Here is a 62,499-nt window from a genome sequence, read left to right on the forward strand (position 1 = left end):
CTCATTCATGTAAATTTTCATCAAATAATACATACAAATTAAAAATGCAACTAGGTACTTAGATATTTTTACTTATGTCAAGGTTTACATTTTCGTATTCAGTTTCCAGACATATTTCCTTCTATCTAGAAATAAACACAAGTAGCATAAGTGGCAATAGAACAAGAATATGTTAAGCTTCAAAGCAGTGAAAAAGTCAGATATTATTTTATTAATATTTAAATGATATATTAAATATTAATATTTATTAACAGATATAATAACAGATATTAATAATCTGTTTAAATATACATTTTTTTTTTACTTTTAATCATACATACAGTATATATACATATATCCATTTTCAGTACTGTTTATCCTACACAGGGTCTCAGGGCTCAAGGCATCATAGGGCAAAAAACAGTAAGCAAATGTGTACTTTTTTAATAAGGGACCATGACCTGATGAAATGAAAAATTTGATTGAATGTGAAAGGTGTTTAATTAAAATTACAATCTGGGGGAAATTCTGTATTGTCTTTGACTACATTTTTTTAATTATTTCATGCAAATAGGTTAAATAAAAAAAGACCTTTTTATGTTACTGAATTAAAATGGATGACAGTAGACAGTTTACTGCACTGCAGGGGCTCTCAGAATGGGATACATGGATCACCAGGATCTGTGATGCATAGCCAAGGGATCCATGATATTATTATTATTATTATTATTATTATTATTATTATTATTATTATTATTATTATTATTATTATTATTATTATTTAATTACAGTGGTAGAAATCACAAAGAAACATTATCAAATTCAGTTCCTAGTGTATTTAGCCTACTTTGACAATAACTCTAATATTTCAAAAACAAGTAGACTTGGATCTTTCTGTGTCTTGCAAATATAAAATGCCTCAAATGTAAAGCTTTATGGCTTCTATAAATAACGGAAATATTGTATTCGTTTCAATAATGCACAATATTTAAATAGTCGGATTAGGTTTATAAAATAAACCTGTACGGAGTCCATTGAATTTATTTTAGAGGTAATGGCTCCCTGGCTGCAAAAAGTTTGAGAATTCATGCCATAAAGAATGTGCTGAATGAGCTTTCTGTGAAATTGCCTTTTTCTCCCTACAATCACAGCAGCAGTTTTTATACAGTGGGGTTAAAATCTTTGTTACAACGAGATTTCCATGGCAACTTCATAACTCAAGCCCAAGTAACAATCAATAATAGAGGACAATGATCCTATATTGAACTGTTGTGTCAGCACATTCATTTGCATTAGAGGCTAAAAGAGCTTTTTATATTCTGCCTATATGTTTTTTTTTTCCACTGCTGATGTGCATTGTAAATAAGAAAAAAAAAGCAAATAGTCTATAGTAATTAGCCATGACAATATTGTTAAAATCAAGTGTATTTATTTAATTAATAAGACTAATACTAATTCAAAAAGAACTTTAATCTACTGATGGATGTATAACTGAATTTGGAGAAACATGGTTCTAAATTAGAAATGTAAAAAAGGTTGATATTCTGTACAGACTGCTGTGAAATTGTAAAGTAAAGCATACACACACTGAAGTCACCTACTGGCCACCCAACCCCACTTCAACTTTAATCAGTGTTGTCAACATTTCCATAAACGTGCAGGTTATATGACTGTAATTAACCTTACTTAGCAGAGGAATGCGGTCTGCATAGTTGGTGGGTAATTTATTAGGCTTTTTGTGTGCCATAGTAACTGAATGTTAATTGCAGTCCATATGAATCAATTAGGCTTTGGCTTAGAGTGAAAATTAACGGAGCTGATGCAGCATTTGTGTCAAAGTGGCTGTCGTATCAAGGTTATTAAAATGCTTGTCTTTGCCACAATATGTTTGATCGATGTTGGTTCCTAGCTTTCCTAGTGCAATAGGAGGGTAAGGTTTTAGTGCACATTTAATCACATTTTTAACAATACTTGCTAATAATCCAGCTCTGTGTGTTTTTCAGTCCTGCTGTATCCTAAAACCAACAAAGCAAAAGGATAATATTGTACTGTAGGCATGTATTCGATCACATTTCAAGGCTATAAAACAAACTGAAATTCACAATGCAAAAATGCTGAAAAAACAAAAGATAACACAAAACAATTAGACATAGGCATGTATGCAAACACACACACACACTCAGACACACACACACACACACACACAAACACTTATCCCCTGGGATTTAGGACACAAGCCAGGAGACACCCAGGATGGGTACATATAAAATTTGATTACTGAATGTAATATCAGTGAATTGCATCCATAGCAAAAGCCTTTCCTTGCCCTAACCTTAATCATTCTCTACTGTGTTGCCCTGATGTTCTTCTCACCTGTGCTACTGATGGCTTTAAAAGGAAATAATGAATGTCAGCTATACAAGAACCTTGTACAACATTCAGCATTTCATATGCCTTCACACACACACACACGCAAGCGCGCGCACGCACGTATGTACACCCACGACCACAGATGCTATGTAAAGCATACTATACAAGTCCCTTCTGGCCTTTCTTCTCTCCACCGGATTTACTGATAACCTTCAGATATCCCACAGGGTAACTACAGCTTTGATATAAGGAACACTTTATAATCATGTACATGCAAACATTTTACTGAAATAATCCTAAAAAGTAACATTCTCTAAGGTAGAACAAGGTAAATATTTAAAGCACATATGCTTTTTAAAGAATATGAGTATACTGTCAGCTCATTAGATACTAGAAGGTCTTTCAGTGGTAGTCTTGAAATATTAATATTGTTAATATACATAGGACATAAAATACCTTTATTTTATTGACACTGAAAATTATTAAAAAAAATGTCAATAATAGACTTTGCTTATTACTTTCACCAACACCAAAGGATCATCTAGATTTTTTACTACAAGAAAAGGAAAAACAGTAACAAGGAATCAAATGGAGGAATCAAATCCAATGTATTTTTTATCATAATTCATAATAGGGAAAATCTTAATAAACCTTAATTACATTACACTGCATTGCAACAATTGTCATTAATACAGTATGCCCTTTGTAGAAATAATTGCCTAAACTTTTCTGAGAAGGTTTAAACTGTGATTTTAAGAACATTGCTTTGTACACAGGGGCATTGTCATGCTGGAGTCGGTTTGGGCTATAGGATGCTTAGTTCCAGTGAAGGAAAACCATAATGTTGCAGAATACAAAGTAATTACAAGCAATTGTGTATTTTCATGGTCGAGACAATAGTTTGGGGAAGACCCTGATATTGGTGTGATGGTCATGTCTCAACATACTTTTTGTGTAATTTCTAAAACAAAAGCCTGCATACAGGCAAACAATAAATGGGTGTTTTTTTATTAATTTCTTTTTTATTTTTATTTATTTATCTTTAAAAGAAAGAAAGAAAGAAAGAAAGAAAGAAAGAAAGAAAGAAAGAAAGAAAGAAAGAAAGAAAGAAAGAAAGACAATTTTACCTGTGTCAATCTTTAATGGTATCAGATGAGCAGAAACTTACTGAAAATTACTTTCAGTATGCAGGGAAGATTGATCTCTTTTATTTATTAAAGTGGGACACTATCTTAGATATGAAGGGTCAGGGTTAGAGTTTTAAAACCCTATTAATTAGAGGTATTTATAATTATTTAAATAAAACACAGCATGTTTCTGCCATTTAGGTGTAGACTATTTTGAACAACATTAATATTTAATACGAAGTGATGATATTGGTCACTTAATTATGACATTAACTATTAATGCAATACTCCAGGATTAGGGCATTAATTACATAGTTACATGATGCAAAGTGGGTTGTTTTAGGGGTAGTTTAGGGTGGGTACAATGGGGCATTTATAAATAAGGGAGAATGCATGTTTCATGGTTTTGTTTAAAATGTAATCAATGTTTAAATAAATAGTTATTTATCTACAATCCATTATCTGGTTTACTGTCATTGGTTTTGCTGCACTTTAAATATTAATATCAGCATATGATTTTAAAAAGTAAAAATTATAGCGTGTCCAAATATACTAGTGAGTATACTAGTCAATATACAATATACTAGTCCAATTAACCACTAGTAGGATTTTGGCTGCAGTATATTCAGTGCCCATACTTTCTGATTGTTATTTAAATGCTTAATGTCCTTTGGTGGTGCAGGTCATGGACAAGTAGGCTTAATATTCTCAATCACTGCCAACACGTGGCCACGGTCACGTAGAACGCTCACTACAGAATGCTGCATCAGCAGTGATTCTCACTTTTAATCTTTCTCTCTGGTCAGCGGCACCCAGAGGGAGTGGAAGTAACCAAGCTCTAAATTCTGCCTATCCACTTTGTCTAAGCATGTCTGTCCTTTGCCTCAGTCCTCCTTCACACACCACATGCTCTGTGCCACATACTGTACACACACATTGCTATGTTTACTCAATCGTTTGTCCAAATAAATTCATTCATAGTGAAGACATGACGCGGTCCTTGAAGAGGCTGTCACCAACCAGGCAAGGATGTTGCAATATCATCAACAGAATTTGGTGAGACTAGACTTCAATGCTGTCTTTGACAGAAGAAAGAGAGTTTGGAGAAAAATTGCTGCGTCTGACACAAGGATTCCCAATACATGTAGCTATTGAATATGTACTACGTATTTTACAATTGCTATGTTGCAAATGTTTGCAGCTGGAATGAACCTGCATTGTGTGCCCATATTTGAATAGTGAGGTTTTACATGAGCTTGCCTGCTATGATTGCAGTTTGAATCTGGTCTAAAATTATAGTTTGGAGAGATTTCCTCATTTACCTTTATGTAAACTCACTTTTATATTCCATCTCCATATATCAGATTTTTGTGCCTATAACTTTTCTTTATTATAACCCGTCTCTCCCTTCCAGCTCTATTAAACTTTGTAGCAGCAAACTTCCATCTGTTTAAGCAAACAGATATAACCATGACATAAATATTTACATGCTCCTCCTGTTCTTTATTATTTCGATTTTATCCTCTATAGTTGTTCTAAATGTGCAGAACTTACATAAATTCATACCTTTTTGGAGAGAAACATTGTGCTATGACATATAACATTTGACAATATGACAATAACATTTCTCTACCATGAAGTAACATTTTCTGGGATCCACTGAATTTATCTTGCTTCAGCTCAGTTGTACTGTAGATCCTCTCGGTTCACTATTTAAGGGAGGTAAAACTAAAAACTAATTTGAAATGGAATTTGGCCATTACACAAGCCTTCAAAGACATTTAAATTCATGCAATTCAGTTGAATTCAGTGCAATTCAAATTTTATTTGTATAGCACATTGTTTCAAAGCAGCTTTACGGAACATAAGAAACATAATACAAAAATTATTATACAGAGATTGATATAATAAAAAAGTTCAAGATTAACATTAGACTTATATTTAAATGCGTTTGTATTTATCCCCAATGAGCAAGCCTTTCTTTCTTTTTTCTTTTTCTTTTTTATTATTTATATAGCACACATTATACAACAGACGTTGCAAAAGGTGCTTCACAAACAGTCGTATAAAACACTTAATTTAAGAGTTACATACTGTACAATACAGTATATATATATATATATATATATATATATATATATATATATATATATATATATATATATATATATATATATATATTTAAAAACCAAGCAGACATTAAAACAAAAGAAAGCTACCCTGTCACTAGCAAGAACACAAAGGCCAAGCCACCTCAGACTGCCCCCCATACTACAGCTAATAAATGGGTTTTTAACAAGGCCTTAAACACAGCCAGCAACTTTGCCGAGCTGGCGGAGTGCGGAAGGTCATTCTATAGTATAGGACCAACACGCGAGAATGATTATACATTATTTGGCACCACCATATCTTTCAGATTTGTTGTTGGTATACATCTGTTGGTACACATATATGGTGGTGCCAAATAATGTAGTGCTTTATATGCCAGAACAATAATCTTGTAGTGTACTCTATACTGGACTGGCAGTCAATTCAAGGATGTCAATAAATGCATAACCTGGTCCATTTTCTTGGCCTACTTGATCATTCTGGCTGCAGCATTTTGTATATTTTGCAAGCGTGCCAGAGCTTTTTTATCAATGCCAACATACAGAGAATTACAATAGTCCATTCTAGAGAAAATGACCACAGAGATCGCTTTCTCAAAGTCTGTAGGTGATAGAAATGGTTTGGTTTTCGATAAGAGCCATAAGTAAAAAAAAACTGGATTTAACCACAGAATGTATTTGCTTATCCATTTTTAACTCAGAATCCAAGATAAACACAAAGCTTTTAACCCTGTCAGAGATGGCAAACTGACAGAGAGGTATCTTTTAGATGCTCGGACACTAAGTAGGCATCGGGACCGAAAACTATAACCTCAGATTTCTCCTCATTTAATTTTAAAAAATTAGCTGCCAACCAGTCTTTCACCTCCTGCATACATGCAGTGGTGTCAACAACAACATTTAAACAACAACAGGGTAATCAACATCACTTAAGCACAGAACATGAGACAAAGAGTTACTAGTAGGCTTTGTTCATCCACAAAAGCAGCTGGATCTCAAAGTTCTTTGAGCCAATGCATGCTCTTCTTGGCCTAAAGATCAGCCCTGCAACACTAAACAGTTTTTCACAGGCTGCTGAGGCAGGGAGTGCCGTATTAAGCTTAAGTGATAGCTGGCACACAGCTAGGAAGGACTTCAGTACCTCTACAGTGTCCAACTGCTGGGTCGTTTCAAGAAGGCTGGTCTTCTTCAAGGAGGAAAAGAAGTTCATCGGAATAAAGAAATACTGTACATACAAATTTAAACCAACATGAGAATGAGAAAATGATGACAGAATTTTTCTTTTTGGGTGAACTATCCCTTTAAAGTTAGGACCAAAAGCAGCTGCTGGCATGATTGAAAATTAGCAGTAAAATCATTTTAAACAGCATTTGGCTAATAGTTGGGCCTATTACCTCTTTACAAGGACCCATAGGGCCCCATACAGGCGTGTGCACTCTCATACACAGACAGGATCATGACTATCTTTAATATACCTTATCAACCAGCTGTAGAATATAGCTTTGCACAATTAACTTAAAGTAACAAGTAGCGAGGCTATTTTTAAAATGTAAGCAGTAGAAAGTACAAATAATTGTGTGAAAATGTAAGGAGTAGAAGTAAAAAGTCTGCTAAAAAATAATTACTCTATTAAAGTATAGATACTCAAAATTTCTACTTAAGTAAGGTAACAAAGTATTTGTACTTTGTTACTTGACACATTTGTTCATAATATTAGCAAGCACTAGATGATAATGTGCATGTACTAAAGCCCATATTATGGGAAGTATTATGTGTATGCCTGACTTGCAGAAAAAGGCTCACATTGAAACATCCTGACCCAGTACCATACTTCCATACTCACTCACTCACTCACTCACTCACTCACTCACTCACTCACTCACTCACTCACTCACTCACTCACTCACTCACTCATTTACTCACTCACTCACTCACTCACTCACTCACTCACTCACTCACTCACTCACTCACTCAGCATTTAGTACTCTATTGAAAATAAGAAATACTCATGGTTCTGATAGTTACCCTTCATCCGGGACAGTAGGTCTGGTTTGATTGGGGGTCAAAGGGCTCATTATTAATCCATATTATCCACACACTGAGCCAACATAAGATATGACTCAATAATTCATATTGTGCTTTAATTTTTAACACCATAGTGTTATACATCAGTGCTGCTGCTCTGCTGAGGTCCTGTATTAAACACTTCAGTCTGCATTACTGTTGCCCTATCAGCAGAAACTACACACAGAAATACAGCAATATTGCAGCCATTTAAGTTTTGTATATATATATCTTCACTGGGACAGGTTAATTAGTTGCTCACATTAGTTTTTTGCAGATGCAACAAAGTAGATTATTGTTTTCTTCTTAGTCATTGTCAGCTTGGAACAATCCCAGGCATGTATATTAACATAAGCATAGCACAACTCTGTAAAAAAAGGTTCTGAGCTTGTCAAGTGGTACTATCTACTGAATCTCCAATTTCAGCAGAGCCATATCTGCTTAAGTTGCCCAACATCAAGGCAGTGTCCACATAGCTGTTACCCATCTTTGGCTTGCAAGGGCCTCAGACACTGGCTGCATGAGTCTTTATGCATGGTTCCTCCAGGGGAAAAACCTGAGGATGTGATAAACAGAAGATCCTGGTCTGCTTTTAGCACTGCTTGTTTCACATTTTGTCTTTTGTCCATTCTACTATATCTTTTATAAGTCACATGAACCGATGCTCAGTGACTAGGGTGATGCTAGCTTGCCTGATTTAAGGGGAAGAAAAGTGACAGTAGCTGGTAGAATGAAATGAGATCTAGAGAATCTTTGCCCCTTATTTTACATGTGTCCCATTTAAGAGACTGTGCACTTGCAAAAGTACTCTACTACTGAAGCATCAGCATGTCCCACACACACACACACACACACACACACACACACACACACACACACACACACACACACACACACACACACACACACACACACACACACAATTATTTTCAGAAAACCCACAGATAATACTGTATATAGTTCAAATTGACTTGCTCCTAATTTATGTCTCTTGTTCCTTCTCTCTCTCTCTCTCTTCATTCTCTTTCTCTCTCGTAACACCAAAATGCTGCCATGTAATAATTTTAATTAATCAAAAACTACAGTTAGTTCTACAGTTACAAAAACTAAGTCAGTTCAATCCATATTCAGGTTACACTCAAGGATTTCCTAGACTGTATAAGCCTTTACTTTTGTTCAGTGTGAATTAAGCGTCCAAACAATTGTTTACTACTGCGAAACAACACAACCAAAACATATCAATTTTAATCTTGAACAATAGGCAGAATGAAGCCTCAGCAGTGACATTGGCCTTGCATTAACCCAATGCTAATGATGCTGGTACTTTATTTTCACACATTTGAAAATGTTAAATAGGCCATTGAACTTCATAAGTGTCAGCTGAAACTGTGTGCACTAGACTTGAGTGTAACAAATCAATAAACACCCTGATTATTCCCTCATTTTCACACTTCTCTGTCTCTCTTTGCTCATTATTATCAGAGGAAGCAGATACTGTTATAACAGCCCCCAGTATAGAGGCCCATGTGTGCTTTGTTTCTGTAAACCAAATTTACTAATCTGTATCCATTATACACTCTGTATCCATTATATTGAGTGCAAACCACATTGACCACTTCAGTACCTAAATATTCATCGGATTGTGTGATTATAAATTGTTATAAACACTGGAGACTGTTATTATAAATAATATTCTTTCTACAATTATATACAGTCCAACAATTTGTACTGCTTAGGATGTTGTTGTCTTTAGAGACCACATGGAGTTGATAACTTCTCTTAGAATGTTCTTGATCTTCAAGAAGCGTAACACAGCTCGAGCTGGCACAATCACTGGATGTCTGGGGATGGGTAGAAAAAGAAGAAGAGGAATTAGCTTAGCTGCTGTTCATAATATTAAGCGATACTAGATAATGTGTCATTTCTGGAGCACACGATTGTAGGGTGTATTGTGTGTATGCCTGGCTAAAGAGATATGTCTTTAATCTACATTTAAACTGGGAAAGTATGTCCCGAACACTGTCAGGAAGGCTATTCAAAGTTTAGGAGCTAAATACTAAAACACTCTACCGCCTTTAGTACAGTAGATTTTGATATTCTGGAAACTACCAGAAGTCCTGAGTTTTGTGATCTCAGAGAGTATAAAGGATTGAACATAGATAAATGGGAGCTAAACCATTAGGAGCCTTGTACGTAAGTAGCAGCAGTTTGAAAATCAATTCTAAACTTAACAGGTAGCCAGTGCAGAGATGATCAAATTGGGGTTATATGATCATATTTTCTTGTCCTAGTAAGAACTCTGCAGGACAACCACCTAATAATTCATAAGAATAGTCCAGTCTGGAGGTCATGAATGCATGAAATAGCTTCTTAGCATCAGATACAGAAAGGATGTTTCTTAGCTTGGCAATATTTCTAAGGTAGAAAAAGGCTGATTTTGTATTATGGGCAATATGATTTTTCAAAGGCTAGTTGCTGTCTAATATAACACAAGGTCTTCCAGTGTCGAGCTATTAATGACAGTGATACAGTTATTTTATAAATTGGCCTTGATTGGCAAGCTGGAAACAAATAGATTTTTGCATACATTATAAGAACAAATTGTGAACATCATGCTGATATGTTATATACTTCTGCCAATCTGCTATGTGAATGAGATTGTTATGCAAGAACCAAATTTACATTTAAAAGAAATTCCTCACTTGTTAGGTGTGGTTGAAATAAAAATGAGGTTTTAATCAGTATACTTTGCATGTTGATTAACTGCAAATCATTTGAATATAAATGCATATAACACAACAGCTTATTTTGGAAATAACAGATACTAGTAAAAACGAAAAATGAATGCAAGGACAACTTTATTTTATTTATTTACTTTATTTTTTATGTGGTATATGATGCTGCTGATGGTGAACCTGATGGTAAGCTTGTATGTAAACTAGTCCAAATTGTCACACTTATCCCTAGCTTGTAGTCTATATATTGTTGCATTAATAAGGTGTTAATCTCTCATTTGTTGTTCTCCTCTTTTAGACTTCCATTTTGGAACATGGCCATGGGAATTGGCTTCACTTCAGCTACAATTTTATATTATTGGAGCAATACGGAATGACTCTTAAGTAGGGCACCGATACCACTTTTTCTCTTCCGATCCCATTCTAATACCAAAGTCTGCCAGTATTGGTCGATACCGATCCGATATCTGTGTTCTTTTCTACCTTTAAAATTAAAAAATGTATACAACTCGCTTAGTTAAGATTTTTTTGTTTCTGAAAAAAATAAAATAAAATACAAAGAAATACAAAAATGCCCATTACTGGATGAAAAATGAAAACACAAGAAACCTTAAAAAAGTAATAATGCAGTAGCAAACAGTATTTTAACAGTCAGTGGTATAACAATCTAAACCATATATACAGTAATTATTAAATTCAATTATTTTCTGTAGAAAAAGCAATATTTTAAAGTGAATCTTAAATTACAACTCTTGAAACACAATGCAAAACGTATTAAACAGTAAACCTTGCACTCATCAAAATAGGGATTTTCTGTGTCATCATCTGATGCTGCTTTGTGCTTTATAACCTTTGGTGTTTCAGGCCGCTTGACATTTTCAACTCTTGCCTGAAGTTGCTTCACCAGAGAATGATATCCTGGTCCAATACCATCGCCATCTATCACATCTTGCAGAGACTTTGGATACCTGGCCACCATCCTTTTGCTATCTCTGTTATGTTGTATTTGGTTGGTTTCTTGCAAATCTTAATCATTTCAGAGACCACGATCCTTACCATTTCTCTTCATTGTCTTGCACTAGGTCTTTTCTGTCTTTCCTGCATTAACACCTCAGGGAGCCTCTGCCATGGTATTTCAAATCGCTCTAAGCAGTTTGGTATTAATGGTGTACAGATTCCTGAAGATGCTGGTGAAGAAGAAATTGAGGGTGCAGAGGGAAAGACAACCACTGGAGATGAATGCACAGATTTAATAAAATAAAATAAAAAATAAATAATAAATAAATAAATAAAATGAATAAATAAAAGTGCACAAAAATAAATTCAATTTCCTCTGACAGGTGTAGTAGCCTCTTTTATTATTTTGATTACTAAATTCATGATGCTCACTTTGATGAGAACATTAAACATAGAAGAGGATGCATGTTTATAACACTGAATTTTGCTAAATAAACCATAAATATTTGACTGAAACCTGTCTATTAATATCTGTTTGCATGAACTTTAACTTTGAAATTTTGTAACTGATGCCCCGCCTCTTACACCTGGAACATTGTGCTTTGCAAATTACCCATCGCGTGTTGGTAAACGGCGTGTGCTACAGTTAGCTACTGTATGCCGTTTGCGAAACGCAATAGAATATTCAGTACCCTGACCTTCCAGAATGGCGGCACTTGTAGTTGGACTCTCTGACCGAGGATCTTTGTTTGAACCCCAAATCACATTTTCTAAACATTTGTGTTTTCTAGTCATATGGGAGGTAAATGGAGATTTTACAGAGAACACACTTTGACAATCTCTCACTGGACAAGTCACATGTCGTCCCTCATCTATGTGTTCCTTTAAGTGAGCAATCAGAGCTTTAGTTCCCTCACACAGGCGTTCAACTAGTGAACGGTACAATTCAATACCATAAGGGAAGTATGGTGAGAGACGGCTGCATCACTAGTGTGGTGGGAAGTGAGACTTTAAAGCGGCATATCGAGAAAACACCTGCTTACAGCTTACTTCTACACATTATAAATACACCGGGGTTCATTACGATGCAGTCTGCAATGAAAAACATAAGCTTTCACTGACTGAACCGATTCTCCACATATGCAGCAATAATACATATTCCACAGAACACAGCTGTGAGGTTAAAAAAAAAAAAGCTGGAAAATCCAGGCTGCCTTTACCTAAAGCCTTAAAATGGAGTTACACTTATAAGACGGCCTACATTAATCCACACGTCTCTGAAACATCCGCTACTGGCGTTAGAAGGCTGTTTTTAGTCTGAGGTGGCTAAGTGCAGGACCTTGAGCTAAAGCTAACATAACTTTGCGCCTTCGCTGTCTGCGACACAACACTGTTCACAAATAAACCAACTTAGATCATTTTCTTACCGAAGTAACTGAAGACGACCTGTGGTTGAGGTTAAATCCAAGAAAATAGAAAAAACTTAGTCCAAAGTAGTCCAAAGTAAGCGGGGCTACTTTTAAAATACTTTTAAGATACTTTTAAAATCATACAGTTCTATTTTCCCTAAAAAATAGAGATATAGTATTATTTAAGTATAAATAAATAAATAGAACAAGCAAGAGATTATTATTTTAATGTTTTTGGGATCATAAAAAAGATTGTGTTTCAAGTATAAAGAAGAAGAATATGCTGTTTTAAAAAACACAAAACAAAAGGGAACGGATAAAGACATGTAAAGATTTAATTTTACTCAAATATGACACTTGAGGAAAAACATATTCTAATACATTGTACACTGCTTATTAACATGATCAATGTGTGAAGGTGGAGTGAATCAAGTATGAATTCAGTATAAAGGGATTTTGCTTTCTTAATAGTGCTATTTAATTCATTATTATGTGAAAATATTTCAAAAATCACAATGTCATATTATAGCATACATTCATTACCAACACATACTTGCATTCAACAATTAAAACCTGTATTTTTTTCAACAAATAAATGTAAAAATCATAGTGTTTGACCGTTATAAACTTCATGAACATTTTCCATTTAAAAAAAACACTGCAATAGTGCATTACAGTATTGTTAAGTATTTCTTTCTGAGAAACAAAATACAAATGACTGGTTTTCACAGATTCATTTATTTACGGGAAATTCACATTAAATCTACAGTTTTAATATATTTTATAGTTTACGGATTTTTACTGTCACAATTTTACTGTTTATCACTGTTAAATATACGGATATTTTTTACAGTGTAGATGGCAAACTACAGTATATCGTGGTTCCAGATGTTCCATGCATTCACATTAGCATAAAAAGCATTGAGACATACAGTTGCAAGAATGTTTTTAAACCATTTGCAATAATGCAAGAATATGGATAATTCCAAAGGGTTTAAAAACATTCTTGCATGCCATGCCATAGCATCTCAAATGGATTAAGGACTGAAAACTGTCTAGGTTAATATAAAATTCACATTTTCTTCTTTTAACACTATTATGTTTTCTATTTAATTCAGTGTTTTATTTCACAATCTTGCTGCATGATCTGATATGTATTATCCTCCAGATCAGCTACTATTGGTCACCCTAGAACGCAAATTTACATTTATGGCATTTTCGACAGACACTATTATCCAAAGCATCTATTTATTCAACTGAGCTATTAAAGGTTGAGGGTCTTTTGAACTCACAGCCTTCAGATCAGTAGTCCAACACCCTAACCAAGTTAAACAACATATGTTGCAAACTGATTAGCATTTCTAATTTGTCTGACACACAGCCATTAATGTCTTAACCACTGGCCACAAAATTGAATACACCCCAAGTGAAAATGTCCAAATTGGGCCCAGTTAGTCATTTTCTCTCCCCAGTGTCATGTAACTCTTTAGTGTTACAAGGTCTCAGGTGTGAATGGGAAGCAGGTGTGTTAAATATGGTGTTATTTCTCTTATACTGGTCACTGGAAGTTCAACATGGCACCTAATGGCAAAGAACTCTCTGAGGATCTGAAAAAAAGAATTGTTACTCTACATTAAGATAGGCTATAAGAAGATTGCCAAGACCCTGAAACTGAGCTGCAGCATGGTGGCTGAGGCCATACAGCGGTTTAACAGGGCAGGTTTCACTCAGAACCGGCCTCACCATGGTCGACCAAAGAAGTTGTGCACGTGGTCAGCGTCATATCTAGAGGTTGTGTTTGGGAAATAGACGTATGAATGCTGCCAGCATTGCTGCAGAGGTTGAAGGGGGTCACCAAGATAAACTTATTTGGTTCAGATGGTGTCAAGTGTGTGTGGCGGCAACCAGGTGAGGAGTACAAAGACAAATGTCTTGCCTACAGTCAAGCATGATGGTGAGAGTGTCACAATCTGGGGCTGCATGAGTGCTGCCGGCACTGGGGAGCTACATTTCATTGAGGGAACCATGATCCCCTCCGTTCGGAGACTGGACTGCAGGTCAGTATTCCAACATGATAACAACCCCAAACACACACCACTGCCTTTCTAAAGAAGCTGAGGGTAAAGGTGATGGACTGGCCAAGCATGTCTCCAGACCTAAACCCAATTGAGCATCTCTGGGGCATTCTCAAACAGAAGATGGATGAGCGCAAGGTCTCTAACATCCTCCAGCTCTGTGATGTTGCCATGGAGAAGTGGAAGAGGACTCCATTGGCAAACTTTGATGCTCTGGTGAACTTCAATATTGACACTTTGGGCCCAATTCGGACATTTTCACTTAGGGGTGTACTCACTTTGTTGGCCAGCGGTTTAGACATTAATTTACACTGTTATAGTAAGTTGTATATAAGTATATACGTTGTACACTCACTACTTTACATTGTAGTCAAAGTGTCATAGTGTCATTTCTTCAGTGTTGTCACATAAAAAGTTTACAAAAATGTATAGTAAGTACGGTGTATTATGAATATCGTTTAAGGGCTTTGTTATGTTTTTTTGTGATATAGATCAGCTATAGATTTGTCTGAACACTGGAAACCCTGGTTAATGATATAAGCTCTCCTGTGTCCACAGCATTGATTATGGGAGATAAAATGGACACAAAATGCATCTTAAAATGCACAAAATGAGTTGCTAAATTATATGCTTCATATATGTTCATTATTGACTCTCAACTGTCTTTTATTGAATTAGTTTGAAAATTCACTAGATACGACCCCCAACTCCAATTAAGTTGGGAGTTGATACCTGCACTTATTTTCTAAGAAGTCACAATGTTGTATCACGTGCAGAATGTGGCTTTGGCATTATTTTCCTGAAAAAAAGAAGGGACGTCCCCGAAAAAGATGCTGATTGGATGGCAGTATATTTTTGCTCCAAAACCTGTACAGTATGTACTGTACTTTTCAGCAATAATGTGTCCAGATGTGCAAGTTACTTATGCAATGGGCACTAACTTTTTGCTGATAACAATCTGGATGGTGCTTTTCCTCTTTAGCCCGGAGGACACAATGTCCATGATTTCCAAAAAAAATTGAAATTTAGACTCATCAGACCAGATTTTGTCAGTTTGCATCAGTCCATCTCAGATGAGCTCTGGACCAGAGAGGCCTGAGGCATTTCTGGGTGTTGTTGATGTATAGCTTTTGCTTTGCATCGTAGAGATTTGACTTGCACATTTAGATGTTGGGATGAACTCTGTTAACTATTTTATGACGTTCCTGAGTCCACCTGGTAATATCCTTTACAGAATGATGTCTGTTTTTAATGCAGTGCTCCTGAGGGACCGAAGGTTGTGGCATTCAGTGTTGGTTTACCGGCCTTGCCACTTACGTGCAGAGATTTCTCCAGATTCTCTAAATATTTGTACGATATTATGGATTGCAGATGAAATACCTCAATTCTTTGCAAGTGTACGTTGAAAATGCAGAAAAAAAGCTGTTCTTAAACTGTTCGACTATTTGCTCACGCATTTGTGGTGAACTACGCCCCATCCTTGCTTGTGAATGACTGAGCTTATTGGAATACTCCTTTTATACCTCACCTGTTACCAATAAATTTATTCACATCTGAATGTCTCATTCCCCAACTTTCCCAGTATATTCTTGCCTCTGTTCCAGCTCTTTTGGAACATGTTACAGGCATCAAATTCTAAATGAATGAATATTTCAAAAACAAATCAAATCAAATTTTATTTGTCGCATACAGATACATACAGGGTACAACATGCAGTGAAATGCTTTTTGCATCTGTCCGGTAATAGGCATAAAAAAGGGGAATGCAATTTAGAATAAAATAAAAAATAAACCAAAACCAAAAGGAGATAGATAAATAAAAAAGTATAAACAATGTAAAAACTATGTAAAAAAATATATAAAATATGAAAATATAGGTGGAGAAATAATGTATATGCATATGCATAAATATGGTTATGTTTTTTAAAAGATTGTCATGAAAGTGTCCAGGTGCAGTATGGTGTGTAAATAGTGTATATAGTGTATAAAGTGGCACTGTGCTGTGCAAGTCCAAAGTTAAAGTGACAGAAAAACAATTTGCAAAAAACAATACAGTTTACCAGTTTGAACAATAAATATCTTGTCTATGTGGTGTATTAAAATAAATAAGGGTCAAAAAGGATCTCCAATTTAATGTATTCCATTTGTATTTACGTTTTAAAAAATGTCCAAAAATCATTGGAAATGCTGTTTGTAAGTAGCATAAGTCAAATGTGAAAGCTTCTTAATTTGTATTTCTTTGTGGCTACACTGTACTGACTCATCAAAATCTGTTTACAAGCTACTGCTGCCTACAGTCTTAAAAGTGCTCAGTGTAATTGTAAAACCAGCTCAGGACATGACCACTTCATGCAAGTTCATTGAGTTGTTCTGTCCTGAGATCTGACGAGTTCTGATAGCCTTGTATGTATTTACACCCTTTGCCTGTACTTTTGACTACAGTATTATTTGGATTACACTCTGGTTCTGTTGTTTGAGGCATATACTGTAAGTGTGTTTTGATCCTTGTATTGTATTATCCTGCATATAGATCTTCTCCTGAGTCCACCGTGTTACAGTAATCTCATGAATTTATGAATTAATGCCGCTTAATGGAGTGAACTAGAAACCTGTGACAGTGACGCCTCAAACATTTGCAATGGCTTAGCAGCACTAATAACTTTAAGAATGTTGTTTTCCCTTGAGCAGAGATAGAGACAAGACACAAATCCACAATCTTACAGTACATATACTGTACACTCAATGGCCACTTTAATACATGTACCTGGTGGCAGATTGCACATTGTTGTCAGTGTTGCCAACCTAGCATCATACCATTACTGCAGACTTTTTAGGTTCTTATTAATACTACAAATCTCCTGTTTTTTCTTGCCCAAAGGTCATGTTATCCCAAAGGTTCTTTATTGGTTTAAGATGTTTGGACTGTGAAGGGCAATGAAGTCACTTCCATGGTTATTGGAAGCATCCTGCTGATGTGTGTTTTATGACATGGTACATTATCCTGCAGGGAATATTCATCTGAAAAACAGTAAACTTGAGCCATAAAGGGAGAGACCATGATGGACAACAATACCAAGGTTCACTGTGGTATACAAATCATGATCACTTAAATGGCCTAATGAATGGCAATAAAACATTTAACTCACCATAGCACTACCAAGACAGGAGTTCATTAATTTACAGTATATGGTTTGGATCAGAATCTTTTAAGTTCACATGTTTGTGTAGTATGAGGATTTTTTTATATACACTAACTGAAATCAGAAATATAATTATGCCAAAATTGTGATTAGTTATTATAGATTACATGGTGATATTATCAATCAAGAATATGGTCTTTTTTAAATTAAAAAGAAAATAATAATATGATGATGAGGATTGGTTCCCCTTTGAGTCTGGTTCCTCTCAAGCTTTCTTCCTTTACCCCATCCAAGGGAGTTTTTGTCTTGCCACAGTCACCTGAGTCACCTCAGACTTGGGGATAGACACAAACACATTTAAACATCTAATAATCTTGAATTTTTATATTAACCTTATGTTTATGTCCTGGAAAGCTGCTTTGAGACAATGTCATCTGTTAAAAGTGCTACACAAATAAATTTGAAATTTGAATTTTTACATTTTTATTGAATCCCATAAAACAAAATAGCTTCCCTCTATGAGTTAGTATATGATATTTGGGACATTCCTGGATTGTGAATCATCTGCAGAAAGCATGAAATGTATGTTTTCTTTTAACAGAGTCATGAGTATTAATATATACTGATAATGTATTATATAAATCACATAATCACCTTATTGCCTGTTTTTGTTGGTTTTCAAGTGATAGTAAACTCTGTAAAGATCTATGTCTCTCTCTGAATCCAAGAACGGTTTGATTTTCATCAACTCATTCACACGATCCTGTTCATTATGCACAATTCTTCTTCCACAGTCTGCATTGGAGGCCTGAAATGTAAAGTACCAAAAATGTCAACAAGCAGGATAAGATCTTTAATTTCTCCCATCTTCTCAGAGTAATTGCTTTTCATGGTTATCATCTCTGGAAATTTGCTTAGTACACCAATATTATTTTCTCTTTCATTAAGAGCTTGGAATCGTAATACTGGAGTGGGAGGCTCTCCTTTCCTTGTGAATTCATCAATGCTTCATTTCTGCAAAATGTGCCTTCCTTTACTTATAATCTGCTGTACAGAATAAAATAGACAGTCTTCAGAAGCATTTCGATATCTTTCACTGTTGGTACTTTAGATCAGTTCCCAAATCTTCCCTCTTGGCCAGATTGTATTGCTCCATAAAACAGGATATCAGTCATTGCTGAACTGTTTCTGAGCATAGACGAAGCTCCTTTAGAGGTCATTATAACCATTTATTGGCCCACCAACATTAAGTGACTGCTTTCACTATATCCTTAGCACTGCATCCTGACACCAGTATGATACGGACAAACACAGTGTTTCACTATTTTGCACACTGAACTTGATGTACAGAATCGACATCATATATATACATTAATCATCATTAATTAGAGTATGTTTTAGAGGTTGGTTTATTTTTTTAACCACATCACCCTAGATAACAGAGTTAGAGAATCCACACATACAAACACATAATTTTTTACTGCAACTCCAATACAAGTCTTATTTTTATCATTATCTGAATTGGATAAATTAGTTCTGACTCTTTGGTGTATTATTTTGCTTTCGATGCGTACTTATGAATTTATTTACGGTTGTATGTGCCTTGTAAGATAGTCCAATTCTCCCTACTTTTTCCAATGGTCATTTCCTCCACTTTATTATTCTTTTAGTACCCCATATGTCTCTTAATGTTGTTACTGTGCTTCTATGATAATGATTTCCACAATTTGATCTAGCTTAAAAAATGATCTTCTTTTAAAGAATGAATAAGCCTTGCTTCAAACAACAAAGTAAGTAATATTTATTGCGTATTTCCATTTGACCTCTCGATTACATTAACCTGTCTAGGTTATTTCATTGGCTCACACTTTAGTACAGTACACCCATTGCAGATTTGAACTCTGACTGATTCTGCAATCATTTCCCTGTAATTCTATTTGACTAAATTGTTATGCATAAAAGTCTACCTCCATTATGTGTGGATTTAATTATTTTTTTCTTTACAGGATCAATATCAAACATGTACAACCCTGCATACTAGCAGCTCTGAGAGAACAATCTTTCACATATTATCTTATCTTATATGTTTTCTTCGCATGATGTGCCCAATGTACAAGTTTCAGTCTAGCTGTTCTGGCTTCCTGAACAGTGTTAAATAAAACTTTTACATTGATTTTCTTTCTGTCTCTTTTCTTCACTGTTTATCTCCGTCATCAATATAATTCAGTGAAAATACTCTGAGGAGTTGCACTAAATAAAATGTATGTTAACTTGAAGCGCTTGTCTAAGGCTGTAATGCCAAGTTTGATTCACACTCCAGATTTATGACTACTTGCCATTTCCTTGTTGATTATTCTAAACAAGCTGATTTCTATTGTTTCTGTTGTTGTAAAGGAACATTTTATTTGATTATTAATTAGATTATTTGAAGATTTTTTTCTTTATTTTCAGATGTAATTTTTGTCTTTAATTAAGTATGTTTGTAATTAAGTCTTTTTTTTTTGTCTTATATACATTGACAATTCTTAAAGTCTTAATGTCTTCCCTTAACTCTTCTAGGCTAAATTATAAAGATTATATTATATAAAGGTTATATATTGCTACATTTTCTGTAAACATCATTATACAGTATATATCCTGTCCTAATGGATAAAGCCTAACATCATGCTTTACCAAACCTGTCATTACATTTTTTTTAGTTGGTCTTGACAAAACATTAAACCCACAAATCTTTAGAATGTTCTAGATAAATTGTTAGTTCAACTATAAATAGTCAAAAATTTGAGGATTTTAGAAGTGCATTATTTGTTGGGGATTTGATTTATTATTATTATTATTATTATTATTATTATTGTTGTTGTTGTTGTTGTTGTTGTTGTTGTTATTAATAATAATAATAATAATAATAATAATAATAATAATAATAATAATAATAATAATAATAATAATAATAATAAAAATAAAAATAATAATTTAGTGATAATAAAGAAAGTGTTGGCATGTTGAAAATTTCAAAACTATTCAAACACGTGGTAGACACCCTTATCCAGAGCGATATCTCATTTTTATACCACATCACAACAACATATAAAAAACAAAATACGCTGAACTGTGTTTTCTAAACCATTTCAAACTAATTCTAAAAACATATAATAGAGCATGCAAAAAAATTATATAAAAAAACTTTATCAAAAAGGCAACCATTCTTCCAACTTTATCACCTACCAGAATACATCGCCTTAATTTCTAGAAACATATTAAATCTGATATTTGAAAATATGATGATATGATGATGATATCAGAAGGTGTATATACTGTATTATTCTAATATGTTAATATGTTTATATGTTAGCAACTCATGCTTGTAAAATAAAATGTAAATTTTAACTGACACATTTATTTAATAGTCATGAAAGAATTCTTCAGTCAGTGTTGACCAGCATTTTGAGGTCTTAGTGGACCATCATGGGGAAGGTCTTCAGGACAAAGGGCTATATGTTTCTTTGTCTTTTCAGTTATGGAACAAGCTGCATTTTTCTGCCTTATTAACTTCAAGAGAGAAATAGTGTGAGAGAAAGAGAGAGAGAGAGAGAGAGAGAGAGAGAGAGAGAGATATAGAGCTGTTGATGGAACAACTGTTTATAGCTGCTCTAACAAAAGTGATAACAGAAAATGACCTGTTTCACTGATGTTACACAACATTAAATCCAACTATGAAGAGATAAAAGGTGTGATGTGTTGTCCATACAAAACATTGCAATTTCTGGCAAACTTGTGTAGTGTACGATGAATCACACACTTTGCATCATGAAATATGAAAATAACAAAACAGTGGTTGGTAACACATCAATTTTTTTTAAAACTACAACTACCATCCCTGTTCTATACATCATAATTAGATTCAAGTTATGATGCTGTCTCATTAGGAACACCTGAAAACCTATTAATTCACACCGTTATCCAAATAGCCAGTCATGAATATTATTGCTGATCCCTTTACTTATTTATTATTTATTTACCCATAGTCTATTTTTACTTTTGTTACTTCCAGCATCAAACTACACCAAACAGCATTGTTTCAGATAAATAAGTGATTTCATGATAGAGAATACCTAGCTTGTTTTTTTTTTTTTTTGTCATTATTGTATTTAAATATATTTATGTAATAATGTAATAATTTAGTGGAACCTATGTAGAATAAATACAGAAAGTATGTGTGTGTTTTATAAAAGGAACCACAAGAAACAGTTTAAAAACATGATGATGATGATGATGATGATGATGATGATGATGATGATGATGATGATGATGATGATGATGATGATGATGATGAAGCCATTAATGAAGGTTGGGATGCATAAAAGAAGAAATGGTTTGGAGGGAAGGGATGTTCACAAATGAGTAAATATTTCCCTCTACAGGCAACATCTTGCCACTTCATGGTGGTGGTTAGGGTGCAACACGGCCTAATTTAGTGTTGTATCAGAGCTCACAGGCAAATGCTTGTTTGCTGTAATTGTATATAATCTAGACTGTGAATGATTGGTTAATGTGACACAAAGGCAGGACAAAGTTTTAAAGCTACAGTACCTAAAGGTCCATCAGTTTCATCAACTATTGATAAGCATGGGTATTGTTTCTTAATTCATTTTTACATCTTATAGGCTACTTATAGATTATTGTCTATTTCTCCATTTAGAACTAATTAAACTAAACCACAACAGCATTTTGCTACCTCAAAGGAAATATTTGTGTATGGGCACAAATTAAGGAGGTAACACTTACTTATAACAGTACATGATTAATTGCGCACTAATACCTGAATTAATATTTACTTAATTATGAGCTAATGAGTTGAGGCATGTACTAATCATGAACTAATGAAGAGCTAACATTAACTACAACATGTCTTATTAAGTCAGTGAATAACAATCACCTTAAGTACATGCTTGTTAATGTTAATGTTAATTAACTACATTAACTTTAACTACAACATGTCTTAAGTCAGTGAATAACAATCACCTTAAGTACATGCTTGTTAATGTTAATGTTAATTAACTACATTAACTTTAACTACAACATGTCTTAAGTCAGTGAATAACAATCACCTTAAGTACATGCTTGTTAATGTTAATGTTAATTAACTAAAACAAATAGACTCTATAAGAAAGAATGCAGCCTTGTTGTACCTTGGTGTTCTCATTGTTATTTAATGTGGAAATATGTACAAATAATAAAATGTGTACATTACTGGAATCCGAATTTCTAGAGGAATTGTCTTTATAAATAGGCATAAAGACATAAATATCCTACAGCACCACTTCTACAGAAGCTTTTAATTTAATATTGGTGGGATTCATCTTGTTTCTTGTTCAGGACCTTATGGTAATTCATCTACCCCCTCTGCTGTTACCCATATACAGTATAAAATTTAATCTTTAGGATTCTTAAAATATCACACTTAAATCCCAAATATATAAAGACACTGGAACCCAAATAGAGCTAAAAAAGAAAAAAGAGAAAAAATAAACCCAATAAAGTGGACATACAGGATATGATTGTCTACAGGATGATTTGAATGTGTCAAATATCTAATAGAAATTATATCATTAGAATACTGTGAATGTTTCTTTATGATTTCTTGACAAAGGTTGCAGGTAGTAGTAGCACTGGTAGGTGGATTGATGATACAAATGTGTGTGGTGGACTGGCATCACACTAAAGGTTTCTTATGAAAGCCTCTGAAAATTTTGTTATCAAACAAACACAATAGCAGTAGCACAGTAGATTCTGTTTTAAAAAGAGGTCATGAATCTATAAAGAAAACATATAATATAGCTTAAAAAAGTTCCTAAAAATCTATTGTAAGGAATTTTCATCTGTCGCCTGGACAGGGTAACTAAATTCAGCCTTCTTGACCTCTGCTCGGTTTCTGGTTCCCGGCGAGTACTCGGGGAAGTCTCAATGAACACACTAGTCAAAGTCTTTTCAGAGAGAAGTTCCAAAGTAAAACAGGAATATATAGTCGTACAAGAAGAAGGATGGCGTAATGTGTCCACAAAAGCAGCCTTGGCCGTTATCTCAATGTAGGAACCTCCCAGCCAAAGTATCATGTTTCTTACAACTGCTTTCGGTGTTGCAAGTGCGATATGTGCAAAGCACCGGGTCCCACTAAGGTGCGGAAGGGGTTAAACTAAGGCCAAGGCATCTGTGTGTATTTGTAAGATAGAGAAGGAATGTTTATGTGTGGGTGCGGGGGAGAGTGAGTGTGTGAGAGATGTTCTCTATACAAAAAGTCTGCAACATTATCAGAAAAAATTGTTTTATACAATTATTCTCACAATTCCCCTCTTTTATTCATAATAAACTTATAATGGATAAACAACTCATATATGATTATTCATCTTTCTCTGGAAGCTGAACGAGTAATCACTGTTACTGCATTCCTGGCCTGGGCCAAACCCTCAGACACTTCTAGGTAGATACTAAATACATACATTACCTATTTACCTTGCATAGGAATAGGATAATACTCTGATACTCTGGGGATATGTCGATGTAACATTGATTGAAGACATTGAAAAATACAAGGGCCAAAAAGGCACAATAAAAGCAAAATAACCAGTACAGGAACAATCTTAGACAAATATGGAGTCCACTGACCAAACAAAATATACCACAATCCCTACCCAGTGCGATCTCCTTTCTCGTCTTCTTTAATGGCCCCAGTCGTCTTACACATTTTCTGAACTGCCTGTCCTATCTCTCCATGGGCATCATCATGATCGAGTATAAATGTGCAACAGCTGTCACCTACAACAGCGCAGACACCTCCTTTTTCTGCAAGGAGCATGTCTAAGGCCCTGCGGTTTTGTATGGCAGTCAAACGAAGAGCAGTGAGCTCTGAACGAACTCCCTCCATAGCTTGGAGTGTTTTATTAGCAAAAGTAGCTAAACGATAGTGAGTGAACTCGATCTGATTCCATAACTGGGTGACACCATATTGGGGAAAGATGGCATCTCAGAACTTAGCAACTTTAGTTTTTAATTGATGTTCACGGGGTGGGAAGAACCATTTGATGTTCACGGGGTGGGAAGAACCATTTCTAGTAAAACAAAAAAGAAATTGAAGCTTGGCAGGATGATAGCTCTGCATAGTAGTTCTAGACTGATATGGGGAAATACTATTCCATTCTTTAAGAAAGAATTTTAAATGCCAGCGAGAATCCTCTTGCCATAAGGTGGAGCGATTACCCTTCCACCTTGAGAGTGATTCATTATAATGTATCATTGCTGGTGAGGAACATGTCGAGAAATTAATACATTGATTATTCATGCAAACAAATGTATATACAGATAATAACTCAGTTATGTTATTAGATTTTGGTGTTAATGCTGTATTCATTAGGAACATCTGAAAAACACCTAAAATCAATTTGCCATTCAGAAAATGGTGCAGTTGGTATTGGAAGATTTTCATGTTTAACTGCACTTTTAGTAGGATTATTCTGAGCGCAACTCAGACATCTAGATAAGATTGAGTCTATTGTACCTTTTAAATTAGTTACACAAAAGAGTTTATTCATATCTTCCCATACCCCTCTTTGGGTGCGATGTGTAACACCGTGAAACTCGCGCATGAGAAAGGGAAGGCAGTGAGACGTGAGACAAAGACGGCCATCAGAGCTGTACCATAGGCCATCAGAGGCGACGTACGAATTCTGTGTTTGCCAGTAGGTGGAGTCATTAGGATAAGATTATACAGACAGGGGATCAAAGTCGGGAATGAGAGTGGAGGAGAGGAAGAAGGTGTTAATACTGTAGGAGTAGAGAGTGATGAAAAAGGGCACTTGAGCTTCTGCCGCTTGTTTAGCTACCCGGTCCGCCAGAGAGTTACCTCTGGCCTCAATAGTATCATCACGTGTGTGTGCTTTAGTTTTGACAATAGCTATGGAACGAGGGAGATGGCAGGCAGTGATGAGGTCCTGCACCAGTGAACTGTAAATATCAATTTAACTATACATGGATATGGATATCAGCACAGTGCCTACACTTTGAACAGTATGAATAGATACCAATCAGCACTTACCCGGATACTGGTATCCCGGACGAGCCCCCAAAACTGTAAGGAATTTTCATCTGTCGTTCTCGGGGACGTCTCAATGAACACACTAGTCAAAGTCTTTTCAGAGAGAAGTTCCAAAGTTTATTAAGTAAAACAGGAATATATAGTCGTACACAGAGTTGATCCTGACCTCCCTGGGGCCCTAAGCAAATTCTGCTAAGGGGCCCTCCTACCTGACCCATTAGCCATGTAAACCATTTGCCACACATTCACACTTGACACCCCACTGCTCCCACTACAAACCTCCCTCCTTTTAAAAAAGTTTGCTCCGATCAAAGAGTACAACAATACAAAATTTAATGAGGTATGAACAAATATTTATTGAATGGAATATTTAAAATAAAATTTTTGAGTTTGATATTAGCAATTGAATTTAAAGATAATATTAACATAATCTTAAATAAGCAGAAAATAATAAAATATAACAAAATATATATATACACAGCTATGGATTTTGCATTAGGCCTCCCTCGGATTCCTCTTTATCCGTTTTCAAATATAAAGTACTATTTATAATATGCTTTGGCTCTTGCAAAAATTCTTGATATCAAAAATCCATATCATGTGAATGTATAAAAGCTAAAATGGCTTGCCATACCGTATCACTGTGTTCTATAGTATGCATGAGAGCAATACTTGATTCCTGACGGTTATTAGTTACTGAGGGATGTGCATTCATATTGACCTGGCATTATGCCCACTCCAATGTAAATCCATTGGTTTACATATTGCATTAACGTTATTGTAACCTTGTCATTTAGGAGTGCTATGACGCTTCTTTTTGTACTGGTCCCCACACAGATGTTGCTGCTGGATGTCGCGCCGCGATTATCGAGCTGGCGTTTATAAACACCGTTGCCCTTGGCCGTTTAATCACGCGAATGTTCACGCAATAAATTGTTGTGTGACAGACAGGCCAAGAGATGCACTGGCAGCACTGCACAGCTAATTTAGCTAGTCAAAAAGAGACTAGAGACAGAATCACATCAACTTAACTTTACTGTTATTTGCTCATGCTGACATCAAACTCGAAGAGAACACAAGTTTACCTGAATGCTGTTCTCGCATTTTACTCTAATTTTGTTTCTTTTTTCTTTTTTCATGGCCAGATGGATAGCTCCACTTCATATTGTCATCTACACAGTAAACATTAGCACGCACTGTAAAACAAGGCAGGGAGGCGAGGCCTTGCGTAATTTGCGGGGCCCTACACAACATGCGTAGTGAGCGTATAGGGCGGATCGAACAATGTACTCTATACAAAAAGTCTGCAACATTATCAGAAAAGATTATTTTATACAATTATTCTCACATCTATATAGAATAAACTTTATTGTTCACATTGTCATAATTTTCATTGCAAAAAGATTGTATTAAGACTAGAAAAAACACACCACCCTACTCACAATTTTAGCACATTTCATAAAGTACATAATGCCTGAATGTACAGTATCTTTATCAGTTTTATTAAGCATGTCGTGAAATATACGTGAAAATGTGAAATATACGTGAAAATGTGAAGCCTTGAGTTTTTTCTAGCTGTTACACAGAGATCTTAAATGACTGTAGTGTAAATCTTTGCATTTTAGTGCATTTTAAGAGCAACAGTCCAAAGATGAAAATTGGGGCTTATTATAGCGTGAGACTGACAACCCCATCATTGACCTACTGTTATATGTTACTACAAAGCAAACTATGAGTGTTTGTTATTTCTGTCCAATAATCATTATAGTTATATGTCAACTGTTGCATTTAAAACTTTGTTGTTAGACCTATTAAAAATATTTCAGGTCATAATGTTTGGAATTTTTGCATTTTTGACTATTTTGTGTGCATTCAAAATTTTCAGCATTTTCAACATTAGCAGAAATCAAGCAAACCATATCACTAATAAGAGGATTGAAAAAAACGTGACTATAGTCCTGGCTGTAATTTATATCAAAAGTTTAATGTGGGCATAATTTTGTTTCTAAAGTAAAGTTTATATTAGACCTGTGCGCATTCATCAACGACATTTTTTTTTATTTATTATGAGATTAAGTGGGCAGCAACAACATGGGAATCCACAATCAGACAGCAGTACACCCCTCACATTTCAGCAACCATTTTAATGTATGTTCTTAAGGGACAAAACTATACAAATAAAAAATATATATACTTTAGATTAGCCAATGTGCTGCTTGTATAGCAGTATAAATTTACTGTCCTCTAAAAATAACTCAATATACAGCCAGTATTGTCTAAATAACTGGCAACAAAAGTCAGTACACTCTAAGTGAACATGTCAAAACTGTGTCCAAAGTGTCAATATTTTGTGTAAGCAGCATTGTTGTCAATTACTGCATTAATCCTCCTGGGCATGGAATCCACCAGTGCATAGGATGCTGCTGGGATCCTCTTCCACTCCTCCATAATTACATCACAGAGCTGCTAGAGATTGGACACATGGCGCCCCTCCACCTTCCGCTTGAGGATGCCCCACAGGTTGACCAAAAGGGTTCAGGTCTGAAGACATACTTGGCCACTACACCACCTTCATCTTCAGCTTCTTCAGCAAGGCAGTTGTCATCTTGGTGGTGTGTTTTGGGTCATTATCATGTTGGAAAACTGCAGTTCTGCCCAGTTTCTGTAGGGAGGGCATCATGTTCTGCTTCAGAATGTTACAGTACATATTGGAATCCATGTTTCCCTCAATAAAGTACAGCTCCCCAGTACCTGCAGCATTCATGCAGCCCCAGACCATGATGCTACCACCACCATGCTTGACTGTATGCAAGACACAATTTTCTTGGTACCCCTCACCAGTTTGTCACCACACATGCTGGACACCATTTGAGCCAAACAAGTTTATATTAGTCTTATCAAATCACAGGACATCGTTCTAGTGATTCATGCTCTTGGTCTTCAGCAAACTGTTTCCAGGCTTTCTTGTGAGCCAGCTTCAAGCTTCTATTTTTAATTTTTTTTTGTCTATTTGTATTTATATTTGTGTATTTTTTTTGTTCTCATTATTTTATAATCTATGTGTTGTTTTCTTTGTGTACTGGAAGCTTATGGCACTAAAACAAATTCCTTGTATGCACAGGCTTACTTGGCAACAAAGCTCCTTCTGACTCTAATTCTGATTCTGATTTTAAAAAAACATACAATAAAAAAGTCCCAAAGCTCCTTCTGACTCTAATTCTGATTCTGATTTAAAAAAACATACAATAAAAAAGTCCCAAAGCTCCTTCTGACTCTAATTCTGATTCTGATTTTAAAAAAACATACAATAAAAAAGTCCCAAAGCTCCTTCTGACTCTAATTCTGATTCTGATTTTAAAAAAACATACAATAAAAAAAGTCCCAAAGCTCCTTCCGACTGTAATTCTGATTCTGATTTATAAATAAAAAAATAAAAAAACATAGAATAAAATAAAAAAGTCCCAAAGCACCTTCTTTAATTTCCAATATATTTTCCAATGACAAGACATAAAAAATACAAAATAAATACAAAGAGGTTTTTGACTGTATAGCTAAAAGCATGACGTCACATTCATTAATAAATTAAAAAATAACTCCCCTTGGCCAATTGCTGTGGTAATAGAGGAGCAACTTGCTGGACATGATGAGACTAGATAATAATCGTCTTTGTAGAGGATTGTCAGGTTGCAGGGGTTTTACAGCGTGTACGGCGGGCGCACAGCTGTATTGACACGCGGTTGGTGGAAAGCAGCGGTGGTACCACAGGGGGGCGGGGCTCTCGCTGGAACGGCGTTTTAAGCGCTTTGGTTCAGCGCGCTACAGGAGGAGAGGCGCACACGACACGCGTGGATGTGGAGAGATAACCCGAAGAACTCGTCTTAGAGACACCTGAAACCAGCGTCGTGTAAAAATGTGAGTGTCTCAAAACGTTCTTTTTATTCACATAGAGAAAATAATAGTAATAATACTAATAATAAACAGCAGCAGTGTTCATGGCAGCGTAGACAAGCCCAAATGAGCATCACTTAAATCCGGCTAGATGGCTGACAGGTCTAGATGCTTAGCTAGCTAGCTTCGATTGTGCTACTAAACGACAAGATCCCTCTAGCAAATTCTCTGATATTTGGTCAGGATAAATTTGGCTTGTGTTATTAGATGTATTGTTATTTCTATTTTTTTGCGATAAAGACAGAATAAAGGAGTGGTGGAGCCGTTGAATCGTGTTGTAGTCAGCATGCGTGTTCTGTACAAGTGAGGAAGATGAGGGTGAGGTGGGCAATACGGGTGCTCCAGTTTCCTTTTTAAACGTCTGTCTGTTATCAAATAATGCGAGAATTCATAACGACAAGTATGCAGAAAATACACTAATGTTTGTTGCCCTGTGTTGCACCAGCTTCATCATTCACCTTCGTCCGTCTTGACCTAAGATTCACTGTCAGCCTTGTTATGTGGTGTGTTAACAGTCAAAGACGTTTAGTGTGTGTGTGTGTGTGTATGTTTGTGTGTGTGTGTGTGTGTGTGTGTGTGTGTGTGTGTGTGTGTGTGTGTGTGTGTGTGTGTGTGTGTATGGGCTGTACTGTAAGTGCATCAGGCTGGAGCCCTGCCTATGCTGGGTGCAGTACATGCTGCCTAGTGACTCTATTGAACAGAGTCCAAATATGGGGACTACAGAGATGTATGAGTTAAGATCTTAATTAGAATTATGCTTATTGAACAACCACAAAAATAACACAACAACAACAAAAACACTAATAATAATAATAATAACAACAACAATAATAATTATTGTTGTTGTTATTATTATTATTATTGTTATTATTATTATTATTATTGTTATTGTTATTATTATTATTATTAGTAGTAGTAGTATCATTGTTCTGAGTTGCTGTTCACTAGGCGCGAGGGATAATGATTGGCCTTGTAGGAGACCAGTCCAAAGGGCACTTTGTGCGCACACAGAGACGTTCACACTCTCTTACATATGTACAGTATGTAAAAGTGTTGCCAGTCTTACTACTTGCATATTCTGAGGATTTGCAAGGACCAACCAACAGAAACTGCGGGAAAACACACAGCATGGGGAAACACTCAAAGCTTCATAAAAAACCTCTAAACTGAGTATCAAACTAGGGATCCTAATGGTGTGTTATCAATGCTATTATTATTATTATTATTATTATTATTATTATTATTATTATTATTATTATTATTATTATTATTGCATTTATATAACACTTTTAAAAACTAAAGAGGATTACAATGAGTAAAACATGCTAAAGTTATAACACATATCATTATAACCAGAAGCTTTTGATGGTATAGTTTTGTTGCCTTTTGTGTTGTGTTGCACCTGTCCACTGACACAAAATACGATTAAGTTGTAAGAAGCCCTGTGGACATCTGTTCCTCTAAGCCTCATGGCTAGAGGCGCTGTAAGCTCTCAGAAGGATCTGAAATGTGTACACAAAAAAATATCTTCTACATAACAGTGTATATTTGTTCCTAGCAGGACCTATTTGGACACTGTATGGGTGTATTCAAAATGCAGTATATGTTCATTATAAAGTTGTGTTTTCTGTGCAGGATTTTCTTTATTTTAATGAATAATCACACCTAATACCACCAAGACTACAACTACTATAATTATTATTACTACTACTTCTACTGCTGTTACTATTGATAATAATGTTGTAATGTGGATGGTTAATAATGCTACAATATTAGGGATAGATGCTGAATATTTGGCAGCACATACTTATAAAAGTTAGAAATTGTTAGATGTTTAATTATGCCATAATGTCCAACATCTTTAACACTGAGCTTCCAATTCCAATTCTCTACCTCTACCTATTATCATACCCATTCACATCCACCTGATCATTACTGCCATTCAACAGTTTGCAGTCAGACTACTCCCATTAAATAACCAAATTAACAAAAACACTATGTGACTTTCCACTCCAGCATTGTGTCTGAAATGAAATTTAGCTTTGTTTAGTTTATACCTTTTTGTCAGTGCTTGAAACTCTTTAATATTTCTGCATAAATATGACCAGAACACAGTCCTAGAAGTATTGTAGGGCACTCTAGGGAGGCTTCCAAGCGTCCTGGACTCGGTATGGCCGCTGTCAAACCACCATCCTGGGAAGGGTTTTGATCTCATGGCGCACCACTGTGTGAGGCCCGGTACGGAGGAAAAGATGTCAGAGAATTGGTCCACAAGCTCCTCGATGTCTTGCTGTTGGGCCAGTGCGAGATCTTCCCCCTCCTCACTTGGGGATCTGTGTCAGAGGTAGTGAAGCAGACACAACAGGTACAGGAGGAATCCATTTCTTCAATAAATTGACATGATATAGCTGTCTGCACGCTTACCTGGCTGCTGCAGCTTGTAGTTGCCGGGGGCAAATCCACTCGAGGACTGTGTCAAGTCAAGTCAAGAAGCTTTTATTGTCATTTCAACCATATATACAGTAGCTGTTGCAGTACAAAGTGAAATGAGACAACGTTTCTCCAGGACCATGGTGCTACATAAGGCCACATAAAGCGCATCTGTGCAACATGGTGCAAACAATGCAGGACAAGACAAACAAGACAGACATGACAGTGCAGGACAAAAGACAGTGCAAACAAAAGACAGTGCAAACTGCAAACCGTGCTTGTGGACGAGTAACATTACCTGATGTCCCGGTTGGAACTCATGATGCTGGGCCAGATGACCCAGACTATAGGCCCTTTTCTGGGCATGCTGAGCCTCCTCCTGCATCTCTTGGACAAAGTCAATAATGGATATGAAGTGGGTTTGCTGTTCTTCCCAGGCTTTCTGGGCCCTGTCCAGCAGTTCCCTAGGTTGCTGTCCTAAGAGGAGCTCAAATGGGGTGAAACTGGTGGATTCTTGGGGAGCCGCTTCTACGGCAAAGAGTGTGTAAGGAAGAAGGAGGTCCCGGTTTTGTCCCTCTTTGTTTACCACCTTTCACATCATCCTCTTCAGCCCCTGATTGAACTGCTCCACAAGTCCATAAGTCTGCAGGTGGTAGACAGACGTCCTGTAACATGTCGACACAGATTCGCCATTAGTTTAGACATGAAGTGCGTACCTTGGTCTGTCAGCACGTCCTTTGGGATCCGGACACAACCAGCAGGTCCCCTCTCCTGTTTGTACAGTGATACAGGAGCCCATTTTTCACCAGTTAATACGATGCTGGGAACAGTCTGAATGGGTCTGTTCTCTCACCCTCCACTTGCAAAACCTGGCTCCAGCAATGCCTCAGCTGCTCATCCTCCTTTTGTTACTTCCCAAAACCCCTCTCCTGGGTAGCTTGTTGGGAGGACACCAGGTTAGATAGGGCTTGGGATTCACCTGGAGAGGAGCCATTGGTGTCGTGTTCTTCCCCAGACATACAAGCCTGCCGCATCTGGGCCTTATGCTTTCAACCCACATTCCTCTTAGTGGCCTGACTCATGGCACTGGTAAAGCCGGGTTATAGAGAGCTCTTGATTGGCTCCTCTGGCAACTCTGTCAACTCTGACTTCTCCAGCAACTCTGACTTTGGTGTTGAAGCATTAGGGAGTGTTGTCAGTGGCACTATTTACAGTATGGTGCTGCACCACCGTCTTTTTTCCTAGTTTTATCTTTGTGAACCCAATCAAGCAAATGCAAAAAATGTGAATGGTCCAGTCTTACATATCTGTGAGTAAGAAAAGTATGTGAAAATTTGCCTTTAGTGTCTGGCGTGATCCTCTTGTGCAGCATTAGCTGCAAGTAAACATTTCCGGTAACTGTTGATTAGGCCTGCACAGCTCGAAGGAATTTTATCCCATTGCTTCAACAATCTGATGTTGGTGGGTGTCCTCACATGAACTACTTGATTCAGGTCCTTCCACAACTTTTCTATTAGATAAAGGTCAGGATTTGGCCTTTCTTAAAACATTAAATTTAATTAACTATTTAATCATTATTTAGACCAACTTGTGTGATTGCGGTCTTTGTCTTGGTGTGTGAAATATTTTCTTTTAAGATTTAGTTCATGGACAGATATCCTGCAATCTTCTTTTAGAATTCACTGGTATGAATTCAGAATTAATTTTTCCATCAATGATTGCAAGACTTCCTGGGCCATATGCAGAAAAACAGGCCAAAATCATGATACTACCAACACCATGTTTCACAGATGGTATAAGGTTCATATGCTAGAATGCAGTTTTCATTTCTCCAAAAATAACGCTTCTTATTTAAATTGGAAACTTCTATTTTTGTCTATGACCAGAAAATATGTTTCCAATGGCCATTCCATTATGAGTATGACTTGTGTTGTGCAATGGGTGACTGTTTCTGCTCCTATCCACTTCCTCCTACAGAACATCAACTTAGCATCCAGGTCTAAATCTAGAGACAGCGGTCCATAAAAGATCCCATTGTGGCTAGACATGGAGCATAAAGAAAGTCAATTGATGTACCGGATAAGCCAGTGCTTCTATTATACTGTGCCACTTGTTCCTTTAAAAGAAAGACTTACTGCAAAGATATTCTCCCTGATCTCCGGTACTTACTTTGTGCTAGGTCATGACAAAACAGGATCTTGGCACCGCTCAGATTTGGAGTGTCTGCATTCCAGATCTTGGATCTGTTTTTTTTTTCTTTTCATTAAAATGCATTAAAGAAAAGTATTGTAAAGTACTAAGAAGAAGAAAAGAAGTAGAAATTTAATTAATTGTTTTTTTCGGCTCATTTTATCATGGAGCGTATTCACCATATCCATCATACATACAGTACTCATTCTTCATGGATATGATGGGAGAAATGGCAGCGGGGTTTGGTGTTTTATTGCTTTTTTTTTTTTCACAAGTGAGCAGAATAAGATGCTAAAAAAGCAAGTGTCATAGTTGCTGGAACTTGTCTATTGCTCACAAAATAGGTACATTTTTAGATTTGCAAAGGACACAACACTGCCACAAAGCAGAATACATTGTGACACCAGGAGAAAAGGAGTCACTTATATCAGTCGGTTATACACAAATTTACTGCAGTTATCATTTTTACAGAGCCATAGAGGGTCTTATTATTGGCTCACCCAAAAAAATGAGTTGTTTTAAGATGCTTTGGCAAGAAGGAAACTATAAATCTATTGAAAAACTACAGTGAATTCAGAAATTACCCTCATACTCAATTTAGAAGATGGTCAAAAGTTCCTGGTTATACAGATTATGGATCAGCAGCAGAACAGTATAATTATTGTGATTTAAGTGCAGATGTGTACATTTGAAACTCCTTGTAAGGCATCTTGTGCATCTTAATGATGTGACAAAGCTACAATCATGATGCTTTTGGCAAAAGTGCAGAAAATAAATTGCTTTTATTATCATATTTTCATATAATTTTTTTATTTAACTTTGTCAGGACACACTGTGCTCTTGGCAATCTAATCCTACAGTAATGTAAATTAAATATAATTTAATTATAATTTAATTAAATATTTGCATATTTTTCACATAATACAATATAGATATTATACACACAATGTCTTTAGGACTGTCTTTTGAATTATTTTGGTGGTATAATTGGTGAATAAGGATTCTAAATACTTGGATCATCTTTCATCTGAGATTTAGACCACATGTGGGAGAACAATAAGCACTGTTAGATTTTGAATCCCTAACAGTAAACCCTAGGTAAGAAGTTGATTGTTGCACTTAGGATTGTCTGTCATTCGAGACAATTGTCCTCTCCTTGATTGTTGCACTTTGGATTGTCTGTCATCCGAGGCAATTGTCCTCTTCTAAAATTCAGACACTTGTACACCAGCGTGTGTGCATGGTGTAAGTGCATAGTGTGTAAAAGGGCATTTGGGACACAGCCTGTTGATGTAAGCAGGATTTCTTCTGCATATCACTTATACAAATTAATAAACTGATTTATTTCTGGAACAAACGAAAACACCGCAGCAAAATATTGATCTTAGATATGTTTGTAGGCTGTGACATTTTTAGGTGAGACTGAATGAAAGATAAATATAGCACAGTAACATATAAGGAATAAAACACAATGTGGGATGCTGTTATAGGAAAATATTCCACAATGGGGTGATGGTGTCACTGAAGTTATTTTAATTTAAAATCAAAACCCAGTGTATTTTATTTCTCTTATGTCACAGTCAGTTGCCCCATTTACAATTGTTTATTTCTTACTGTTTACAGTGAAGCAGCATTTTTCTCTCATTTATTTATGTTGTCTGTAGTAAGCACCTTCTGACCAAACAAATTTGAGGATTCAATAGTAATACACAGTGAATTTTAGTCTACTGTGATCTTTGGTGGCCAAATTGCCTTTAGAATGAAATTATGTAGGCAATAGGTCTTAGTTGAAAAGAAAGTAGAAAACAAAAGACATATTAATGTGTAACTTCCTCAACATGGAATGCTTTTTGATAAATACATGAAGACAAACCAAAACCAAAAGTTATCAATTTATCTTCCTTTTTTTTTTTTTTTAATTCTGGCTTTGTTCATAATAACCGAACAAAACAATGCATAATATTACAGATATCAGTAAAAGTTCAAGGAATATACTGGATTCAGTCATTTAGACTGCCTGACTGAATCTCAGTTCAGTTCATTCAGGCCTCAGGCCATGGAACACGCGCCACCTGTTAAATAATGGGTAATTTATTGTTCTTCTGAGCTTCTGGTGATATGCAACTTCTTGACCTGCGAGTCAAGCCATGGAAAATTTAAAGAGACAAAGAAAAAAAGTAGGGCTTCTGTTCATTAATCCACTTTTGCAGAATTCCAGTGGATTGATAGCTTGTTAGTCATAATTTTGGATCTTTAAACTGCAATCATATTTACAGTAAATTAAGAGCATAGCAAGGAGTTCATGCTAAAATTTTACACATTACATTACATGAGAATTTCCTTGAAAATTGTATGAATATGCAGGTTTAGCAGAAGTGTTCCTTTGACGGTATTGTATAACTCTAAGTGACCTAACACTGGGGGTTTCCTCCCCGTCCCACAGGCTTGTCTGAGCGTGTGCAGTGGGTTGAGACCCCAGCCACAGTGAACCGTTCCTTGATCAGGATTGTAGGATAGGCTCCATGCTAGTGCTTATATTCAAACAGTCCTGAGGCACAAAGGTTCCCATTACATAAAGAAAATGTTTGTTAAAAGCAGTGTAAATATATCTCCATGGCCTGAGGAACTAGTAAACCTTAAAGTCTCACCTCTCCATATTCCTCTAGAGTTTTTTTTTTTAAATGACACTCAAATTTGGATTATTTGTCAGACACTTTTATCCAGAGCAACATACGTTTTACAAGGCCCAGTAGTGGCAGCATGATTTTCTGATCAGTAGTTCAACCATTTATCCATTGAGCAACCACATGTTGATACCTGTACTTAATGGAGGGTGTTCTTGAACTAGCCAGATGTTCTTCACTAGGGGTAGTTTTCTTCCTATATCCACCTCATTTTTTTTGTGGTCTTTCTGGCCTTTTGATGTTCATGAACTAACCAGTGCATTCTTCCTTTTTATAAAATGTGCCACGGCTAAAACCAGAGCCAAATTATAGCTTGTCTAATCAGTAGTGATAGCTCTTTGGTCTTCATTGAGAGGCAATAACAACAGATTCTACAGTAACTGCATAATGCACACCTTGACATAGAACAGCTTAGCAAACATTTTTCCACTTACTCCTGGCTCCGTAAAAACAGAGGACTGAAATTAAAATGTGCTGTAATTTCTACCCATTCAAACAATTTAGATGTACATACCCACAAATTAAACTAACGGTCTTAATTACAACTTAAGATACTGAAGTAGGCAGCTAAAATAACCACAACTCTGTCGGTGTCCAAATACTTATGGACCTTACTCTCAGTCAATGCAGGTACGTTTTGTTAAGATTTAAACAAAAATCAATTAATACATGTTAATTCATACTACTTTTACTTTTTAGCATGCTAACTTTTAATGTTACAATTGTTACCATTGCCTAGGGTAGTGTTTTGTGAACATGGATATATTGTCCGTATATTGAGTGTATTTCACACTGCTGATCTTAAATCCAAAATCAGCTTCCCTATTCTCACTTATTCTCACAGAACTGGTGTAACTCAGTCAGGTTTCCTTCTGTAGGATACAGGTCAAGGTTTTGTCATGGCCGATTCAGTACTGTCACTTTGTTGTCTTTAAGGCATTTTGATACAGCTTTTTGGGATCATTTTTCTGCTAGAACATGAAGTTGTGTCCAGGTTCTTACTTTCTACAATGTGTTTTTAGGTGTTGCTTCGGGATTTTTCTTCATTATACGAGCCTGTGTGATGGAGTGAAATAGTTAATAGTTAGAATTTAGACATGACCTTTTCATGTCATTTGTAATGATCATATTATGTCACACTTGTCAGTTTTCTTTAGATGTAGTTTTGCTTTCTACATTTCCCAGTTTGTACTGTATAGAGTCCTCTGTATATAAACCCTGAAAAAAAAAGTATTAAAACTTATTCACAAAGTGATTTACAGCACCTGCTTTGCCTTCCAGCACCCTCTTCTTAATTCACACAAAAAGCTGCTGTTATTGCTGAAGTTCCTTCCTAGATGTCGTCAGTGAAAGCGTATGGCCTGCTTAGCTTCCTCCTTTCTGTTGTTTATGCCTTTGGCCTGTTAGCACCCAGCTATGCTTCAAAGACCCAGACACAGCCAAAGAAAATACTGAGACTATTCTCAAATCCATGGACACCGCTCACTGTTCAGCTTTCCTCTGTTTGTACTTTGGATCCAAAAGAATGGCTTGTGGAACACAAAACAAATAATACAAGTGGTTGAAAACTAAAAACAGGCACATTATTTATTTATTTATTTTGTGATCCATAGTTCCTGAGCAACTGGTGAGTGGCCAATCACAGTGGAGCAATTCAAAGTACCACTTCTGACACAATGGTCACGCCACCTAATTAATATTCTGAAACCTAAATTCCACCTTGCTGTAAAAATATTTATTTGAATTTATTTTTGTCTACTGTACCAATATGTCAACATACTTACAATGTCACTGTTTACTTTTAACATATTTTTGACATTAATATTTATGAATGTGCATGTTTTAAGTCAGTATAACTGGTCTGCATTTTAAAGTAAGCACTAAATATTCTATCCTATATATTCTGGTGAGGGTCACTGTGGATTCAGAGCTTAACCTGGGAACACAGGTGGGATCATAGACGGGATAAAATAGGATCGATCCAGTGACCCTGGCACCATTTTTCCGGTTCCAATGCTCTGCATCCACAAGCACCCTGTATACAATGTGCATTCAATTTAAATTGTATAAAAGTTTACACTAAATTTAGGCAAGTTAGGTAAGTTTTTTTTCTGTGCAGCTAAACAGAATTTTAATTATAATAACTTTTTTAAGATTCCTTAATCAAACATAATTGCAATATCCATCCATTCATCCTTTACACCGTTTTGGTTGTGGCAAACCTGGAGTCCATACAAAGAGATTAAGAACACATCCTGGACAGGATGTCAGTCTATCGAGGGCACAATTCACCAATTCACAGTCTAAAATGCATGTTTTTGAACTGGTTGAGTAAACCAGGGTACCGGGAGGGAGCCAACAAGACATAAGGACAGCACGTAAGCACCACACACATAAATATACATGGTGGAGACGAGAATCAAACCCCCCAACATGGATATGTGAGGGAAATGTGCTAACAACCAAGCCACCATGCCCCCATATCTGATTAATTATTTCACATTAAAAAGCTACTCTCATTACAAAATGCATGCCCAATAGGGAATATTATTTTGGAAATGTAAAGAAATCATTTACAAACAGTAATTAAAGGAAGAACACACTGACAAGTAAAATTACTGCTATTATTGTTTTTATGTGAAAATAACTCATGTAATAGCAAATAAGTAGTCTGGTGAAAAACAAAATGCTAGCCAAAAAACTAACCAAGTGATCTCAGTATGTAAAGAAAGGATTCAGTAGCTTGCTAGGCATGTTATTTAGCTAACTAGCTTATGCTAATACATGCAGTTTTCTAGCAACACAGCTGTCTAGCAAAGATATGTACATTGTAAGAGCTTTAAGCTGTAGTAGCTCATAGATATATTTAACAGAGATATTTATCAGTTGATTGGTACAGTACCAAGTATTGAAGAAACTTCAAAAATCTAATAGACTGTAATTTAAACAGTAAATAATCTGACTAGCTAATCTAGGTCATTCAGTTAGCTATTGGCTTTCTTTGTACATTTTTCAGGTTGGATATTGAGGTGTGAAATGTTGATCTCAGCACTGGTTAGGTTGGCATAATTTAAAGATTATTATCATACAGTTTCATTTGAAGCATTTAAAACCAAAGATAATTTGTTATTGGGTCAGGGATACTCATCTGTCTCCTTGGTCTCAAACTGCTGCTGACTAAGCATTTGCCATGTGAAGTGTAGGTTTGTGGCAGGAAACTGCTTTACTTTGTTGTTGTCTTTTATTTGGCTTTGGGTCTTTTTCATTTTGTTTCAAATTCAAGCAAAAATACTGTGAGTTAATTATACCTTAAAAAGTGGAGTTCTTGTGGAGTTCAGGTAACTGTGAACAGGGTTAGTAGTTTTACTGAAGCTTTTGTGATGACACTGTAGGTAAAGAATCGAGACCATAAATATTCAGGTAGACACGTTCATGACAATGAGACCAGAAAGCAATGCTATTGATTTGTTCATCTGACCTCATGGGACATGAATATAGGGAGCACTGAAGTAATAAACCTTGGCACAAAAGCTCGGATCATCACACTTGTCAGATGGCATAATAAAAAGCCAGTTATAAGGAGTGGGCACTGCCGTAATGGTACTGGTATACATCATTTCTTGTAGCTGATTGGCAGAGATTTGCTCATTCTGTTCACCAACTACAGTGCCTTGAGCAGAGCAGGCCAGGCTGATTTCACTGAAGTTTCCTGCATCTGTGTTTTGGCAAAATGACTTGCCATGAAGCAAACAGACAGATGGAAGTACATTTCTTTTAAATCAACAGAAGGGCCTCAGAAGTGCAAGGAAGGCAAATAGTGAGGCAATCAGCATTAACTAGAAATGTCTAAATAAGTGTGCATGAAGCAAGCTGTAAACAAACAACTAATTAATACAGGCAGATGGCAAATGCTTGGAATCATCACGGACACAATACTGGACCCTGTAACACTTATAGTCTGGGTTTTTTAAAGGTAGTGTTAGGCTGCAATTTTATTGATGTAAGTCACCAGTCGCTCAACTATAAAGACTAGACTACTTTTAGACTACTGGTTGGGTGGCACAGCTAATAATGCAGATCACTTTTCTTAGATAGTGTGTATATATAAAATTCAGCAGTATATATGCATCATATCAAGAGGAATTAGAAGCAGTATGTGCTCTTTGCCATGGATCAAATAAACTCATCTATCTCGTAGATAGTCCTTGCACCAAGTCATTTCATGTTTGCATAAAGTTCAGATTTTTTTAAAATAGACACATCCACATTGAGTCACCAGTTCTTGTTGAAAATGAATAGCTATTTGTTGTTTTTTTGTTTGTTTGTTTGTTTGTTTTTTCTTTTCACAGCACCTTTGTTTCACCCCTTCCTAAGCCTTCATATATGGATCTTGTAACCACTTTTCTAAAAAAAAAAAAAAAATTAAAAAATTATTAATTTCTTAATTCCACTCTCTTTCTCTTATTCTCCTTGTTTCTGTCATAAGTTAATGACACAACATTATGGATTTCTGCTTTCAGCCAAACTTAATCATGTATTCATCCATGTTCATAAACCACTTTGTCCTGTATCTTTGTGTGTTCCCGTTTAAATAACGTTAAAGTTATTTAAACTGATTGTACACAAGTCTGTATTTGCAAGAGTTCTGTCACAACACATCTCTTTCACAGCTTCTTATTTCAACATATATTTATTTTGTAACCACTTTTTTGAAATGTAGCATTACATGTTTAAATGTGACTCAGTATCACAGTATGACTTCTTTTTAGTTTCTCGAGGCTCTCTCTCTCTCTAATTCACAGTTTTCATTCATATAGTTATTTATTTCACCTATAATTCTATTTGTGTACGCACCAAAAGAATTTCAGGGATTTAATAGATCTTTGAACTGTTACACTGAGTTCAGGAGGCTCGGGAAAGAGGAAACTGGAGGCAGGCTGGGGGAATTTAAAAAGTGAGCTTTACTTTTACTTGCTCCTTTCAGCAGAACTCTTTCCTCATCTCTCCCTCATTACTATAGTTTAACACAGGTGTGTGATCCTAACCAGGCTCCCTCGGCTCCGCCCTCCATTCACAATTCAGTGCTTGGCCACGCCCCCGCTTCCACATCCATGTGCTTCTTCTGTGTTGCAGTTCCATGCAAAAATATGTTCACTGCAGATGTGAGATCCAGTCTTCTGGATTTGTTGTTGTCCATGTATTGTTATTGAGTTTTCTCTGTGTGATCATAAGACAATTTATGAATGTTTTTTAGCCATGATTCATGTAATTTTTTTTTCTGTTTGTAAATCTTTTCATTTCAGAATGATGTCTTCCTACCTTCAAAGCATTTCCGTGCCGCCTTGTGGTTTGGTCTAACACTGACATCTGAACTACAGGTCTCATCTCAGCTCACTCAACAAAAAAAAAAAAAAAAAAAAAGCAGGATTTGAAATTCAACGTTTTACCTCAAAGCAAAGTTTTAGTGCTTTTCCCAAAGGGGTCATGCCCCACCTACTCAACAATGACAGTTCCTACAGCTCCAGACAAGAGCTGCTGGATCTGCAAGATGGACCAATTGTCCCCAGTGTGGAATTGCCGAGCCCACTGGAGTCACGGGTCAGCACACCTACTGGCTCCACCCTTCACCGTCCATCTGCAGATGCTCCCATCAAGACGACCAGGAACACTGTTAACCTCGCCGGGGCAACAGTGGGGGTAAATTTTCTGTCCTCAGACACAGAGAACTTATGTGGATGGGGAGCTCTAACCCCCCAATTCATCCAGAACTTCAACACGGTCCGCTGGGTGCTGTTCTTCCTGTGCGTGGCCTCATTCCTTCAGGGCATGATAATCAACGGTTTCATCAACACCGTCATCACGTCTATTGAGAGACGCTTTGACTTGCGCAGCTATCAGGTCTGTGTGTTGTTTTTTTTTTATGAGAAAGAAAAACCGGGTTACAGCTAAAGCTAAGAATTAAATGGTATATACTGTTTTTGTAATTACAGGCTGGACTCATTGCTAGCTCCTATGACATTGCTGCATGCGTGTGCCTGACATTTGTGAGCTATTTTGGTGGCACAGGACACAAGCCCCGCTGGCTGGGCTGGGGAGTTTTCATAATGGCACTCGGCTCAATTGTGTTTGCACTGCCTCACTTCACCACGCCACCTTACCAGCCCAGAATACTGGATCATACAGGGCTGTGCTCAACCAATCAGACGAATGGGTGTGGGGTCAACCAAGGAAATACACTCTCGTTGTACCGTTACGTCTTCATGCTGGGCCAATTTCTGCATGGTGTTGGTGCTACACCACTCTACACACTTGGCGTTACTTACCTGGATGAGAACGTCAAGTCCAATTATGCGCCAGTCTACATTGGTAAGTGAATAGCTAGGGTATGATATTAAATTGAGTGAAATTCTTTGAAAATTAATTGTCACTGCAGTGGGTTGTTCTAAGATATGTCAATATATGCAGTGGGTTTTTTTATGAGACTGAATGTAAAGAAAATAATAAATTGTAAAGCAGAACATGAGACATTCCTGAAAGTCCAGGTATTTAATCCAATTGTATTCTATGAGAGCATCATAGTTTAGGAAATTTTATGTAAGGAGACTTGAATTTTATACACGTGAGCGAGTTACACTACAGTACATTCATTAATCACTTGCACAGTCTGTAAGTTACACTGAAAAAATATATTTGAATATGTGATCATTGTGAAAAATTCCATATAGTTTACATAAAAATATAAACATTTTTTGATAAACTTCATTGCTTATAGTATAAATTTCATTGCTTAGATGTAGAGTGAGTGTGATCAATTCACATAATATTAACATAAATCATTAACACTGTAATCTCATGAGGATGTTGGAATTGATGTGGACAATACTATCATATTACGTTATTAAAACATGCATGTTAGAATAACACGGTAGTAATGTTTCTGATGTAGAACGCCATTGTTTTGGGTTTGCTTGTCAGCTCTGGTGTAAGCATGGTGTTTATTCCGGGCCTTGAAAACTCTCTCAAATCATGTTGGTGTACGAGAACTAATTGTGATATTACTTAGTTCAGTTATGTGGAATTGAGATATATATTTTGAATTAAGTAAATTCATTGAGCATTTTTTCCAGTTTAGTGTAATGGCAGGGGAATAGTTGGTCTGCCATGAGCTGGCTTTACTGGAGGTTTTGAGCTTAGGAGGCACTTGTTTACTCTTTAGGCTTCACTTTGTCTCCCTGTGAACATTGCATTACAGTATATGGAGTTTTGTGAGTACCACTAAAAGCAAAAGTGAATGTGCTTGGAAATTTACAGGTAAATGAAATTCACCAACAAGTGAATATGCAAAAATCTGGTTGGAATTTTTAAATTTGGATTTGTTTAATGTACAGTAGGAAAACATCATCTCTCAGGCTTTGACTCTCATTTATTTGTTCATTGAAAGGTTATCTTAATAGTTCAGTGCAGTTGATGTGGAGCAAAAAGTAACCTTTCTTGTGTGTTTTTGTTACAGTATGTTGGAGCTTGTATAAAAGGCTGCCTTGTTTTAGTTGTGACATATGAAGTGTATTTCTTGTAAATGGAGTTTAAAATGCTTTAAAAGGTTATGAAAAGAAGAGTTATAAAAAGAGTCAACCATGTAATTGAAGTGCAAACATGGCCTGTGTGTATGTGTGCATTAAAAGTGGGCTCCAAAAGTCCACAGTTTCCTGTAAGTGATGTTTTAAAGGCCATGAAAAACAAGTCGAAAATATTCAGTCGCTTTATTGAACAAGGAGCAGCGTGATGTCATGCTCTCGTGTAGGGCTGTTTGTTTCTTGTGTATATATGTGTATTAGAAGGATTCCAGAGAACTCAAATACTTTAGTCCACAAAATGTTAATACTGAGAGTAATTTAATTTGTATGTTGTTTTTTTCAGTGAGCCTTATAATTTTGTTCCCAGCAGACACATTATATAGAGCAGCCTAATTATTGACCTTTACAGGCAAGTTCCATTTTCAACATCAATAAAGCGTCCTACAATTGTGCTGCTTCCGTATTCACACCATCCGCATTTCAAAGGCATTCACAGACAATTGCATCTCTGTACGCTAGTTTCCATTTCTAAACATAGTCTAGCTTAGGCAAAGATCAAAAATCCAACATGAATTCTGTGAAATGGAACAATGAAGTTTTTTCTAAGACTCAGGGGGGGAGCCATAAATGATCTAATACTAATATGCCACCCTTTTAAACTAACATGCCTTATTTTCCCTAGGTATCTTCTACACTGCAGCTATAATAGGCCCAGCAGCTGGTTACCTGCTGGGTGGTTTCTTCCTCAAGACATACACGGAAATTGGCCAAACGTGAGTCTTTTACGCCTGCTTAGGGTCATCAGGGGCTCTGGGGTGAATAGGGCCATGAGGTCTTTGAGGTTTTTGTGAGAAAGCTAAAGAGGTAGGAGTGTTTCAGGGAAATACTTGATATGGCAGGAAAAAGTGGCCTCACACGTCTGAACTATTTCTATTGGTCCAAAAAGAGTTTTTTCTCTATGACATTTTTATAAAATTTTTGCCTGTGCTATGGGCTTGTGAGATATTGATTTCTCTCTGTTCATGTTGTATTGTTTAAAAACTAGCTTTTTTAAAATAAAGGGAAAACAACTACTTACAATATGACTGATGTTAATTGTCTGCTTGTCTAATATTAGATAAGCTCATCATACAGTGCTAGATTTTATTTCATATTAATGAAACAGATCAGAAAAGTGAAAAGACAAGATACATGTAGCGGTGTCCTGTGATAGAGCTGAAATGCTGATGGACTCGTATCACAATTTATTGGAGAGAAAAAGACAGATCATTTGGTGTATCTTTGAGTGAGACCTTATGTTCGCACACTGATAAATTATGTGGTTCCTACACAAAAGATGCATAAAAATAAAGATATATTGTTAATACAATATTATAGAACCAGAGTAAGTATCACTGGATATTGTGGAAGTGTGAGATTATTTAGAGATAATGAAAATATCATATTGTACAAGCTACAGCAAAATAAATGAATAGACTTAAAGTTCATCTGTTCAGCATTAATGTCAGTATTCATAGTTATTGCTTGTTTTGGCTTCTTTAGCAGGGCAGGTCTGTATTCCAAGTTAGAATTTGTGACTCATGTGTAATGTTTTCAAATGCTTGAGATATTAAATATACATAGAAAAATCTGCACTGCTTCTATTCCTTCAGAACTCTACTGACACCGGAAAGCCCACTGTGGGTGGGGGCGTGGTGGATTGGGTTCCTGGCAGGAGGAGCTGCTGCCCTCATCACCGCTATACCTATTTTGGGTTATCCTCGCCAACTGCCAGGTATAATCCATCAGTCCAGCCTAGTCCACAAACAGCCCTAGTTCATTCAGTTCAAATAATCAAAGTCCAGTGGATATAAAAAGTCTATACACCTCTATTACCACTGCTGGTTTTTGTGATCTAAAAAAGTAATAAAGATAAATCATATAAGCTATCTTTCCATCCAATCAACAAAATATAAGTAACAGACAAATAGAACGTAATTATCATACATCCGTGTGGTAACTGAAGTGCTTCTGATAAATACAGATTATGTTGGATTTACTTGATGTCTTCTTGTTTCAACCAAGCGCTGAAGTTGTAATCAACAAAGATCTTAGAAAACACGTACAGGATCTCACTGCTAAAAAGTATCAATCGGGAGAAGGGTACAAAATTTCCAAAATATTAGATACAACAAGAACACCATAATCAGCCAGTGGAGAAATTAGGGCACCAAAATAACATCACCAAGAAACTGATGAAAGGACAAGACCGAGATTATCTGGGAGGCTAAAAGTATCTAACTGTGGGTGGAGAGAAGCATTTATCTAGGTTTTATTTTTCACATTGTAAAAATCAGCATTTCTAATAGGAGTGTATAGACTTTCAACTACTACAGTTCATTGGTTTGTACATGTCTTTCTCAGTCATGTACACATTGAGTGGATGTCTTTCTCAGTCATGTACACATTGAGTGGATGTCTTTCTCAGTCATGTACACATTGAGTGAGCTGAAATATTGTACATGGTGCAAGGAAATATAGATTAAACTATATGTAAAGTAAAAACTACACTATATACATATACACAAATATATTTATTTATTTTTCTCTCTCTTTCTCTCTCATACACACATGCTAACACACACAAACACAGGTTCTCAGCGCTTTCTAGCCATGCGTGTATCTGAGGCCCATCAGCTGAAGGATGGAAGTCAAGCAACCGCCTCTGATCCCCAGTTTGGCAAGACAGTAAAAGACATGCCGAGGTAAAAGCACCAGCACATAAACACAAATGTATCCATCATTCATGATAAGAGAGAAGATTCAGTTAATGCTGAAACTTGAGAACAAGAATGAAGACACACTAAATAAATCCAAGAGGACAGAAGAGGGTGGTACCACACACAGAGCAGATGTTGAAACACAATAGGAGGATTTAGAAACACACTTGCGCATGTGTAGGATACAGTTCCTCTGTGAACTTCTGCTTCATTCATTATGTGGCTAACTGTTGTAACACACTGACTGACTCATGATTAGCATTCTTTCTCTCCAGTTATGTGTCGTGAGACTGGAACAATTTTAGATGTTCCTGACTATAGATTTGTGTCAGAAAATGATTCTATTATGGCCGTGGTTTTTGCTTTTACTTATAAAAAACGTCACGTTCACATTTCTCATGATACCTGCATCCTCATATTTGGAGGTTTCTGGAAACCTGTTTTTGCATGAGATGCTTTCAGTTCAATTTCTTTATCATTTTAATGCTATAAATTGAGCAAAATTGAAAATACACTCACTATCCACTTTATTAGAAATATTCATACACATGCTTATTCATGCAGTTATCCAGTCAATCATGTGGCAGAAGCAGAATGTATAAAATCATACAAATACTGGTCAAAAGCCTCAGGTAATATTCACTTTTCACTTCAAACCTCAGATTGGCGGTCAGTGACTTTGACCAAGGCATGGTTGTTGAGTCTTTGAGAAAATCTCTTGACTTTAAGTTTGCACAGAACGGTGTGAAAAACAAAACTACTAAAACTTCCAAAGATCTGCAGTTCTACTTGCACCTTACTGATGAGAGAGGCCCACTGTGGCCTCAGTTCCTGTACATAACCGACAGGAGTGGAACACAATGTGGTCTATTGCTATTGTAGCCCATTGCTATTAACATCCATCTCAAGGTTTGGTGAGTTGCACTTTATGAGATGGTTTGCTGCTCACCACGTTTGTAACAGCAGTTATTTCAGATTCTGTTGACATCCTGTCAGTTCAAACCAGTCTAGCCATTTTTTGTCTCCCACAGAATGGCTGCTACACATAGCATGTCATGTCATGGCTGCCCACCTGACACTAACAACCATGCTGATACTGATATTTGATTTGAACAATGATTAAAGCTCTTAAACATGCATCTCTCTGATTTTATGTCTGGATTGGTTGATTAGATATAACTAACAACACACTGAACTATATACAGTACAAGGGTAACCAGAATTCAGCCTCTCTCTCTCTCTCTCTCTCTCTCTCTCTCTCTCTCTCTCTCTCTCTCTCTCTCCAGGTCAGTGTTGCTGCTGTTAAAGAACCCTACGTTTATTTTTCTGTGTCTGGCTGGTGCTACAGAGGCCACTCTAATCGCTGGCATGTCCACTTTTGGGCCCAAGTTCCTGGAGTCTCAGTTCAGTCTTAGTGCATCAGAGGCAGCCACCTGGTTTGGTAAGACATGTGGCACCATCATATCATTTATTTCAGTGACTCAGTTAACCTGAATTGAAGTGAAGGGGAAGGAGTCTGCTTGTGTGTATTTAACATTTTAGGACAGCCAGAGGATCTAGCTAAAATTATTGACCCAAACTTTAATCTAGCAAAATCATTATTATCAAAATCATCATTAGCTTTTATTTCTTCTTCTTTGCGTGCTCCCTGTTCGGAGTCAACATAGGGATCACATGGTCCATATATTAGATTTGACACAGGTTTTGCAGTTGATGCCTTTCCTGATGCAAACCAAAGATTAGAATTTGTATGAATTATTATGTGGCGAAGAGAGAGTGGTGTGAAAAAGTGTTGACCCCCTTCCTAGTGCCTTCTGTCACTAAAACAAATTCCTCGCATGTGAAAACATGCCTGGCAATAAAGCTCTTTCTGATTCTGATTCTGATTCTGAATCTCTGATTCAGATTTTTATTTTTTTTGCACGTTTTACACACTTTAAGGTTTCAGAGATGGAAATATTTGTCAAAGATAACACAAGTAAACACAACATGCTGTTTTTAAATGGTTTTTATTATTAAGGGAAAACAAAATCTAAACCCACATGGCTATGTGTGGAAAAAGTGTTTGATTTGGGACTCCAGTGAACCACAGTGAGAGCCATTGTCCACAAATGGTGAAAACATGGAACAGTGGTGAACCTTCCCAGGAGTGGCCCGCCGACCAAAATTACCCCAAGAGTGCAGCAACGACTCATCCAAGATGTCACAAAAGACCCCACAACAATATCCAAAGAACTGCAGGCCTAACTTGCCTCAGTTAAGGTCAGTGTTCATGACTCCACCATAAGAAACAGACTGGGTAAAAATGGCCTGCATGGCAGAGTTCCAAAACAAAAGCCGCTGCTGAGCAAAAACAACATAAAGGCTCATTTCAGTTTTGCCAGAAAACCTTTGGGAAAATACTCTGTGGACTGACGAGAAAAAAGTTTAACTTTTTGGAAGGTGTGTGTCCCATTACATCTGGCATAAAGTTACAGTACACTGTATTTCAGAAAAAGATCGTCATACCAACAGTAAAATGTGGTGGTGGTAGTGTGATGGTCTGGGGCTGTTTTACTGCTTCAGGACCTGGAAGACTTGATGTGATAAATGGAACCATGAATTCTGCTGTCTCCCATAAAATCCTGATGGACAATGTGCAGCCATCTGTTCGTGACCTCAAGCTGAAGTGAACTTGGGTTCTGCAGCAGGACAATGATCCAAAACACACCAGCAAGTCCACCTCTGAATGGCTGAAGAAAAACAAAATAAAGACTTTGGAGTGGCCTAGTCAATGTCCTGACCTGAATCCTATTGAGATGCTGTGTCATGACCTTAAAGAGGCGGGTCATGCTCGAAAACACCCCAATGTAGCTGAATTACAACAAGTCTGCAAAGATGAGTGGACCAAAATTTCCTCCACAGCACTGTAACAGACTCGTTGCAAGTTATCATAAACGCTTGATTGCAGTTCTTGCTGCCAAGGGTGGCCTAACCAGTTATTAGGTTTAGGGGAAAACACAGGGCCATATAGGTTTGGATTTCGTTTTCCCTTAATAATAAAAACCTTCATTTAAAAACTGCATGTTGTGTTTACTTATCATCTTTGACTAATTTTTAGTTAAATTAGTTAAACTAATTAAAGTGTGACAAACATGCAAAAAAAATGTAAAAATTCGGAAGGGGCAAACACTTTTTCACACCACTATGTGTATGTGTGTGTATATATCGGTGCCAAAACAGTATGACTAAAGTGGAGATGTATGCAATTGTTTGCAAAGTTCATGCAATATGTGCTGTACAGAAGTCAGATGAGGAAGATGCTGTTGTGCAGAAAGGTCCAAAAAAGCTCCTTATCTTCATGTATAGAAGCCATTCATCCAGGTGGAACAAGCAAAGAAGGCATTGTCCAATAAATGTTGAAATAATTATTTTTCTGTGCAAAATCCACTCATTCACACACTAATTGAATCACCGTAAAGCTGTACAGGATAGAAACGTTGTATTAAAAGCCTGTTGTCTAGTGAGCATTAATATTCAGTCCACTTGCATGAATTATAGTTACTGTAGTGAGGGTCTGCTGGCTTTAACTGAGATTCCCTAAAATATTGAATTTCATCAAGAATGATGACTAACGTAGACACATTAATAAGCACTTCACTGCCTAATTTTAATCACATTTGGAAGGAGGCCATGCTTTCCGTGCAGTGTTAAGGCAACCATCTTTGAGAAAGTTCAGAACAAAAATGCAAAGCACACTTAAAACAAGCATTTTCTCTCCCAAGGCTACATGGTGGTTCCAGCTGGAGGGGGCGGCACCTTCCTGGGTGGATACATCGTGAAGAAGCTGAAACTACGTTGCCGTGGCATCATCCGCTTCTGCATGCTCTGTGCACTGATGAGCCTCATGGCTGTCTTCATCTTCCTCCTGCACTGCCCCAACGTGCCTATGGCTGGAGTGACCACACCGTACTCGAGCAGACCTCAGAACATCAGCTCCTCCTACACACAGCTTCAGAGCAGGTACACCAACCTCTAGCAGCTATATGAGGTAGTACAGCCTTATTTGTAATATCTCTCTGCCTTTCTTTTGTTTGTTTGGAGTTTATTTTTTCAGATACACCCCACTACCCAAGTATTCTTAAATATGTTTAAACAATATGTAATATTTAATATCAAAATAAAGATAATAAATCTGTTGTGTATAACAATCTGTAACGTGTTCCATACTGTATTATTATGTTCAACATAAAACAGGTTAAATAGCTGACAAAATATCTGCATACAGGTAGCTATGCTCATATACTGCACTTTTTAAAAAAAACACAGCTGCATATATCAAAATCTATTTTATTTTCTTATTCTCATAATAATGTGGTTGAATCCCACTGCACAGCAAAACTGAACAAGAAATAAACAAACTGAATGTGTGTAAATGGTTACATACTCGTTCATTTTAGCTTTCTAATAAAACATGTATAAAGTCATCCCAAATACAGTATTCTGATATATGGTAATGTAAACTTTAAGCTTTTAGCCATTATAACCCCAAAAAACTTGAACCATTTACTGATTTTCACCAAATAAATTAGAATTTGCCAAATATTGATATTTGTAAAGCATTTAAAGACTTTTTAATTTAGCTTTTGGTTAAAATATTTTGTCTTTTTATATATTTTGAGCATGTGAACATCAGAACTGGACCATTAAGCACTAAAAAAAAGATAGCCTGATCAGATGAATCACGTTTTCTTGTTGTCTTTTTGTGTGTGAGTGTCAGAGATGAGACTAGGATGCACTATGCATAAGAAAGCATGCCAGCAGAGGCAGTGTGATGTTGTGGGCAATGTTGGGTATTACTTTACCACGTAGAATCTTCCTAAACATTGATAATACTCCCAGCTACACTGCAAATAATGTTCAGTAGAGGTTTGAGGAGTATGACAAATAGTTCAGGATGCTGCTTTAGCCCCCAAACAAATCAGGAGGCCCCATTTCACAACTTACAGGATCTGTGTGCCTAATACAGTACCACACCTTCAGATCGTGTTGAGTCAGAACTATTTTCATGACCCCAGGGGAATTGCACAATATTAGGCATGTGGTTTTAATGTTGTGACTGATCAGTGTTTATACTTCTGCAAGAATGTTTCTCTTTTTTTGCAATTGCCTCAACCACAAATAAATGTAATACAAAGTTTTAAAGTTTGATTATCCCAGAAAGTGAAAATTCACCCTTCTTTTTGATTAGTAAAAGGCTACACTGCTAAGCTAAACCATTACTGGCTTTTTTATTAAATGTAGGTTTGCAACAATAATAAGTCATTTGTTAGCTAAGTTATTAGCATCATCCACGTCAGTCTCTTTGTTTCCCCTGTGTTAATACTCTCCTAGCATTTACTCACTCGACTGATATAACACTGAAGAAAACCATGATTTATTTAGTTAGTTCTGTTATGTTCATTACATTTTTTTCATTAATAAGTTAATTACTAATGAAATTAATCATTTAAGTTAGCTTTTCGTTAAAATATTTTGCCTTTTTGGGTATTTTCAATTTTGTACATTATTATTATTAAAATATTGTATTCTAATTTTACACATTTACTTTTGTTGATTCTTATTGTTCTTAGTTTGTTAAATTTAGTTTTCCTTGATTTTTGTGTTAATAAAATTATTTTTATTACTGTTATTATCATCATCAGCTATGTATGTTGGTTCAGGTGTAACTCCCATTAAATTTAAGTTTATCTCTTTCATTACTACCATTTTTAGAAAAAATAATCAGTTATGGAATCAGTTCTAATCAAAGTTATGGAAAAATTCATCAGGACACAGGCGCAGTGTGTAGCTGAACACAAAGCTCTGAGTGATCTCTAATCAGTTCTGCATGCTCAATATCTCATGCTCTGTTTTCATAACACTCCACAGTATTCACACAAGCACACGACATGTGAACTGAACGCCCATTTCTCCTCCCTTCTCCTTCTCTCTCTCTGTCTCAGTTTTTTAGTAGGTAGTAATTTGACTGTGGAGTGTAATGCCGAATGCCACTGTGTGGAGGCGCTGTTTAACCCAGTGTGTGGAGCTGATGGTGTGATGTACTACTCTGCCTGCCATGCTGGCTGCAGTGCCGTTAACAACACACACAGCAGCACAGAAAGTCAGGTACTGCATACAATCCATACCATCATTTGCTAATCTAGACTGACCAAGTCAAATAATACTGTACTTTTTAAATGAATACTCAGAATTCATGTGAATTGTGAACCAAGTCTATAAAGTATTTTAAATTTAGGGCTAAGTTGTTTTTAAAGTTAACTGCAACTAGAAGATTCTGCATGTGCGTTTAGACATTCACAGGCTGTAGCTGCATTATGGGCAATACTTCGAGAGGCGAGGAAGGCCTGGCCGTAGCAGGGAAATGTATTTCCTCTTGCAGCCACATGGCAGTCTTCCTTGCCTTCTTCTTCATCATCATCTCCTTCACCTTTCTGTGCAGTATCCCTGCTCTCACGGCTACTCTGAGGTAAAACCCCTATGGTCACAGAAACCTTTTCAGTTTTATTGCAGTCATACACACTTAAGTACAGTCCTGTGTGAAGTTCTCTAATTCCTCTTTTAGGTGTGTCCCTGACAATCAGAGGTCATTTGGACTGGGGATACAGTGGATTGTGGTGCGAACACTGGGTATGTAACCAGATACATATCTCATAATGTTAGGATAATATTTGTAGCATTTCTTTTTCCATGGTGATGTCAGGAAACATTAAAAGGTGGGGAAACTATTGCATTTTGATGAAAGTTGAGCTCAAACTTGTAAAATATGGATAGTTCCATAAACAAGGAAACAAACAGGCTACTTTTTGAGGTTGACAAAAAATTAAGGAGGAAGCCATATGATCATAACGCCTTAATTATATCTTTGATTTGGTTCTCTGTGGCTATTTTCCAAAGGCAACCCTGAATCCATATGAAAATTCATTGCAAATTATCAGCATGTTAAATTGCATACAGTAAATTAGCAGATAAAAAGAGCAGCAATTACAGAAATAGCTAAATGCTCATGAAAATACATTGTTTATTTAATCTTTGTCTATTTTAATGCCATATGTGGTTAAGGTTTCGGGTTTGTAACACATTCCTGGATCCTTACAGGTGGCATCCCAGGTCCAATCGCATTTGGTTCTGTGATTGACATCTCATGTTTGCTGTGGCAAGAGCAGTGTGGAGAACGTGGGTCCTGTTACCTATACCAGAATTCTGCCATGAGCCAATACACACTCATAGCTGGAATCATCTACAAGGTAGCACAGTACACTGAACCAGTGGGCATTCATTACTCCTGACAGTCTCTTTTAAGATATTGTCAACTTAACAAGGCATTTGTGTGTCAGTATAGGAAAACCCCTTTACATTCTAAAAGTTTGTTATTTTCTACTATACACCGATCAGCTGTAACATTAAAAACACTGACAGGAGATGTGAATAGCATCTCGATCCAATGACCGTGCCATGGGCACCCAAGGCCCAGTGATGCACATGGGGAATGAAGGCTAGCCTGTCTGTTCCAGTCTCATAGAAAAGAACGCTTGCTATGATTGAAAGATGTCAAAACACACAGTGATTCCCAGCTTGGTGTTTTGGTAGCTTCAGACCAGTCGGTCTCCAATGAAAGTACCTACAATGAGCAGGTGAACATCAGAACTGGACCATTAAGCACTAAAAAAAGATAGCCTGATCAGAAGAATCACGTTTTCTTGTTGTCTTTTTGTGTGTGAGTGTCAGAGATGAGACTAGGATGCACTATGCATAAGAGAGCATGAAAGCAGAGGCAGTGTGATGTTGTGGGCAATGTTGGGTATTACTTTACCACGTAGTCTTTCTAAACATTGATAATACTACCAGCTACACTGCAAATAATGTTCAGTAGAGGTTTGAGGAGTATGACAAATAGTTCAGGATGCTGCTTTAGCCCGCAAACAAATTTAACTTGAATTAAAGGATCTGTGTGCCAAATACCATACCACACCATCAGAGTGTTGAGTCAGAGCTCTTTTCATGACCCGGGGGGAATTGCCCAATATTAGGCATGTGGTTTTAATGTTGTGACTGATCAGTGTTTATACTTTGGCAAGAATGTTTCTCTTTTTTTGCAATTGTCTCAACCACAAATTAAGGAATACAAAGTTTTAAAGTTTGATTATCCCAGAAAGTGAAAATTCACCCTTCTTTTTGATTAGTAAAAGGCTACACTGCTAAGCTAAACCATTACTGGCTTTTTTATTAAATGTAGGTTTGCAACAATAATGAGTCATTTGTTAGCTAAGTTATTAGCTTCATCCACGTCAGTCTCTTTGTTTCCCCTGTGTTAATACTCTCCTAGCATTTACTCACTCGACTGATATAACACTGAAGAAAACCATGATTTATTTAGTTAGTTCTGTTATGTTCATTACATGTATTTTCATTAATGTCTTTTATTAGGTCATTTATTCACTTTATCCACCATGGTCTTTACAGAGGCTTTTATTCTTATGGTGATGAGGTGCTTTACAGTTAACTCAAACAATAGAGCTGATTAAAGTCACGTCCCTTTTTTGTGGCACATGAATATACAAGAACTTGTCTAATTGTGAGAGAGCAAGATCTTAGACTTCTGTTGGTGAACAGCCAGACGCAGTTATAATGTAAATAAACAATGTATTTTGGAAAATATATTTATGCTTCATAAAGCAAAGTTATTGATGTATATTATTGGCAGAAAACTAAGTTTTGGTTAAAAATTTAGTTTTCCAGAATTCAGCTGTAGCAACATCAGACAGAATTTTACAGGCTGCAAGAAAAGAAAAGAAAAGAAAAGAACAGAAAAGAGGAAATACATTGCTAAACTATAAATAAATCATCCATTCCACATCCACTTATTCATCCACACGAATACCTTATCATCCATCTAGTTATCTAATCAGCCATTTATGTTACAGAGCTCAGTATGTGTCACCTTAAGCAACAGAATGAAGAAAAAGTTTTATGGTTGTTGCCAGCTGGGTTGGTTTGAGGATTTTAAACTGTCAATTTCCTGAGAGTATATACGTATAATATATATGATGCTAAAAAGAAGACAAAGGAAAACATACTGATTGGATCAAGATGCAGGGAAGGATATAGTGACTCAATCACTCTTTACTACGTAGCTAAGAAAAGCAATTCAGCATGTAAACCAGAGATCTGGCAAGGATTCTGAGGATTGATGTGAACATTAATTGAAGCTTTCGTCCTGTATCTGCATGAGATTATGCAGCCACTATTAGCTGAATAGATAACTGCATGAATGTGCAGGTGTTCCTAATATAGTGGGGGGAAAAAATCAATAAAAAATAAGTAAAATTCTCTTTTCATTTCATAGCAATGAAATATGAATGTTGCAGCCTGGAAAACCATGTCCTATATCCTGTAGTTGGTACATATATAAATTGTACTGTAAATCACATAAATAATTTCTCTCTCTCTCTCTCTCTCTCTCTCTCTCTCTCAGTTTTTGGGCACTGTTTTCTTCATGCTGGCAAGTGTGCTGTATAAACCTCCTCCCGAATCTCCTCAGAACAGCTGTGAGAACACTGACCACAGTGCAGTAGACCAAGGCGTCACGGTTGGACACCTGCCAGTCAAAGACATCCCACCTGAGATCATAGCCAACGTTCATGCCAAGTAGTGACCTTCGACTCCAAACACACAGCCTGCCTGCATGAGCCTGTGTGAATGTGTGTGTCCATCCACTTTATCGCAACCCCAGACACGTGAACCTGCACTGTGGTTATCATGTATATTCCTTTGGGCCAGACAGACATGGCTCGCATAAATGTGATCCATCTGATACATAAAGATTTAATAGTGCAATCTTCCTGCAGATTAATGAACTGTTAATAAAATTCTGAACAATGCAAAATAAGGGACATGGGTCATAGATGAAATGGTCATGTTTAAATAACCCTACACAATCAGCATAGTTTAGTTATTACAATTTTTTATTGACAGCCCAAGTTGTTCTGGATCAGAGGTTCAAAGCGCCATCCTAAAAGCCCATCACCCATCACAGCAAGTCTAATTTCTGCATGGTTTGAAAAATTATTTAGCAGCTTGATTGGACACGTTTGGAGCAGGGAGGTGCTTCAGGGCACCCAGCCATTTCCCCAAATGTATGCAATGTCACTTTTAAGCTGCTGCAAACATTATTCTCCCACAAAATTTTACCAATGGCTAATGAATTATTGCTGGGTGAACAACAATTGTATTTCTTGTTCATCAAGATAATCTTCACAAATGAACCCAACTTTTAATTAGAATTTTGAATCTTAATAATTTTGCAGAAGTAAAAAAGCTCAATTTAAGCTATAAAAGAACTACAGCAGAATGACATCTTCAACATCACCAGCACTAATCTTCCATGCTCTCTGATAAGGATCCTCTGCAGATGCCCTTTTTGTAGATTAATCTAAAAAATGACTGAAAAGTTTGAGTCAGAGTAGTTCGAAAGAACGCAAGAATAATCCGGCTGTTCTAGATGAGTTTCCTGTTCACCATAATCACTTTTAATATCCCTCTGCATTCCCATTTAGCCCAATAGTTATCGACTGTCTTTCAAGACACTCACGAGAGGCATAATACTGATGCACTTTATGTCCTAGAATAAAACATGAAAAAACAAATTTCATGTGGAAAAAAAAAAACCTAATTTCTGGGGTTTAGAACTCGTTCCTGCAGCACTCTATTATCTTATTATACTGCAGTATACTGCATACAGTATGTTAGTTTTAAAGACAATTTCACAAAGTCACTTCTCATTCTTTCTCTTCGTTAACTGATTGATCCTGGGAACACTGGGTACCAATGCACACATTCACATGCTAATTCACACCTGGGGCTTAATTTAGAGTAGCTAGTCCACCTACTGGTAGGTGAGAAGAAACCAGATGATCTATCCTGGAGCTTTAAGGTGGCACCGATACTGTGCTGCCCCTCTACTGTACTGTTCTTCATTTCTCTATAGATTAGGTATCAAATACACAGTATATTGACTTGTCCTTTCTACTATAAAAAGCTACCCTGCTTAAAAAGCACTTCTAGGAAATTAAACAATGGGTAATAATACTTTCTAAATGATATGGAATAAAGATTCATCAAATGGTTGAAGACACAGTAATTAAATCGACCATTTATTTTAAAGGCTTTCTTGCAGATAGCAAGGATAATCTATATATTATACTCGACTACTTCACAAGAAGTAAAGGATTCAGATGATCGTGTGACGATCCTGCTGAGCTGTTACTCGTATAACCTGCAACTCTGTTTGCACTTTAACTTCTTAAAACTAATTCACTGATTCACTGATCACCATGTATGAGTATATCAGCTACAATTTTAATACAGTGTAGAAGCCAGTAGCAGTGTTCTAACTACGCCACATGTTTCTTTAAGATTTTGTCACGCCTTCTTTCTATGGCTAAGTAAATGTACAAATGGGACCTAGAGCTTTATGCTTTTTGAAAAGATTTCCAGTGCCAAAATACAGTTATTTAAGACTGTGCAGGTCAGAATGGACTTACGGGTTAGATTTACTGTATGCTGCAGCTTGCAGAATAATTTATAGAAGAGGGTGGGGTTAATGTAGGAAATGTTTGTTTATCAGTGTAACATTTTGGAATGGGAAACTATGATGCGTGATTTATTTTGTACAAAAATTCTGCATATATTCATGAGAACTGTTTTTTTTTTTTTTTAACTGTCATCAAACTTTTGCAAAGCCAAAAGCTGAATCCATAACTGTCACATCACCACATTGTGATACCTTATATGATTATTTTTACCAGCACGTATATCCACTTTTTTTAATCCACTTGTGTTGAAAGACTGTTTCTATAACAATTATAGATTTGGAAGTTTTTGAAAATTATTCAAAGTGTTTCGAAGCTCTAACGCTCTCAGCCCATGGATTTGCACAATGTAAACAAAAATGTGAGAGTTGATAGCAGATTTTTTTGTATGGTTTATACAGTATTTATTGTGTTCACCCTAATAACTGCAAGCAATTGTGCCTCATATGTCATCGTGTTACTCCCAGTAAACATTTGTGAGTGATTAATGTGATTCTCTTCATGTTAGTTGTAGATTTAAATAGCAACATCCCATCACATACAATTATGAATGAGGGTTGGGGTAAGAAGCAGCTTTACAGTTCTGGTTTGATACTTTTGTTTAAAATCTCTTTTTCATGCAAAACGTTTCAGTAAATGTTTTTTAAGAAGGGACAGCTAAATCCACAAACCTGTGTCTGAGTCATGTTTCGTGTGTGTGTGTGTTGCATAGTTTATTAGAATGGAAATGTATTGGAAATAAAATGCACACATTCCTCAGGAAACACTGGCCTCCAAACGAGGTGTGGTTTCACCAAATAAAGAGTTTCATTTTTTAATGAATCTACTGTCCAGCAGTTTTGATTTTGTAAAAGACAAATAAATAAATAAATTGATACTGGGATAGAGACACAGTGATTCAAAGAATAAGTGATTCAAGTGACACTTGAAATACACTTGTAAATTCAGGAACATATTCTACGACTAATACTACATCATCGTTCTTCTCTCCCTCTCATTCGTCTCTCTGTTGCTCTCAAATGCATTGAATTCAGACAATGTTTGAAAAAATGCAGAAGCAGGAAAAACACCACACTGACAATTTACAATGTGACCTTTCCTGAAAACAAAACAAAATACACCTGCAGATTGACCTTAACATAATATATTTTCCCCCCAGATGGTCAACAAGCCAAATACTTTTGTATTTGATATATAATGAAGATGTGTAATATTAAATGATGAATGAGACAATAGATTAGAATTTTAGATTTCATTTTCTTCTGATGTTTACACCTACATCAAACTTAGAACATGCACCTCTCTCCCTCTCATTTAAAATTGTAAATACAATTTTTAACATCTAATAGTTAAGATTCTGCACATCTAATAGATAAATATTCCTATTTATATTTAATACACATAGACCCTCACTTGCCTATTAGACACACATCCCTAATAATTTAAATGTCGGAAAATGTGATTGAAAAGTTCACGATGGTAAAGCAGTAGTTGTAGCTATAAACTATGCCTTAATGTAATATGTTAATTAGTATGTAAGTGTATAAAAATGATATAAACATGGTCCATTTATTATGTCATTTGCAAACTTGATGAAGCTACAAAGAAAAATAATGAACATCACTAAATTCATGCAATCATATTAAAGCCAAATGATTCTAATTGTTTATATTTACGAAGAAGAATTTCTGATTTCTTTTCTACTAACATTTGTAAATATTTTAATGAGATTTATTTCTCCACCAGAGGTCACTAGACTCTACTTTTAGATTTCTGTTTACTTCGTGCTCTTACCATTCAGATCTCTCTCTCTCTCTCTCTCTCTCTCTCTCTCTCTCTCTCTCTCTCTCTCTCTCTCTCTCTCTCTCTCGCTCTCTCTCGCTCTCTCTCTCTCTCTTCTCTCTCTCTCTGTCTCTCTCAATATTCTTTTAATTTTTGATTAAAGCTTCACTTAGATCCACCATGGAGACATTCCCTCCTCATCAAGCCAGCTTCTTGAGTCTCTGTGATCAAGAGATCATTTTGACTTCTACTTTACAGTATAAGAGATAAGAGAATATATCAGCTCAGGAACGGTGAATTAGCATTGATAAGCTCAGTGAGACAAGCAGATGTAATATATAATTCTCATCTGTTGAAATAAAATTATGTAATTATGTAAAAACATTTTTGCTAAAATAGTCACAGAAACCAGCCTCTTCACTTCACAAAAGGGTACAACACAAAGCCTGAGTGCAGTCACATTAGCAGCCACCGATAATTAATGTTTCAAACATGTAGAGCTCATGCCAGTGATATCCGTTGTGAATATGTGCAATGAGGAAAGAGAATGTGAAAAGGAAATTTTGAGCTTCTTTAAAAGAACAACATAGCTGTGTGTCCTAAATCTACTACGATCAGAAGTCCAGCTAAAATTAGCTAAGGAAAAGTAGCTACATCCGTGTCCCAATGTGTACTTTCCCTGAAAGAAAGGATTTTTCATCACTGCTCACTATGTTCCCTTAATGGAAATGATGGCATATTTTCTAAAACTTCTCAGAAATAAAAATACTATTATACAAATGTAAGTAGCTTGTTATCATTGGTGTAGCCCTCAAATATTTACATACATTAGGCTTCTAGTGGAATCTTTCAAAATAAAAATTAACAGTGATTAGACTTAATTAGATTAGATTAGATAAAGGGGTACATGATCCAATTTTGATCCCGTCCTCTGTGTTTCCAGGGTGTGTTGCCCACAATCGTGGGCAGGCACCAGGCGGTGTTCCTCTGAGAGGAACTCCGTTCGCTGCTGGAGAAAGGGGCCATAGAGCATGTTCCCCTCCCAGAGCGGGACTCCGGCTTTTACAGCCGATATTTTGTTGTTCCCAAGAAGGGCGGGGGGCTGCGTCCATTTCTGGACCTGCTGGCTTTAAACTGTACTCTGAAGACTTACAAGTTCAAGATGCTCACGCTCAAGATGATCGTGTCCCAGATCAGTTCCGAGGACTGGTTTGTCACTATCAACCTCAAAGATGCTTATGTACCAGTATCGTGTCCTTCCTTTTGGCCTAGCCATTTCACCACACATGTTTACGAAGTGCATGGATGCTGCCCTGGCACCGTTGCGTCTCCAGGGCATCCGAGTACTGAACTACCTGGACGACTGGCTCATTCTGGTCATTGAGATGCTGTGCTTGCCTACATGAGGTCCTTAGGCCTCAGGCTGAACCCAGGAAAGTGTGTGCTTTCG

The 62,499-nt window shown here is 36.4% G+C and overlaps 1 protein-coding gene across 2 annotated transcripts; it reads left to right on the plus strand.

Moving 5' to 3' along the window:
• Positions 1 to 29,685: 29,685 nt before the first annotated feature.
• slco4a1 (solute carrier organic anion transporter family, member 4A1) lies at positions 29,686 to 60,089 on the plus strand. 2 transcript variants are annotated; one of them, XM_027144991.2, is made up of 13 exons: positions 29,686 to 29,964; positions 42,608 to 43,202; positions 43,295 to 43,670; positions 45,561 to 45,651; positions 46,531 to 46,652; positions 47,511 to 47,622; positions 48,924 to 49,078; positions 51,402 to 51,639; positions 53,622 to 53,784; positions 53,970 to 54,145; positions 54,242 to 54,306; positions 54,775 to 54,923; positions 57,152 to 60,089. In XM_027144991.2, the coding sequence occupies exons 2-13, from the start codon at positions 42,789 to 42,791 to the stop codon at positions 57,326 to 57,328; spliced, it is 2,238 nt and encodes a 745-aa protein (XP_027000792.1). In that variant the 5' UTR covers positions 29,686 to 29,964; positions 42,608 to 42,788; the 3' UTR covers positions 57,329 to 60,089. The 2 variants fall into 2 exon arrangements, with proteins under 2 accessions (XP_027000792.1, XP_027000794.1); XM_027144993.2 differs by lacking the exon at positions 29,686 to 29,964 and adding an exon at positions 42,351 to 42,466.
• Positions 60,090 to 62,499: the final 2,410 nt, after the last annotated feature.

This window comes from Tachysurus fulvidraco, chromosome 23 (genome assembly GCF_022655615.1).
Source record: "Tachysurus fulvidraco isolate hzauxx_2018 chromosome 23, HZAU_PFXX_2.0, whole genome shotgun sequence".
Lineage (NCBI taxonomy): Eukaryota > Metazoa > Chordata > Actinopteri > Siluriformes > Bagridae > Tachysurus > Tachysurus fulvidraco.

Excerpts from the sequence above, each read along its gene's own strand:
- slco4a1 (XM_027144991.2), top strand. The coding sequence starts at position 42,789 with ATGCCCCACCTACTCAACAATGACAGTTCCTACAGCTCCAGACAAGAG. Across the intron at positions 47,623-48,923 it reads ACAGTAAAAGACATGCCGAG|GTCAGTGTTGCTGCTGTTAA; the intron begins GTAAAAGCACCA and ends CTCTCTCTCCAG. Across the intron at positions 53,785-53,969 it reads ACAGCAGCACAGAAAGTCAG|ACATTCACAGGCTGTAGCTG; the intron begins GTACTGCATACA and ends ATGTGCGTTTAG.